Here is a 72,089-nt window from a genome sequence, read left to right on the forward strand (position 1 = left end):
TATATATATATATATATATATATATATATATATATATATATATATATATATATATATATTCTATGCAATTAGAATACCATCCGTTAGCCAAAATCATTTCATGAAAAAAAAATCCTTTATCCAATCGTACGAAATGGAATTCGTCATCAGCTCAAGTCACTCAGATTCCGAAATGGAATCCCATTCAAGCTCCGAAAGCAGTGTGACCGGAATAGATCAACCAATCAGTCATCACCTATTCTGGATGAATTGGGGATGGGTTCGTAGCCTCCTCAATCATTGGAGACAAGAAGAAGGTGATCCCTTCCATCTACCACATTGCCCTCTTGATGAAGAACCCGAAGCACTTGCCGGTAAACCTGTCTAAAACACCATTTTCTCGCTCATTTCCAGAGTATCTCGTCACGATTATATATTACATCAAATTTTAGATTTTATTTATCCGCTCGTCCGAACCGACAATCACCCCGATGTAATAGAAGAAGTCAACGAGCTTCGCGCTCGGGTAGTGGCTTTGGAGAATAAGGTGCAGAGATTACAAACACCAGCAGCAGCATCAGCAGCATAACCAGTACCACCATCATCAATGCCAACAGTACCATTACCACCTCCAACCACAACCACGTCGTAAACCTCAACTTCACAATATGTCCCACGAGCATCAACGTCATACGCACCATATGTATTGACCCGAACTTTTCCATGTTTATATATATTAATTGAGATTGATATTTACATGATTAAATGTTTCCAACATGTTAAGCAATCAAACTTGTTAAGACTTGATTAATTAAAATATGTTTCATATAGACAATTGACCACCCAAGTTGACCGGCGATTCACGAATGTTAAAACTTGTAAAAACGACATGACGATATATATATGGGTATACATATGGTTAACATGAGATTATGATAAGTAAGTATCTCCATAAGTATATTAACATTGAGTTATATACATATAAACAAGACTACTAACTTAAGGATTTCAAAACGAGACATATATGTAACGATTATCGTTGTAACGACATTTAAATGTATATATATCATATTAAGATATATTAATATATCATAATATCATGATAATATAATAATTTAACATCTCATTAGATATAATAAACAATGGGTTAACAACATTAATTGAGATCGTTAACTTAAAGGTTTTAAAACAACACTTACATGTAACGACTAACGATGACTTAACGACTCAGTTAAAATGTATATACATGTAGTGTACTTAGATGTATTAAAATACTTTTGGAAGGCTTCAAGACATATATCAAAACACTCATACTTAACGAAAATGGTTACAGTTACTTTCCTATTCTTTTCTTTCATCAAGAATTCTAGTCGTATTTTTACCCGTATTATACACAGCTTCAAAACGTACTTACTATGAGTATATACCAATAGGAACTAGCATGGGATTCCACTCTTGATTATGTCATGTATGACTAATCAATTTTAACTTCTACCATGAGCTAGTCAACTAATTAGAACTCCTTTTAACCCCACTCACCACTCACCAATTACCACTCATCATTCACTCCATTTCACTTCCAATTCTCTTTCTAATTCTCTCTCAACACACACACACACACACTATTATGAACGTATTTTTCCAGTAGTTAATCATCATCTTCATCAAAAATCACTTCATGAATCAAGCTATAATCATCATAGGAAGAACACTTCAAGAACACTTCAAAAATCCCTTCAAGTTTACTAATTTACTTCCAAACTTTCTAATCCATTCCAAGTAATCATCTACGATCAAGAAACCTTTGTTATATACAGTAGGTTATCTTTCTTATTCAAGTTAATATTCATATTCAAACTTTGATTCAATTTCTATAACTATAAACTATCTTAATTCGAGTAAAAATCTTACTTAAACTTGTTTTTGTGTCATGATCCTACTTCAAGAACTTTCAAGCCATCCAAGATCCTTTGAAGCTAGATCATTTCTTGTCACTTCTAGTAGGTTTACCTACTAAACTTGAGGTAGTAATGATATTCATAACATCATTCGATTCATATATATAAAACTATCTTATTCGAAGGTTTAAACTCGTAATCACTAGAACATAGTTTAGTTAATTCTAAACTTGTTCGCAAACAAAAGTTAATCCTTCTAACTTGACTTTTAAAATTAACTACACACATTTTCTATATCTATATGATATGCTAACTTAATGATTTAAATCCTGGAAATACGAAAAACACCGTAAAACCGGATTTACGCCGTCGTAGTAACACCGCGGGCTGTTTTGGGTTAGTTAATTAAAAACTATGATAAACTTTGATTTAAAAGTTGTTATTCTGAGAAAATGATTTTTATTATTAACATGAAACTATATCCAAAAATTATGGTTAAACTCAAAGTGGAAGTATGTTTTCTAAAATGGTCATCTAGACGTCGTTCTTTCGACTAAAATGACTACCTTTACAAAAACGACTTGTAACTTATTTTTCCAACTATAAACCTATACCTTTTCTGTTTATATTCATAAAATAGAGTTCAATATGAAACCATAGCAATTTGATTCACTCAAAACGGATGTAAAATGAAGAAGTTATGGGTAAAACAAGATTGGATAATTTTTCTCATTTTAGCTACATGAAAATTGGTAACAAATCTATTCCAACCATAACTTAATCAACTTGTATTGTATATTATGTAATCTTGAGATACCATAGACACGTATACAATGTTTCGACCTATCATGTCGACACATCTATATATATTTCGGAACAACCATAGACACTCTATATGTGAATGTTGGAGTTAGCTATACAGGGTTGAGGTTGATTCCAAAATGTATATAATTTGAGTTGTGATCAATACTGAGATACGTATACACTGGGTCGTGGATTGATTCAAGATAATATTTATCGATTTATTTCTGTACATCTAACTGTGGACAACTAGTTGTAGGTTACTAACGAGGACAGCTGACTTAATAAACTTAAAACATCAAAATATATTAAAAGTGTTGTAAATATATTTTAAACATACTTTGATATATATGTATATATTGTTATAGGTTCGTGAATCAACCAATGGCCAAGTCTTACTTCCCGACGAAGTAAAAATCTGTGAAAGTGAGTTAAAGTTCCACTTTTAAAATCTAATATTTTTGGGATGAGAATACATGCAGGTTTTATAAATGATTTACAAAATAGACACAAGTACGTGAAACTACATTCTATGGTTGAATTATCGAAATCAAATATGCCCCTTTTTATTAAGTCTGGTAATCTAAGAATTAGGGAACAGACAACCTAATTGACGCGAATCCTAAAGATAGATCTATTGGGCCTAACAAACCCCATCCAAAGTACTGGATGCTTTAGTACTTTGAAATTTATATCATATCCGAAGGGTGTCCCGGAATGATGGGGATATTCTTATATATATGCATCTTGTTAATGTCGGTTACCAGGTGTTCACCATATGAATGATTTTTATCTCTATGTATGGGATGTGTATTGAAATATGAAATCTTGTGGTCTATTGTTACGATTTGATATATATAGGTTAAACCTATAACTCACCAACATTTTTGTTGACGTTTAAAAAATGTTTATTCTCAGGTGAATACTAAGAGCTTCCGCTGTTGCATACTAAAATAAGGACAAGATTTGGAGTCCATGTTTGTATGATATTGTGTAAAAACTGCATTCAAGAAACTGATTTCGATGTAACATATTTGTATTGTAAACCATTATGTAATGGTCGTGTGTAAACAGGATATTTTAGATTATCATTATTTGATAATCTACGTAAAGCTTTTTAAACCTTTATTTATGAAATAAAGGTTATGGTTTGTTTTAAAAATGAATGCAGTCTTTGAAAAACGTCTCATATAGAGGTCAAAACCTCGCAACGAAATCAATTAATATGGAACATTTTTAATCAATAAGAACGGGACATTTCAATTGGTATCCGAGCGTTGGTTTTAGAGAACCAGAAAATTTGCATTAGTGTGTCGTATCGAGTTTGATGCATTAGTGAGTCTGGACTTCGACCGTGTTTTCTTTAAAAATGATTGCTTAACATTTTTGTTGGAAACTATATATTTTTAACATATGAATATTATGTGATATATTAATCTCTTAACGTGTTTGATATTATGTGATAGATGTCTACCTCTAGAACAAGTCCCATTGACTCACTTAATAATAATGAAGAGTCAAATGTAAATTGGAATGATTCGTGGACTGATTCACAAGTTCCTGAAGAGGAACCGGAAGAAGAGTCGGAACCGGAAGAAGAATCGGAACCGGAAGAAGAATCGAAACCGGAAGAAGAAATAGAACCGGTGAGGGAAATAATAAAATGGTTAAGTAAAAGAGAATCCTCAACCAACCGACCAAAGTTAATTATGGTCAATGGAGTTTCCGCCAAGGAAGCAAAATATTAGGAGGATTACCAATTCTCCGATGAATCGGATTCCGACGAGAATTCCGATGATGTTATAGAAATTACCCCAACTGAATTTAAAAAGGCAAAAGAAAATAATAAGGGAAAGGGCATAAAAATAGAGAAATCTAATTCAAACCCCGATGAACTTTATATGTATCGTCAACCCCCGAAGTCCTTAAGTTGTAACAATGACCCGGGAACCTCTAAACCACCAGGTTTTTCTAAACCAATGTGGACAACGACGGCTCGTATTAGGGGAACATCATATATCCCTAGGAACTTGGCAAAACGAACCAAAACCGAACAAGAAGAAACGAGCAAGTCGGAATAAGATAGTTGTATTCGTGTGGTGTAATATATGTAATATAGTGTGCTTATGCTTTATGATATATGTAAAAATTGCTTGTATTAATAAGTATTTTTTTTATGAATCTAACTCTTGTCTATTTTACAGTATAAAAATACAAAATGGATAGACAACCCAATATTTTAAGAGACCTACCCGGAGACATGATAGATGAAATCTTGTCTAGAGTCGGTCAGAATTCCTCGGTACAACTATTTAAGGCGAGATCAGTTTGTAAGACATTCGAAGAACGTTCCAAGAATGCCTTGGTTTATAAAAGGCTTTCGTTCGAAAGATGGGGGATATCACATTGGGAAATCCATAAGTTACGATGTGTTTACTTTGACGCATATATTGCGGGGAACCCAAATGCTATTTTACGCAACGGGTTAAGAAATTATTTTGACTCAGTATATCCGAATATAGGACTTCGTGATTTAGAAAAAGCGGCTAACATGCAACATAAAGAAGCATGTTATGCTTACGGGTTAGTAATGTTCGCTTCTCACAAAAGTGAGAACAAGAACATCGGACTACAACTATTAAACAAAACGTTCCCACAAGTGACGGAGTCGGTAATTGGGGTAAGAAATGAGGTTTTTAGGTTATTACGAGACTGTTGGTCATTACGTAACCCTCGTCCCTTTGACGACGTTACAACACGCTGTCTTATCAACGGCCATAACGGTTATGTTCCACAAGACCAAGGATGGGAAGTAGTCCTAGTAAAACCAGAATGCATGACTTGTTTCTGGACGTATGAATTACGTGTTTTTATTGCCTTTGCTGAACGACTTGTGTACTAGCTAGAATTATCTTCACAACTATCTTGTATCAAAGTTATTGTGTGCTATATTTCATGCTTTATGTAAAATAAGCGGTATTGTAAGTTTGTAAAATATTGTATAAAAGTTTGAACGCGAAATATTATTACAATCAGTTTTTCATATAGAATTGTAGTAGTTGAATTGTATATTAGCTACTAAGTATGAACTTAACGGGTAGGTACTACCCGAATTTAAACTTATAAAACGCTAATATGAAGAAAAAGCTTTTATAAATGAGTTCATATTATGCTACGAAATACTATTAACTACTCTTAATATTCTGTATGATTAACTTGTTCCATTTGACTATTTTAAAGGAAATGGCACCGACTACTCGACACACCGTGAATATGAATGAAGAGGAATTCCATACTTTTCTAGCTTCAAACATAGCCGCAGTACAGGCTGCGCTACATACCAAGAATAACCTTGGATCTGGCAGTAAAGGAAATCGTGTAGGATGCACCTACAAAGAATTCACTGCCTGCAAACCTTTGGAATTTGATGGAACCGAAGGACCGATCGGATTGAAACGGTGGACCGAGAAGGTCGAACCGGTGTTTGCCATAAGTAAGTGTACTGAGGAGGAAAAAGTGAAGTACACTACGCATACCTTCACAGGTTCTGCGTTAACATGGTGGAATACCTATCTAGAGCAAGTGGGACAAGATGATGCGTACGCACTACCGTGGTCAGCATTCAAGCACTTGATGAACGAGAAGTATCGTCCCAGAACCGAGGTCAATAAGCTCAAGACAGAACTTAGAGGGTTACGAACCCAAGTATTTGATATTACCAAGTATGAAAGACGATTCACAGAATTGTGCCTATTGTGTCCGGGAGCATTCGAAGATGAGGAAGAGAAGATCGACGCGTTTGTGAAAGGATTACCGGAAAGAATCCAAGAAGATATAAGTTCACACGAGCCCGCCTCCATACAACAGGCATGTAGAATGGCTCACAAACTTGTGAACCAGATTGAAGAAAGAATTAAAGAACAGACTGCTGAAGAGGCCAATGTGAAGTAAGTCAAAAGAAAGTGGGAGGAAAACGGTGATAAGAATCACCAATACAACAACAACAGCAATTACAACAATAATCGCAACAATTATCCCAACAATCGCAACATCAATCGCAACTACAACAAACGGCCCAACAACAACAACAACAACAACAACAACAGCAACTACAACAATCATCCCAACAATAATAATAACCGCAACAACAACAACAACAACAATCAGAAACAGCTATGCCAAAGGTGTGAAAAGTATCACTAGGGGTTCTGCACCAAATTTTGTAACAAGTGTAAAAGAAATGGTCATAGCGCGGCGAAGTGTGAGGTCTACGGACCAGGGGTTAATAGAACGAAAGGAACAAATGGTGTCGGAACGAGTAATGGCGGAGCAAGTAGTGTCGGAGCAAGTTATGCCAATGTAGTTTGTTATAAATGTGGAAAACCGGGCCACATTATTAGAAATTGCCCGAACCAGGAGAACACGAATGGACAAGGCCGCGGAAGAGTTTTCAATATTAATGCGACAGAGGCACAGGAAGACCTGGAGCTTGTTACGGGTACGTTTCTTATTGACAATAAATCTGCTTACGTTTTATTTGATTCGGGTGCGGATAGAAGCTATATGAGTAGAGATTTTTGTGCTAAATTAAGTTGTCCATTGACGCCTTTAGATAGTAAATTTTTACTCGAATTAGCAAATGGTAAATTAATTTCAGCAGATAATATATGTCGGAATCGAGAAATTAAACTGGTTAGCGAAACATTTAAGATTGATTTGATACCAATAGAGTTAGGGAGTTTTGATGTGATAATCGGTATGGACTGGTTGAAAGAAGTGAAAGCAGAGATCGTTTGTTACAAAAATGCAATTCGCATTATACGAGAAAAAGGAAAACCCTTAATGGTGTACGGAGAAAAGGGCAACACGAAGCTACATATTATTAGTAATTTGAAGGCACAAAAACTAATAAGAAAAGGTTGCTATGCTGTTCTAGCACACGTCGAGAAAGTGCAAACTGAAGAAAAGAGCATCAATGATGTTCCCATTGCAAAAGAATTTCCCGATGTATTTCCGAAAGAATTACCGGGATTACCCCCACAGCGATCCGTTGAATTTCAAATAGATCTTGTACCAGGAGCTGCACCAATAGCTCGTGCTCCTTACAGACTCGCACCCAGTGAGATGAAAGAACTGCAAAGCCAATTACAAGAACTTTTAGAGCGTGGTTTCATTCGACCAAGCACATCACCGTAGGGAGCTCCTGTTTTGTTTGTCAAGAAGAAAGATGGTACATTCAGGTTGTGTATCGACTACCGAGAGTTGAACAAACTTACCATCAAGAACCGCTACCCACTACCGAGAATCGACGACTTATTTGATCAACTACAAGGCTCGTCTGTTTATTCAAAGATTGACTTACGTTCCGGGTATCATCAAATGCGGGTGAAAGAAGATGATATTCCAAAGACTGCTTTCAGAACACGTTAAGTTTATGGTCATGCCGTTTGGTTTAACTAATGCACCAGCTGTATTCATGGACCTTATGAACCGAGTGTGTGGACCATACCTTGACAAGTTTGTCATTGTTTTCATTGATGACATACTTATTTACTCAAAGAATGACCAAGAACACGGTGAACATTTGAGAAAGGTGTTAGAAGTATTGAGGAAGGATGAATTGTACGCTAAGTTTTCAAAGTGTGCATTTTGGTTGGAAGAAGTTCAATTCCTCGGTCACATAGTGAACAAAGAAGGTATTAAGGTGGATTCGGCAAAGATAGAAACTGTTGAAAAGTGGGAAACCCCGAAAAATCCGAAACACATACGCCAGTTTTTAGGACTAGCTGGTTACTACAGAAGGTTCATCCGAGACTTTTCCAGAATAGCAAAACCCTTGACTGCATTAACGCATAAAGGGAAGAAATTTGAATGGAATGATGAACAAGAGAAAGCATTTCATTTATTGAAGAAAAAGCTAACTACGGCACCTATATTGTCATTGCCTGAAGGGAATGATGATTTTGTGAATTATTGTGACGCATCAAAGCAAGGTCTCGGTTGTGTATTAATGCAACGAACGAAGGTGATTGCTTATGCGTCTAGACAATTGAAGATTCACGAACAAAATTATACGACGCATGATTTGGAATTAGGCGCGGTTGTTTTTGCATTAAAGACTTGGAGTGAAAGGATCCGTTCATATACATTATAAACGATTCACAATAGTTGATTACATCGCGAGGTATTTGACCTCTATATGATACGTTTTACAAACATTGCATTCGTTTTTAAAAGACAAAGTTTCTTTACATTAAAAATTGACGGCATGCATACCATTTCATATTACATCCAACTATAATTGACTTAATATTAATCTTGATGAACTCAATGACTCGAATGCAACGTCTTTCAAAGTATGTCATGAATGACTCCAAGTAATATCCTTAAAATGAGCTAATGCACAGCGAAAGCTTTCTTTAATACCTGAGAATAAACATGCTTTAAAGTGTCAACCAAAAGGTTGGTGAGTTCATTAGTTTATCATAATCAATCATTTCCGTAATAGTAATAGACCACAAGATTTCAGTTTCTATAAATATCCGTACACTCGCAAGTGTATAAAAGTATTCTATAAGTTGTAGGGACCCGGTAACAAGCCTTAACGTTCATGTTTTACCCTCTGAAGTACACCAGATCAGGTGTGTTTAAAATAACCTCGAAGTACTAAAGCATCCCATAGTCAGGATGGGGTTTGTCAGGCCCAATAGATCTATCTTTAGGATTCGCGCCTACCGTACATAGACAAGTAGTTTAATGTTACCAAGCTAAGGGTATATTTCTGGTTTAAACCCACATAGAATTAGTTTTAGTACTTGTGCCTATTTCGTAAAACATTTATAAAACAGCGCATGTATTCTCAGCCCAAAAATATATATAAAAAGGGAGTAATGAAACTCACCATACTGTATTTCGTAGTAAAAATACATATAACGTCATTTAACAAGTGCAAGGTTGGCCTCGAATTCACGAACCTATATTAATTATATATATTTATATGTTGGTCAATATTTGTCTAACAATTTTTGGTCAAGTCATAGTGTACCACAATCCTAATGCTCGAGACTAATATGCAAAAGTCAACAAAAGTCAACTTAACCCAAAATGACTTCTAAAATTTATACGTGTTTATTATATAACTTAACTATAGTCATTTTATATATTTAAATATATTTATTAGATTTTATAATAATAAAAGTCATTTATTAATAAAAATTTATATTAACGTTTATATATGATAAAATATACTTTTATATATCTTAAGTAGTAAAATTTATAAAGTTCACTTAATATCATAAAACTATAGTGGTAAGTATTATTAATGTAATTATATTACGCGTGGTGAAAAATATATTTGTATCCCCTATTTATTTGATAAAATAATATTGATCATAATAATAATAAGTAAAAGTTGTATTAATTTGTAATAATAATTATTATTATTCTATAAAAAATAACAATATTTATATTTACTAAAAATGTTATTATGATAAAATGATAATACTAACATAATAGTAATAATGATATTTTATAATAACAATGATATTTCTATTAAAATAATAACGACGATAGTAATAATAATCATTTTAGCAATAATACTAAAATTCAGTTGACTATAACTTCTAATCCGTTCATCGAAACCATTCGATATCTAAGTGAAAAGTTCTTAATTTTCGCTAGCTTTCCAATGACATGCATATCATATACCCTATCTCAGTAGCATATGTATCTAATTCAGGATTCAACAAACCTATCTAAGGACAATATCGAATGTACAAGCATGCATAATCCTATATACTCGAGCACTAGTCAGGGATACACTATTGAAATATAAAAGTTAAGTTATGAGTGCTCACGTATCAATATTAAGATTCAATTCTCACGAATCCCCCCATTATTCACCATCCTATAATCATGTATCCTGTTTCGTGGAAAACACACCCACTTTCAACCACCATCGAACACCACCAATGTTGCCTACCTGCAACCAACAACCATCGTCGTCGAACCATTACCACTACCTCCTTGTTTCCTGTTTCAAACGTTTCCCAAACAGATGGCATCGTTGTTTTTTTTTTTATGGAACAACACCTTTATGGGATACCATTTTGATGCTACTGCTTTTGCTTTTCTTTTGCTGTATGGTCAACAAACTATAACCAAATAACCCCACAACCCACTTGTGCAACTTGTGATCTTATATTAAAGGCTATAGTTTTCATTTTAAATCAAACCCACTTGCTACTATCTATATTCCATGATGATATTCAACGACGACGAAACGAGAAGCTTGATGATGATCACGATGGTGATCATGATGATGGTGGAAGACGTGTCGATTAGGGTGATAGTTAACGATGATGGAGATAATACGTACAATAATAGCACGGTGATGGTTGCTCGTTTATGATTATGATAGATGAGATGATGATGATCAACAAGAACTGTTGTTGCTGCGTATTCTTTTGTTTCTGGTTTAGCGAGTAAAGAATGATGATGATAGATACTATACGAAACCGTTTCTGCTTCTACTTTTAACGGCCACTTGAAAACTTTTGATATACGCTTTTGGATTGGATTGGATTGTTCTTGGACTCATGATTTCTATGTAAACCGTGTAATAAGATGTTAGGGCTTAAAAATTGCAGGCCCTTTAGATATGTGACGGGTGCCATTAATTGAGATTAAAGAGGTGGAATATCAAAACAGAATAACGGGATATAAATATATAAAGTAAGCATATAATTAGAAAAACGGGCTGGATGGAATGGTTTAGTGGGATTTCGTGCTAGCAGAGGGTCATAGGATCGAATCTGGGCTATGGCTTTTTATTTTTACTTTAATGAAGAAGAAGTAGTAGACACAGAAAAATGGGATAATAAAATTATTTTAGGTATTGAAATAAGAAAAGCAGATTAGATTAGGTGGTTGGGGTTATGTTTGGTTAGCGAGAAGTCTCAAGTTCGAGCCTTGGCCATGACATTTATTTTTAGGCGTGTTTTGAAGGTAGTCTCCTTTTAAAATATTTATTATTATTATTATTATTATTATTATTATTATTATTATTATTATTATTATTATTATTATTATTATTATTATTATTATTATTATTATTATTACCATTAAGATCATCATTTTAAAAAATTTTATCATTAACAAAAGTATTTTTATTAAAATTATCATTTTCATTATATTATAAGTATTATTATTCTTATGATTATTATTAACATTATTTTAATATTATTATAAAAATTATTTCAACAAAAGATAAATATATAAAGATATAAATACTACATACATCATAAGTATATCAAAAAAAAAATTTCTATTTTCATATATCATAATAACATATATAAATATATATAACATTTGATTTAATAAATACATTATCATTTTAAATAAGTAATAATATAAACACAATATATAAATATTAATATTAATTTTATTATATTATATATATATACATAATAATAAATCACCATTTAACGATATATTACAAAAAGTATATATGCAACTCTGTTCGATTACAATTACATATATTAATAAATATACAAATGATATAGGTTCGTGAATCTGAGGTCAACCCTGCATTGTTCAATATAGTCATATGTATTTTTACTACAAAATACATTAGGTGAGTATATAGTCCCACTTTTAAACTTTAAATATTTCGGGATGAGAATACATGTATTTTATGTTTTACGCTATGGACACAAGTAACTGAAAAATATATTCTACGTTGAGTTGTACCACTGGCATACTTCCCTGTAGCTTGGTAACTAATATTTACAGCGGTATTGTAAACGCGAATCCTGTTGATAGATCTATCGGGCCTGACAACCCCAACCGGACTGGACGACCAGTATTCAACGGTTGCACAGTACTTCGTTTCGTGACTACACCTTGGTACGGTGTAGTAAGATTTCATAATAAAGGGAATATGCGACGTGATTAAATGTTAAGTATGGTTACCAAGTGCTCAACCACTTAGAATATTTTTATTAAAATGTTTATATATGAAATCTTGTGTTCCATTGTTATAACGCTGCTAGCATCAAACCTATATATCTCACCAACTTTATGTTGACGTTTTAAAGCATGTTATTCTCAGGTATGAATTAAGTCTTCCGCTGTGCATTAGCTCATGTTAAGGATACTACTTGGGACCTTTTAAGCCATGATACAAAGACGTTGCATTCGAGTCATTGGAGTTCAATAGAGAATATAAATAAGTAAATGACAGATTAGGTCATTTGGATATTATGAAATGTTAGACGAAAATGTCAAATATTGATGTAATGATAGTTTGCCTTTTAAGAATAAATGCAACGTTTGTAAAATGTATCATATAGAGGTCAAGTACCTCGCAATGTTATCATATGTTATTGTATTCGTCCCTATGGATTGGGTCGGGTCGTCTCAATATTCAATTTCGATAATTCAACCATAGAATGTAGTTTCACGTACTTGTGACTATTTTGTAAATCATTTATAAAACCTGCATCTATTCTCATTTCAAAAATATTAGATTTTAAAAGTGGGACTATAACTCACTTTCACAGATTTTTACTTCGTCGGGAAGTAAGACTTGGCCACTGTTCGATTCACGAACCTATAACAAATATGTACATATATATCAAAGTATGTTCAAAATATATTTATAACACTTTTAATACATTTTGATGTTTTAAGTTTATTAAGTCAGATGTCCTCGTTAGTAACCTACAACTAGTTGTCCAACGTTAGATGTACAGAAAAAAATTGATATATATTATCTTGAATCAATCCACGACCCAGTGTATACACGTCTCAGGCTAGATCACAACCCAAAGTATATATATATTTGGAATCAACCTCAACCCTGTATAGCTAACTCTCACATTACTGCATATAAAGTGTCTATGGTTGTTCCAAATAATATATACACATGGGTCGATGTGGTATGTCAAAATATTTGCATACGTGTCTATGGTATCCCAAGATTACATAATATATTAGAATACATGTATAATACAATATAAGTTAGCTAGGATATGATTAATATAGATTTGTTACCAATTTTCACGTTGCTACAACAAGAAAAATTATCCAATCTTGTTTTACCCATAACTTCTTCATTTTAAATCCGTTTTGAGTGAATCAAATTGCTATGGTTTCATATTGAACTCTATTTTATGAATATAAAGAGAAAAAGTATAGGTTTATAGTCAGAAATATAAGTTACAAGTCATTTTTGTAAAGGTAGTCATTTCAGTCGAAAGAACGACGTCTAGATGACCGTTTTAGAAAACATACTTTCACTTTGAGTTTAACCATGATTTTTGGATATAGTTTAATGTTCATAAGAAAAATCATTTTCCCAGAAGAACAACTTTTAAATCAAAGTTTATCATAGTTTTTAATTAACTAACCCAAAACAGCCCGCGGTGTTACTACGACGGCGTATGTCCGGTTTTACAGTGTTCTTCGTGTTTCCAGGTTTTAAATCATTAAGTTAGCATATCATATAGATATAGAACATGTGTTTAGTTGATTTTAAAAGTCAAGTTAGAAGGATTAACTTTTGTTTGCGAACAAGTTTAGAATTAACTAAACTATGTTCTAGTGATTACAAGTTTAAACCTTCGAATAAGATAGCTTTATATGTATGAATCGAATGATGTTATGAACATCATTACTACCTCAAGTTTTCTGGATAAAGCTACTGGAAATGAGAAAAATGGATCTAGCTTCAAAGGATCCTTGGATGGCTTGAAAGTTCTTGAAGCAGAATCATGACACGAAAACAAGTTCAAGTAAGATTTCCACTCGAAATAAGATTGTTATAGTTATAGAAATTGAATCAAAGTTTGAATATGAGTATTACCTTGTATTAGAATGATATCTTACTGTAAATAAGAAAGATTTCTTGAGGTTGGATGATCACTCTACAAGATTGGAAGTAAGCTAGCAAACTTGGAAGTATTCTTGATTTTATGAAACTAGAACTTGTAGAATTTATGAAGAACACTTAGAACTTGAAGATAAAACTTGAGAGAGATCAATTAGATGAAGAAAATTGAAGAATGAAAGTGTTTGTAGGTGTTTTTGGTCTATGGTGTATGGATTAGATATAAAGGATATGTGAAAGGACCCGTTCATATACATTATAAACGATTCAAAATAGTTGATTACATTGCGAGGTATTTGACCTCTATATGATACATTTTACAAACATTTCATTCGTTTTTAAAAGACAAACTTTCTTTACATCAAAAATTGACAGGCATGCATACCATTTCATAATATCCACTATTCAACTATAAATTGATTTAATAATAATCTTTGATGAACTCAATGACTCGAATGCAACGTTCTTCGAAATATGCTATGAAAGACTCCAAGTAATATCTTTAAAATGAGCAAATGCACAGCGGAAGATTTCTTTAACACCTGAGAATAAACATGCTTTAAAGTGTCAACCAAAAGGTTGGTGAGTTCATTAGTTTATCATAATCATTTATTTCCATCATTTTAATAGACCACAAGAATTTCATTTCCAGTTCTCATAAATATACGTCCCATGCATAGAGATAAAAATAATCATTCATATGGTGAACACCTGGTAACCGACACTAACTAGATACATATAAGAATATCCCCTATCATTCTGGGATCCTCCTTCGGACATGATATAAATTTCGAAGTACTAAAGCATCCGGTACTTTGGATGGGGCTTGTTATGCCTAATAGATCTATCTTTAGGATTCGCGTTAATTAGGGTGTCTGTTCCCTAATTCTTAGATTACCAGACTTTAATAAAAAGGGGCATATTCGATTTCGATAATTCAACCATAGAATGTAGTTTCAATTACTTGTGTCTATTTCGTCAAACATTTATAAAAGCGCATGTATTCTCGGTCCCAAAAATATAAAGGGTAAAAAGGCAAATGAAACTCACCATACTGTATTTCGTAGTAAAAATACATATAACGTCATTGAACAAGTGCAAGGTTGGCCTCGGATTCACGAACCTAAATTAATTATATATATTTATGTGTTGGTCAATATTTGTCTAACAAATTAGGTCAAGTCATAGTGTACCACAAACCTAATGCTCGAGACTAATATGCAAAAGTCAACAAAAGTAAATTTGACTCAAAATAATTTCCAAAAATCTATACATGATTAATATATAGTTTAAATATCGTCGTTTTATATTTTTAAATATTTTTAAAAGATTTATTAGAGTAAATAATATAATTTATTTATTAATAAATAAAATTTTATATTGAATTTATATAATAAAATATACTTTTATATATATTAAGTAATAAAATTTATAGGGTTCATTTAATATCATAAAGATAATATGATAGGTATTATTAAAGTAAGTTATTACACGTAGTAAAATATATTTGTATCACATATTTATTTGATAAAATAATATCTATAATGATAGTAAGTAAAAGTTGTATTATTTTATAATAATAATTATTATTATAAAAATATCAATATTTATAATCACTAAGATGACATTATGATAAAACGATAATTCTAATTATGATAACTTTAATATTTACGATAATTTTTAATATTATCTTTAAAATAATAATTCTATTTAAAATAATAATAATAATAATAATAATAATAATAATAATAATAATAATAATAATAATAATAATAATAATAATAATAATAATAATAATAATAATAATAATAATAATAATAATAATAATAATAATAATAATAATAATGATATTTTATAGTGACAATGACATTTCTATTAAAATGATAATTTTTGTTAAAATGATAGTTTTAATACTAACGATACTTTTAATAATAATAGTAATGATAAAAATAATAAGAACGATAATTTTATCTAAATCAATATCTTATAATATTTTAATTTCATCATGATACTCTTACTCATTATTTCCTAATCGTTTCGTTTAATAGCTTTTAATCGTCTTTTATATCGTGTTCATAATAATGATAATAATAGTAATCAAAATAATTAGGTGTTACAAATATTTGTTTTAATTACACTAATATTAATAATGATAGTTACTATAACATTATTTGAAACACCCCGTCCTAATCCACCCGGTCGAAGTCCATATTGATTATAAACGATTCATAATAGTTGATTACATCGCGAGGTACTTGACCTCTAAATGATACATTTTACAAACATTGCATTCGTTTTTAAAAGACAAACTTTCATTTCATCAAAAGTTGACAGGTATGCATACCATTTCATAATATCCAACTATAAATGACCTAATCCGTCATTTACTTAATAATCTCTAATGAACTTCAATGACTCAAATGCAACGTCTTTTGAAATATGTCATGAATGACTCCAAGTAATATCCTTAAAATGAGCTAATGCACAGTGGAAGATTTTTTTCAAACCTGAAAATAAACATGCTTTCAACTGTCAACCAAAAGGTTGGTGAGTTCATTAGTTTATAGTAATCATTTCATTTTCATCATTTTAATAGACCACAAGATTTTTAAATATTATAAAACGTGCAGAAGTCCCATTCCAACTGCACAAAAAAATATCTTTCATATGAAGAACACCTGGTGAGGATTCAAAATATAATAGTAACCATATGTGCCGGTCTTTCACCCCACGGCTGAATACATGTGCCTTCAAAATATAGAACCTCTGTGCCGGTCTTTACACCCCACGGTTGAACACATGTTTATAAAATATAGGCCAACCGGTGCCAAAATGTCATAAATGATAAACCATTCACCCGGCTCGGGAGCTCATACGCTCTAACGGAAACCGGGGACTAATGCGTGTCATAATAATCATTCCCAATCCTAGATAATTCTATCATAGAATGCAGTTAAGGTACTTGTGTCTATTGGGTCAAACATTTATAAAAGCGCATGTATTCTCAGTCCCAAAAATGTAAAGAGTAAAAAGGGAAAAATGAAACTAACGCATATAAATATTGTAAAATAGTTATTAAAGCATTTGCATGTATTCTCAGCCCAAAAACGTATATAAAAAGGAAATAATGAAACTCACGCATATAAATATTGTAAAATAGTTATTAAAGCATTTGCATGTATTCTTAGCCCAAAAATGTATATAAAAAGGGAATAATGAAACTCATCATAATGTACTTTGTAGTAAAAATACATATAACGATATTGAACAACTGAACAATGCAGGGTTGGCCTAGGATTCACGAACCTATATCATTTTGTATATATTAATACACATATTTGCAATCGAACAACTTTATATTTATATATTAATTGCTACCTTTTATATATATAACTTAAATATTGTCATATTAATGATAAAAATATAGTGATATGTAATATTAATTTTATTGTTATGTATTTTTATAAAAATAAATATTGATAATAGTAGTTATAAATATGATCATGATACTAATATTAGTGATAATAATAATAGATTGTATTATTTTCATATTAATGATAATAATAATCATAATCACAATACTAATAATAATAATAATAATAATAATAATAATAATAATAATAATAATAATAATAATAATAATAATAATAATAGTAATAATAATAATAATAATAATAATAATAATAATAATAATGGTGCTACATATATTAGTATTAATAATTATGTTAATAATTATAATACTTGTAATAATAACAATAATTAATAATGGTAACCATAATAATAATCCTAGGGTTCATAATATTACTAACAATAATGATAATACTAACCAATATTATTTTTAATACCAATAGTAATCAATAATAAAAATAATAATAATAATAATAATAATAATAATAATAATAATAATAATAACAATAGTAATAGTAATAGTAATAATAATAATAATAATAATAATAATAATAATAATAATAATAATAATAATAATAATAATAATAAAAAATTTCATTTTTAAAATTAAAGGCTACCTCAAAATCCCTTCTAAAAAGAAAATGCCCCGGACAGGGCTTGAACACGAGACCCTTTGCTTGCTTGCTAACCCTTTAAATTGTTTCTCCATTTCCATTTTTTTGATAAACACCCATTTGAATGAATATATAACCCGTATCAATTAACCCTTATCATCTTCTCCTTCTTCATCAAAATCAAGTCGATCCAGGAACTACACCCAGTTAAAAATGAGTTTTCTAATTCGTTTTAAGGTTTATCATCATCTAATCACTATCATAATCATAATCATGCCATCATGATCATCTTTCTTTCTTATCATCACCCTTACTGTGATTACATCCCCACTTCTATCTTCTATCTTTATTATTATATTGTGGTTAATGATTTAAGCATCAAACAAATGACCAAAGCATGAGGCTTAATAAAACAGATGGGTAGTCAATGGTGGTGTCGACCAAACGAGGAAAGGATTAATCAACAACTCGCTAATTCGGTTATGGTTGTTAATCGAGCATAGCAAAATCCGAATAGGGAAACACAAACGGCTCACAAACCTCAATACTAAGTTGTTGGGCTTGAGACTTATTACCTTAAACCAAACAGGAGTTAATAGCAGATTGATAAAACAATACAATTAAAGATTGAGCTGGTTCATCTTTACCACCTTCTTTATTTCTCCTTCGTTCAAGGTTATAATTGAAACAGAAATAACTCCTGTTGCAGTAGGCCGTAAACTAGGTTGAGTGGATTCTTGGTCCATTACATGGCCCAATATATAGAAGTCCAAATGGCCGAAAGTCCCATGCATAGATTGCCGGAAAGAAAAGAAAAAAAATAACGGGCATACCCTACCACTTAACAAGTGGTTCTCTTTTGGTTCTAAATAAAAAGAAAACTCCACTAGCACATCATCATCATTAGTATACCGAAATTAGTGGAAACATAAAGATATATAGCTGTGGTTTGTTTGATCCGATAAGAGAGCAGTAACAAAAGAACCCAAAATGTCGGCCAAGAGCTTCTATTTGTCCCACTTGATAAAGACAATTCTCTATAAATTAGCATCTTATATCTAAGTTGACAACTCGTTACACTGTAAACATATTTTAAACTTTTCAATTCGTTAGTTGATCAGTAGAAGAAAATGAAGTAGTAGGAGTAGTTTAATTGAGTGATTAAATGGGTATCGAGGTTTGTGGTGTTTGAAGTATAAGAAGAAATAGAAAATGAGTTGTAGAGAACATTATCATCATCCAAGATCGCCTAGTATTGTCATTATCATCACAGAATCGTACAGCAGCCTATAACAAAAAAAATTTCTTGAATAAATGGCTGCTAGAGTTTGTAATGGTAGTGGGTCTTGTGATGATTATGGTGGTGTTTTTGGTTTCGGGTGTTTTTGATTAATAGAGATAGAAGTATAAGTGGTAGTAACAAATAATCGAATGAATGATGATGAAGATAATTATGGAGTTTGGAGAGATGATTAAATAGATAGTTCGTTTAAGGTGTGGGTCTGAACGAAGGTACGTTAATGTATATGTATGTATGTATCTCATTCTTTGTATCTGTGGATGTATATGGATATGAGTTAGATTGTGGTTACAAATTTGAAACAAACAGAATTTAAAAGTAGTGATGAAGGTTGAAGATGATGATTAGGTTCTTGGTGATGGTTCAATGGAATGGAAGATTCAAATGTCTTTATTAATTGTAAAAGAATCCTTGATATGTAGAGAATGGGTGTCGACAGATAGAATCAATCCAGGAAGAAGAAAACAAAAATGGAAAGCAGATAGAGACTCTCAACAGATTTTGGATTATGTTAGTGTTTGATTCCTGGTTCGTACGAGTAGGATAGCAATGTGTAACAAATTTGAGACACAAACAAAATCATTTACCATCAGATAGTGATAGACAATGATTTGTAACAAACAATACGTTTAATTTATTTGTCAATGTAATTATGTTTTAATCCATAATTATTATGAATTTACTGATGATATTATTAAATCAAACATACTGATTTGTATATTGCATCAGTATATAATACGTACCTGTGTATATATATATATTAGTATCTATCTGTAATTATATAGCTATATGTATATATTTTGTATAATATAACTAATCTTATTAATTTATAAATATAACTTTAATATTAATGCTCTTAATGTTATAATTAATAATAATAACCATTTATAATAAAAATAATAATATTATTGATAATAATAATATCTATAAGATTTGTAAAAATAATATTATTAATGATAATAATATTATATACTAATATTATTAATGATAGAAATAATGAATTGTATCATTGTAATAATAATAATAATAATAATAATAATAATAATAATAATAATAATAATAATAATACAAATAATACTTAATAATAATATTACTAATAATAACTTTAATAACAAATATATAAATATATATATTTCAAATTTATATTTCAAGTTATGATTATATATTCATATACTCAAATATATATGTATTTAATTACAAATGTTGGTTCGTGAATCGTTGTGGGTAGCCGGGGTTTAATGAATGTAAGGAAACAGTTCAAAAATTTTGAGGTTCAACATTACAGACTTTGCTTATCGTGTCGGAAACATCCAAAGATTAAGTTTAAATTTGATCGGAAATTCCCGGGTCATCACAGTACCTACCCGTTAAAGAAATTTTGTCCCCGAAATTTGATAGAGGTCGTCATGGATAACAATAAGAATGTTTTCATGACAAATATGAGTTGGTAAATAGAGATTTATCCTCATTAAGTAATATGGATAAAACCATTTGGTTTTGTGAAGAGTACAAGTGAAGTGATCACCAAAGAGTGAAATGAGTAGGTATAGATTCGTCATATTTTTTGACGTAGATAGGATTGATTTCCTAAGTTCCAGAGATTTAGAGAAAATCTTCGTAATAAGATTTGATTCTTCGGTAATCAAGGGAATTAGGATCTGCTTTAAATGCGATCATCGGTTTTGATTGCTCTATCGGATATCTTACTATAAATACACCCCCGTCGTTTCCTTACAACTCACACCTTCTATTCTTTCTCCTTTAATTCGTACCTTGAATCATTTGTCAATATGCTCCATCCCGTTTTGATCCTTGATATACTTCTAACCTTTATATCTATCATTCTTCTCTTTCATCTACCACCGGAGGATTTTATTTACTTCTACTATTATCTTGGGTTTATAGTGTTATTAATTTTCCCGTGTCTTTACGTTGAAATGCGTATTTATATACACGGTTTGTAAATTATGTGTTGTTGTCGAGATTTATATCTTTCCTTATTTTTTGAAGTCCATGCTTCTGTTTCTATAATCATTATCATCCACAGTTAATGCTCTCTTCTATTTGCTACGATTTATACCCCCACTTTACACTTTGAAACTTCATTCTTTCGTTTCCTCTTCTTGTCATTAAACATCGCATGTAATGGTCCAGAATTCGTAGGTATGAAGTTTTGGATGAACATAGTTAATGTTCTAAGAAGGAAATCATAGTGGCACGATCTTGATTTGTCAAATTACCAGAATATCCGGAAAGATAGAACTATCAAGGAGATATGTTCTTAATATGTTTGGAGATTGGATAGAATGTAAGAGTCGTGTAAATAGCACATGATGATGGTACTGTAAATCATCACATTCCATTAGAAACTCAACATGAATTACTGTAATATAATCACGTTGATTAAGTGTCATTATATTATACTAACTCATGCTTCAGTTCCCAACACTACTTCAATAACATTCATAATTTAAACTCGAATTTTAAAGAAATTTAGAAACTAAAGTAGTTTCCTTTATAATGTAATATAGATAGCACGAAAAGATAAATAATTTCGGATGAGAATATTTATGAAAATATCCTCAGAAATATCGAAAATATTTATGATGATATTTTGGAATTTCTAAGTTCGATGATTGATGAAGAAAGATTTTCCGCAAGATTTTAACATGAGTACGGAGCTAGATATTAGTTGAAGGTTTCATTGGATCTAGAATTTCCTGGTTTCTTTGAATATATTGTATGGTCCTTATATTATGCCCTGGTCTCCTTCATGGTTTGCTCAATCTGTTTTTCAGTACCAAATTTTATATCGAGCGTTCCTAACACTCCTTTATTTATCATCAACTTTTTGCCGTTTAGACCATCTACAATTTTTCTGTTTCCTCTACATTTAATGCTACGGTATCTGAATCATCGGTTATCAATTCGACGTGGTTTCAGGAGAATTGTGTTTTTAGATGATTAAACGCTGATGGTAATATGGTGGAATATAAAAGGTTCTCCGGTAACGATGATGAAAGGCAACTTATATATCAGAGTTATAATATGATTTGTTCGAATGAAAAGTCGAAGTCGATTTGCTGAAGCTGTGATAAAATTGGCTACTTTGAAAAGGGTTTGCAAAGTGATTTTTGGTAATAACATCGCCAAAGGAGCTAGCGCAGATACGTGTTAAACGTTTTCTCAAGTTCCGAGTGTTTTCAGGTGCATGACTATATGCATCAATCTTTTCTCCCGTAGATGAAATGCGGTTGGTTCATCCTCTCGATTGAGGTGTTTTCAAGAATTACGAAAGGTTTGAACGCAGATTGGAATCGTCAAGATACAAATGAGATTTAAGATGAAATCAAGTGGCAAACTTGAAGTATTGTTTAGTTTCATATGTTATAATCAATATTTTAATTTATTTTAATTGTCCACTATTGGTAGTCCTCAGTTGATTAGTTCACAGTTAGCTAGGATTTTGTTAGCGTGGATTCTTAACAAAATTTCTCATAGTTAATTTGTTTGTTTCTAACAAATTTTATTCCATCAAATGTTTTCTTCGTTATGCCACTTGTTGGATTCTGATAGGTCAAAATCCAAATATGAAATTTGAATGGAAATGGTTATTCTGTGGTGAACGGATTCATTTATCGGTAGATGTAAGTAGGATAGGAAATGACTGTTGAATCAGATTTGAAGAATGTACAGTGTAACTGATTAATGTGCAATCTAAATATTCTTCGGGTATTACCTACCCGTTAAAATATTTTCATCATTAACAGTTGGTACGAAAGAATTTTTAATTACAATCTTTATGAAAATATATATACATATATAATTTCTTCAGATGTAATCATGGATTTAATGAGTCAATATGGTATTAGACTCATTTGATTTTTGGTTTGCGCTAGAATAAGTAATCTCTAAAACTATTAGGATCCACATAGTCTTCGCAGAATATTGATGAAGTTATGGATCAATACTTCATTGTTCATTACTGTTGGTACTCCTTGGTATATATGGTGCGTATGATGTTGATGTTCGTGGGACAGATTGTGAAATTGAGGCTTGGAATGTGGATGTTGTTGTTGGTGATGGTGGTACTGTTGATGTTGGTAATGTTGCTGAAGCTGGTACATTTTGCACCATATTTTTCAAAGCTACAACTAGGTTGCGAAGCTCGTTGACTTATTACTCCGGGATGATTGTCGGTAGGAACGAGCGAGTGAATAAGGCTTTGAATTCGAGATAGTATATAATCATAGTGAGATATTCGAAAAATGAGGGTGAAAATGGTGTTTCTAATAGGTTCACCGGTAAGTGTTTCAGGTTCTTCGCCAAAAGGTGAATTTGGTTGGTGGAAAGGATCGCCTTCTTCTTGTCTCCAATGATTGAGTAGACTACGAACTCATCAGATGAATTGGGGATGGCTGATTGATTGATTCATTCTGGTGACGCTGCTTTCGGAGTTGGAGTGGGACTCCATATCGGAATCCGAGGGACTTGAACTAGTGGTGAGTTCCATTGCGTACGATTGAATAAAGAATTTTTCGATATGAAATGATTTTCGGATATCGGATGATATTCTATTTACATAGAATACCTATACATAGTACAGAAGATTTCCGTAGATTACGAAGTGAATCGAGGAAACGTGTCAGATAAAGTCTACAGTAACAGATACGCTAAGATGTGAATTAGCAGATTCATTAAGATATGAATTTTGTCTATACACTATTCATGCAATCAATGCAGTAAGATGTGACTAGACTAAGAATGATAAGCAGGTAATTTTTGACAAGAAATGATAAGCAAAAACTTTTGACATGCAGACCAGGTTCAAGTCCAGGCTCATTAATATAACCTAACAACTACTAGGTCGAAGTTCAGACTTCACTAATGCATCCTAACAACTACCGGTTAGACACACTAATGTTGACCTGGTTCGCTAAGACCACCGCTCTGATACCAACTGAAACACCCCGTCCTAATCCACCCGGACGAAGTCCATATTGATTATAAACGATTCATAATAGTTGATTACATCGCGAGGTACTTGACCTCTAAATGATACATTTTACAAACATTACATTCGATTTTAAAAGATAAACTTTCATTTCATCGAAAGTTGACAGGTATGCATACCATTTCATAATATCCAACTATAAATGACCTAATCCGTCATTTACTTAATAATCTCTAATGAACTTCAATAACTGGAATGCAACGTCTTTTGAAATATGTCATGAATGACTCCAAGTAATATCCTTAAAATGAGCTAATGCACAGCGGAAGATTTCTTTCAAACCTGAGAATAAATATGCTTTCAAGTGTCAACCGAAAGGTTGGTGAGTTCATTAGTTTATAGTAATCATTTTATTTTCATCATTTTAATAGACCACAAGTTTTTTAAATATTATAAAACGTGCAGAAGTCCCATTCCAACTACACAAAAAAATATCTTTCATATGAAGAACACCTGGTGAGGATTCAAAATATAATAGTAACCATATATGCCGGTCTTTCACCCCACGGCTGAATACATGTGCCTTCAAAATATAGAACCTCTGTGCCGGTCTTTACACCCCACGGCTGAACACATGTTGATAAAATATAGGCCAACCGGTGCCAAAATGTCATAAATGATAAACCATTCACCCGGCTCGGGAGCTCATACGCTCTAAAGGAAACCGGGGACTAATGCGTGTCATAATAATCATTCCCAATCCCAGATAATTCTATCATAGAATGCAGTTAAGGTACTTGTGTCTATTGCATCAAACATTTATAAAAGCGCATGTATTCTCAGTCCCAAAAATGTAAAGAGTAAAAAGGGAAAAATAAAACTCACGCATATAAATATTGTAAAATAGTTATTAAAGCATTTGCATGTATTCTCAGCCCAAAAATGTATATAAAAAGGGAATAATGAAACTCACGCATATAAATATTGTAAAATAGTTATTAAAGCATTTGCATGTATTCTCAGCCCAAAAATGTATATAAAAAGGGAATAATGAAACTCACCATAATGTATTTTGTAGTAAAAATACATATAACGATATTGAACAACTGAACAATGCACGGTTGGCCTAGGATTCACGAACCTATATCATTTTGTATATATTAATACACATATTTGCAATCGAACAAGTTTATATTTATATATTAATTGCTACCTTTTATATATATAACTTAAATATTGTCACATTAATGATAAAAATATAGTGATATGTAATATTAATTTTATTGTTATGTATTTTTATAAAAATAAATATTGATAATAGTAGTTATAAATATGATCATGATACTAATATTAGTGATAATAATAATAGATTGTATTATTTTCATATTAATGATAATAATAATCATAATCACAATACTAATAATAATAATAATAATAATAATAATAATAATAATAATAATAATAATAATAATAATAATAATAATAATAAAAATAATAATAATAATAATAATAATAATAATAATAATAATAATAATAATAATAATAATAATAATAATAATAATAATAATAATAATAATAATAATAATAATGGTGCTACATATATTAGTATTAATAATTATGTTAATAATTATAATACTTGTAATAATAACAATAATTAATAATGGTAACCATAATAATAATCCTAGGGTTCATAATATTACTAACAATAATGATAATACTAACCAATATTATTTTTAATACCAATAGTAATCAATAATAAAAATAATAATAATAATAATAATAATAATAATAATAATAATAATAATAATAATAATAATAATAATAATAATAATAATCATAATAATAGTAATAATAATAATAAAAAATTTCATTTTTAAAAATAAAGGCTATCTCAAAATCCCTTCTAAAAAGAAAATGCCCCGGACAGGGCTTGAACACGAGACCCTTTGCTTGCTTGCTAACCCTCTAAACCGTTTCTCCATTTCCATTTTTTTGATAAACACCCATTTGAATGAATATATAACCCGTATCAATTAACCCTTATCATCTTCTCCTTCTTCATCAAAATCAAGTCGATCCAGGAACCACACCTAGTTAAAAATGAGTTTACTAATTCGTTTTAAGGTTTATCATCATCTAATCACTATCATAATCATAATCATGCCATCGTAATCATCTTTCTTTCTTATCATCACCCTTACTGTGATCACATCCCCACTTCTATCTTCATCTTTATCATTATATTGTGGTTAATGATTTAAGCATCAAACAAATGACCAAAGCATGAGGCTTAACAAAACAGATGGGTAGTCAATGGTGGTGTCGACCAAACGAGGAAAGGATTAAGCAACAACTCGCTAATTCGGTTATGGTTGTTAATCGAGCATAGCAAAATCCGAATAGGGAAACACAAACGGCTCACAAACCTCAATACTAAGTTGTTGGGCTTGAGACTTATTACCTTAAACCAAACAGGAGTTAATAGCGGATTGATAAAACAATACAATTAAAGATTGAGCTGGTTTATCTTTACCACCTTCTTTATTTCTCCTTCGTTCAAGGTTATAATTGAAACAGAAATAACTCCTGTTGCAGTAGGCCGTAAACTAGGTTGAGTGGATTCTTGGTCCATTACATGGCCCAATATATAGAAGTCCAAATGGCCGAAAGTCCCATGCATAGATCACCGGAAAGAAAAGAAAAAAAATAACGGGCATACCCTACCACTTAACAAGTGGTTCTCTTTTGGTTCTAAATAAAAAGAAAACTCCACTAGCACATCATCATCATTAGTATACCGAAATTAGTGGAAACATAAATATATATAGCTGTGGTTTGTTTGATCGGATAAGAAAGCAATAACAAAAGAACCCAAAATGTCGGCCAAGAGCTTCTATTTGTCCCACTTTGAAATGTCCCGTTCTTATTGATTAAAAACGTTCCATATTAATTGATTTCGTTGCGAGGTTTTGACCTCTATATGAGACGTTTTTCAAAGACTGCATTCATTTTTAAAACAAACCATAACCTTTATTTCATAAATAAAGGTTTAAAAAGCTTTACGTAGATTATCAAATAATGATAATCTAAAATATCCTGTTTACACACGACCATTACATAATGGTTTACAATACAAATATGTTACATCGAAATCAGTTTCTTGAATGCAGTTTTTACACAATATCATACAAACATGGACTCCAAATCTTGTCCTTATTTTAGTATGCAATAGCAGAAGCTCTTAATATTCACCTGAGAATAAACATGCTTTAAACGTCAACAAAAATGTTGGTGAAGTATAGGTTTAACCTATATATATCAAATCGTAACAATAGACCACAAGATTTCATATTTCAATACACATCCCATACATAGAGATAAAAATCATTCATATGGTGAACACCTGGTAACCGACAATGACAAGATGCATATATAAGAATATCCCCATCATTCCGGGACACCCTTCGGATATGATATAAATTTCGAAGTACTAAAGCATCCGGTACTTTGGATGGGGTTTGTTAGGCCCAATAGATCTATCTTTAGGATTCGCGTCAATTAGGGTGTCTGTTCCCTAATTCTTAGATTACCAGACTTAATAAAAAGGGGCATATTCGATTTCGATAATTCAACCATAGAATGTAGTTTCACGTACTTGTGTCTATTTTGTAAATCATTTATAAAACCTGCATGTATTCTCATCCCAAAAATATTAGATTTTAAAAGTGGGACTATAACTCACTTTCACAGATTTTTACTTCGTCGGGAAGTAAGACTTGGCCACTGGTTGATTCACGAACCTATAACAATATATACATATATATCAAAGTATGTTCAAAATATATTTACAACACTTTTAATATATTTTGATGTTTTAAGTTTATTAAGTCAGCTGTCCTCGTTAGTAACCTATAACTAGTTGTCCACAGTTAGATATATAGAAATAAATCGATAAAAATTATCTTGAATCAATCCACGACCCAGTGTATACGTATCTCAGTATTGATCACAACTCAAACTATACATATTTTGGAATCAACCTCAACCCTGTATAGCTAACTCCAACATTCACATATAGAGTGTCTATGGTTGTTCCGAAATATATATAGATGTGTCGACATGATAGGTCGAAACATTGTATACTTGTCTATGGTATCTCAAGATTACATAATATACAATACAAGTTGATTAAGTTATGGTTGGAATATATTTGTTACCAATTTTCACGTAGCTAAAATGAGAAAAATTATCCAATCTTGTTTTACCCATAACTTCTTCATTTTAAATCCGTTTTGAGTTAATCAAATTGCTATGGTTTCATATTGAACTCTATTTTATGAATCTAAACAGAAAAAGTATAGGTTTATAGTCGGAAAAATAAGTTACAAGTCATTTTTGTAAAGGTAGTCATTTCAGTCGAAAGAACGACGTCTAGATGACCATTTTAGAAAACATACTTCCACTTTGAGTTTAACCATAATTTTTGGATATAGTTTCATGTTCATAATAAAAATCATTTTCTCAGAATAACAACTTTTAAATCAAAGTTTATCATAGTTTTTAATTAACTAACCCAAAACAGCCCGCGGTGTTACTACGACGGCGTAAATCCGGTTTTACGGTGTTTTTCGTGTTTCCAGGTTTTAAATCATTAAGTTAGCATATCATATAGATATAGAACATGTGTTTAGTTTATTTTAAAAGTCAAGTTAGAAGGATTAACTTTTGTTTGCGAACAAGTTTAGAATTAACTAAACTATGTTCTAGTGATTACAAGTTTAAACCTTCGAATAAGATAGCTTTATATGTATGAATCGAATGATGTTATGAACATCATTACTACCTTAAGTTCCTTGGATAAACCTACTGGAGAAGAGAAAAATGGATCTAGCTTCAATGGATCCTTGGATGGCTCGAAGTTCTTGAAGCAGAATCATGACACGAAAACAAGTTCAAGTAAGATCATCACTTAAAATAAGATTGTTATAGTTATAGAAATTGAACCAAAGTTTGAATATGATTATTACCTTGTATTAGAATGATAACCTACTGTAAGAAACAAAGATTTCTTGAGGTTGGATGATCACCTTACAAGATTGGAAGTGAGCTAGCAAACTTGAAAGTATTCTTGATTTTATGAAACTAGAACTTTTGGAATTTATGAAGAACACTTAGAACTTAAAGATAGAACTTGAGAGAGATCAATTAGATGAAGAAAATTGAAGAATGAAAGTGTTTTTAGGTGTTTTTGGTCATTGGTGTATGGATTAGATATAAAGGATATGTTATTTTGTTTTCATGTAAATAAGTCATGAATGATTACTCATATTTTTGTAATTTTATGAGATATTTCATGTTAGTTGCCAAATGATGGTTCCCAAATGTGTTAGGTGACTCACATGGGCTGCTAAGAGCTGATCATTGGAGTGTATATACCAATAGTACATACATCTAAAAGCTATGTATTGTACGAGTACGAATACGGGTGCATACGAGTAGAATTGTTGATGAAACTGAACGAGGATGTAATTGTAAGCATTTTTGTTAAGTAGAAGTATTTTGATAAGTGTATTGAAGTCTTTCAAAAGTGTATAAATACATATTAAAACACTACATGTATATACATTTTAACTGAGTCGTTAAGTCATCGTTAGTCGTTACATGTAAGTGTTGTTTTGAAACCTTTAGGTTAACGATCTTGTTAAATGTTGTTAACCCAATGTTTATAATATCAAATGAGATTTTAAATTATTATATTATCATGATATTATCATGTATGAATATCTCTTAATATGATATATATACATTAAATGTCTTTACAACGATAATCGTTACATATATGTCTCGTTTAAAAATCATTAAGTTAGTAGTCTTGTTTTTACATATGTAGTTCATTGTTAATATACTTTATGATATGTTTTCTTATCATAGTATCATGTTAACTATATATATATATATATATCCATATATATGTCATCATATAGTTTTTACAAGTTTTAACGTTCGTGAATCACCGATCAACTTGGGTGGTCAATTGTCTATATGAAACATATTTCAATTAATCAAGTCTTAACAAGTTTGATTGCTTAACATGTTGGAAACATTTAATCATGTAAATATCAATCTCAATTAATATATATAAACATGGAAAAGTTCGAGTCACTACAGTACCTACCCGTTAAATAAATTTCGTCCCGAAATTTTAAGCTGTTGAAGGTGTTGACGAATCTTCTGGAAATAGATGCGGGTATTTCTTCTTCATCTGATCTTCATGCTCCCAGGTGAACTCGGGTCCTCTACGAGCATTCCATCGAACCTTAACAATTGGTATCTTGTTTTGCTTAAGTCTTTTAACCTCACGATCCATTATTTCGACGGGTTCTTCGATGAATTGAAGTTTTTCGTTGATTTGGATTTCATCTAATGGAATAGTGAGATCTTCTTTAGCAAAACATTTCTTTAAATTCGAGACGTGGAAAGTGTTATGTACAGCCGCGAGTTGTTGAGGTAACTCTAGTCGGTAAGCTACTGGTCCGACACGATCAATAATCTTGAATGGTCCAATATACCTTGGATTTAATTTCCCTCGTTTACCAAATCGAACAACGCCTTTCCAAGGTGCAACTTTAAGCATGACCATCTCTCCAATTTCAAATTCTATATCTTTTCTTTTAATGTCAGCGTAGCTCTTTTGTCGACTTTGGGCGGTTTTCAACCGTTGTTGAATTTGGATGATCTTCTCGGTAGTTTCTTGTATAATCTCCGGACCCGTAATCTGTCTATCCCCCACTTCACTCCAACAAATCGGAGACCTGCACTTTCTACTATAAAGTGCTTCAAACGGCGCCATCTCAATGCTTGAATGGTAGCTGTTGTTGTAGGAAAATTCTGCTAACGGTAGATGTCGATCCCAACTGTTTCCGAAATCAATAACACATGCTCGTAGCATGTCTTCAAGCGTTTGTATCGTCCTTTCACTCTGCCCATCAGTTTGTGGATGATAGGCAGTACTCATGTCTAGACGAGTTCCTAATGCTTGCTGTAATGTCTGCCAGAATCTTGAAATAAATCTGCCATCCCTATCAGAGATAATAGAGATTGGTATTCCATGTCTGGAGAAGACTTCCTTCAAATACAGTCGTGCTAACTTCTCCATCTTGTCATCTTCTCTTATTGGTAGGAAGTGTGCTGATTTGGTGAGATGATCAACTATTACCCAAATAGTATCAAAACCACTTGCAGTCCTTGGCAATTTAGTGATGAAATCCATGGTAATGTTTTCCCATTTCCATTCCAGGATTTCGGGTTGTTGAAGTAGACCTGATGGTTTCTGATGCTCAGCTTTGACCTTAGAACACGTCAAACATTCTCCTACGTATTTAGCAACATCGGCTTTCATACCCGGCCACCAAAAATGTTTCTTGAGATCCTTGTACATCTTCCCCGTTCCAGGATGTATTGAGTATCTGGTTTTATGAGCTTCTCAAAGTACCATTTCTCTCATATCTCCAAATTTTGGTACCCAAATCCTTTCAGCCCTATACCGGGTTCCATCTTCCCGAATATTAAGATGCTTCTCCGATCCTTTGGGTATTTCATCCTTTAAATTTCCCTCTTTTAAAACTCCTTGTTGCGCCTCCTTTATTTGAGCAGTAATGTTATTATGAATCATTATATTCATAGATTTTACTCGAATGGGTTCTCTGTCCTTCCTGCTCAAGGCATCGGCTACCACATTTGCCTTCCCCGGGTGGTAACGAATCTCAAAGTCGTAATCATTCAATAATTCAATCCACCTACGCTGCCTCATATTCAGTTGTTTCTGATTAAATATGTGTTGAAGACTTTTGTGGTCGGTATATATAATACTTTTGACCCCATATAAGTAGTGCCTCCAAGTCTTTAATGCAAAAACAACCGCGCCTAATTCCAAATCATGCGTCGTATAATTTTGTTCGTGAATCTTCAATTGTCTAGACGCATAAGCAATCACCTTCATTCGTTGCATTAATACACAACCGAGACCTTGCTTTGATGCATCACAATAAATCACAAAATCATCATTCCCTTCAGGCAATGACAATATAGGTGCCGTAGTTAGCTTTTTCTTCAATAACTGAAACGCTTTCTCTTGTTCATCATTCCATTCAAATTTCTTCCCTTTATGCGTTAATGCAGTCAAGGGTTTTGTTATTCTGGAAAAGTCTTGGATGAACCTTCTGTAGTAACCAGCTAGTCCTAAAAACTGGCGTATGTGTTTCGGAGTTTTCGGGGTTTCCCACTTTTCAACAGTTTCTATCTTTGCCGGATCCACCTTAATACCTTCTTTGTTCACTATGTGACCGAGGAATTGAACTTCTTCCAACCAAAATGCACACTTTGAAAACTTAGCGTACAATTCTTCCTTCCTCAATACTTCTAACACCTTTCTCAAATGTTCACCGTGTTCTTGGTCATTCTTTGAGTAAATAAGTATGTCATCAATGAAAACAATGACAAACTTGTCAAGGTATGGTCCACACACTCAGTTCATAAGGTCCATGAACACAGCTGGTGCATTAGTTAAACCAAACGGCATGACCATAAACTCGTAATGACCATAACGTGTTCTGAAAGCAGTCTTTGGAATATCATCTTCTTTCACCCGCATTTGATGATACCCGGAACGTAAGTCAATCTTTGAATAAACAGACGAGCCTTGTAGTTGATCAAATAAGTCGTCGATTCTCGGTAGTGGGTAGCGGTTCTTGATGGTAAGTTTGTTCAACTCTCGGTAGTCGATACACAACCTGAATGTACCATCTTTCTTCTTGACAAACAAAACAGGAGCTCCCCACGGTGATGTGCTTGGTCGAATGAAACCACGCTCTAAAAGTTCTTGTAATTGGCTTTGCAGTTCTTTCATCTCGATGGGTGCGAGTCTGTAAGGAGCACGAGCTATTGGTGCAGCTCCTGGTACAAGATCTATTTGAAATTCAACGGATCGATGTGGGGGTAATCCCGGTAATTCTTTCGGAAATACATCGGGAAATTCTTTTGCAATGGGAACATCATTGATGCTCTTTTCTTCAGTTTGTACTTTCTCGACGTGTGCTAGAACAGCATAGCAACCTTTTCTTATTAGTTTTTGTGCCTTCAAATTACTAATAAGATGTAGCTTCGTGTTGCCCTTTTCTCCGTACACCATTAAGGGTTTTCCTTTTTCTCGTATAATGCGAATTGCATTTTTGTAACAAACGATCTCCGCTTTCACTTCTTTCAACCAGTCCATACCGATTATCACATCAAAACTCCCTAAATCTACTGGTATCAAATCAATCTTAAATGTTTCGCTAACCAGTTTAATTTCTCGATTCCGACATATATTATTTGCTGAAATTAATTTACCATTTGCTAATTCGAGTAAAAATTTACTATCCAAAGGCGTCAATGGACAACTTAATTTAGCACAAAAATCTCTACTCATATAGCTTCTATCCGCACCCGAATCAAATAAAACGTAAGCAGATTTATTGTCAATAAGAAACGTACCCGTAACAAGCTCCGGGTCTTCCTGTGCCTCTACCGCATTAATATTGAAAACTCTTCCACGGCCTTGTCCATTCGTGTTCTCCTGGTTCGGGCAATTTCTAATAATGTGGCCTGGTTTTCCACATTTATAACAAACTACATTGGCATAACTTGCTCCGACACTACTTGCTCCGCCATTACTCGTTCCGACACCATTTGTTCCTTTCGTTCTATTAACCCCTGGTCCGTAGACCTCACACTTCGCCGCGCTATGACCATTTCTTTTACACTTGTTGCAAAATTTGGTGCAGAACCCCGAGTGATTCTTTTCACACCTTTGGCATAGCTGCTTCTGATTGTTGTTGTTGTTGCGGTTATTATTTTTGTTGGGATGATTGTTGTAGTTGCTGTTGTTGTTGTTGTTGTTGTTGTTGTTGGGCCGTTTGTTGTAGTTGCGATTGATGTTGCGATTTTTGGGATAATTGTTGCGATTATTGTTGTAATTGCTGTTGTTGTTGTATTGGTGATTCTTATCACCGTTTTCCTCCCACTTTCTTTTGAGTTGCTTCACATTGGCCTCTTCAGCAGTCTGTTCTTTAATTCTTTCTTCAATCTGGTTCACGAGTTTGTGAGCCATTCTACATGCCTGTTGTATGGAGGCGGGCTCGTGTGAACTTATATCTTCTTGGATTCTTTCCGGTAATCCTTTCACAAACGCGTCGATATTCTCTTCCTCATCTTCGAATGCTCCCGGACACAATAGGCACAATTCTGTGAATCGTCTTTCGTACGTGGTAATATCAAATCCTTGGGTTCGTAACCCTCTAAGTTCTGTCTTGAGCTTATTGACCTCGGTTCTGGGACGGTACTTCTCGTTCATCAAGTGCTTGAATGCTGACCACGGTAGTGCGTACGCATCGTCTTGTCCCACTTGCTCTAGATAGGTATTCCACCATGTTAACGCAGAACCTGTGAAGGTATGCGTAGCGTACTTTACTTTGTCCTCTTCAGTACACTTACTTATGGCAAACACCGATTCGACCTTCTCGGTCCACCGTTTCAATCCGATCGGTCCTTCGGTTCCATCAAATTCTAAAGGTTTGCAGGCAGTGAATTCTTTGTAGGTGCATCCTACACGATTTCCTGTACTGCTAGATCCAAGGTTATTGTTGGTATGTAGCGCAGCCTGTACTGCGGCTATGTTTGAAGCTAGAAAAGTACGGAATTCCTCTTCATTCATATTCACGGTGTGTCGAGTAGTCGGTGCCATTTCCTTCAAAATAGTTAAATGGAACAAGTTAATCATACAGAATATTAAGAGTAGTTAATAGTATTTCGTAGCATAATATGAACTCATTTATAAAAGCTTTTTCTTCATATTAGCGTTTTATAAGTTTAAATTCGGGTAGTACCTACCCGTTAAGTTCATACTTAGTAGCTAATATACAATTCAACTACTACAATTCTATATGAAAAACTGATTATAATAATATTTCGCGTTCAAACTTTTATACAATATTTTACAAACTTACAATACCGCTTATTTTACATAAATCATGAAATATAGCACACAATAACTTTGATACAATATAGTTGTGAAGACAATTCTAGCTAGTACACAAGTCGTTCAGCAAAGGCAATAAAGACACGTAATTCATACGTCCAGAAACAAGTCATACATTCTTGTTTTACTAGGACTACTTCCCATCCTTGGTCTTATGCAACATAACCGTTATGGCCATTGATAAGACAGCGTGTTGTAACATCATCAAAGGGATGAGGGTTACGTAATGTCCAACAGTCCCGTAATAATCTAAAAACCTCATTTCTTACCCCAATTACCGACTCCGTCACTTGTGGAAACGTTTTGTTTAATAGTTGTAGCCCGATGTTCTTGTTCTCACTTTGGTGAGAAGCGAACATTACTAATCCGTAAGCATAACATGCTTCTTTATGTTGCATGTTAGCCGCTTTTTCTAAATTACGAAGTCCAATATTCGGATATATTGAGTCAAAATAATTTCTTAACCCGTTGCGTAAAATAGCATTTGGGTTCCCCGCAATATATGCGTCAAAGTAAACACATCGTAACTTATGGGTTTCCCAATGTGATATCCCCCATCTTTCAAACGAAAGTCTCTTATAAACCAAGACATTCTTGGAACGTTCTTCGAATGTCTTACAAACTGATCTCGCCTTAAATAGTTGTGCCGAGGAATTCTGGCCGACTCTAGACAAGATTTCATCAATCATGTCTCCGGGTAGGTCTCTTAAAATATTGGGTTGTCTATCCATTTTGTGTTTTTAAACTGTAAAATAGACAAGAGTTAGATTCATAAAAAAATACTTATTAATACAAGCAATTTTTACATATATCATAAAGCATAAGAACACTATATTACATATATTACACCACACGAATACAACTATCTTATTCCGACTCGCTCGTTTCTTCTTCTTCGGTTTTGGTTCGTTTTGCCAAGTTTCTAGGGATATATGATGTTCCCCTAATACGAGCCGTCGTTGTCCACATTGGTTTAGAAAAACCTGGTGGTTTAGAGGTTCCCGGGTCATTGTTACAACTTAAGGACTTCGGGGGTTGACGATACATATAAAGTTCATCGGGGTTGGAATTAGATTTCTCTATTTTTATGCCCTTTCCCTTATTATTTTCTTTTGCCTTTTTAAATTCAGTTGGGGTAATTTCTATAACATCATCGGAATTCTCGTCGGAATTCGATTCATCGGAGAATTGGTAATCCTCCCAATATTTTGCTTCCTTGGCGGAAACACCATTGACCATAATTAACTTTGGTCGGTTGGTAGAGGATTTTCTTTTACTTAACCGTTTTATTATTTCCCCCACCGGTTCTATTTCTTCATCCGGTTCCGATTCTTCTTCCGGTTCCGATTCTTCTTCCGGTTCCGACTCTTCTTCCGGTTCCTCTTCGGGAACTTGTGAATCAGTCCACAAATCATTCCAATTTACATTTGACTCTTCATTATTATTAGGTGAGTCAATGGGACTTGTTCTAGAGGTAGACATCTATCACATAATATCAAACACGTTAAGAGATTAATATATCACATAATATTCATATGTTAAAAATATATAGTTTCCAACAAAAATGTTAAGCAATCATTTTTAAAGAAAACACGGTCGAAGTCCAGACTCACTAATGCATCCTAACAAACTCGATAAGACACACTAATGCAAATTTTCTGGTTCTCTAAGACCAATGCTCGGATACCAACTGAAATGTCCCGTTCTTATTGATTAAAAACGTTCCATATTAATTGATTTCGTTGCGAGGTTTTGACCTCTATATGAGACGTTTTTCAAAGACTGCATTCATTTTTAAAACAAACCATAACCTTTATTTCATAAATAAAGGTTTAAAAAGCTTTACGTAGATTATCAAATAATGATAATCTAAAATATCCTGTTTACACACGACCATTACATAATGGTTTACAATACAAATATGTTACATCGAAATCAGTTTCTTGAATGCAGTTTTTACACAATATCATACAAACATGGACTCCAAATCTTGTCCTTATTTTAGTATGCAACAGCGGAAGCTCTTAATATTCACCTGAGAATAAACATGCTTTAAACGTCAACAAAAATGTTGGTGAGTTATAGGTTTAACCTATATATATCAAATCGTAACAATAGACCACAAGATTTCATATTTCAATACACATCCCATACATAGAGATAAAAATCATTCATATGGTGAACACCTGGTAACCGACAATGACAAGATGCATATATAAGAATATCCCCATCATTCCGGGACACCCTTCGGATATGATATAAATTTCGAAGTACTAAAGCATCCGGTACTTTGGATGGGGTTTGTTAGGCCCAATAGATCTATCTTTAGGATTCGCGTCAATTAGGGTGTCTGTTCCCTAATTCTAAGATTACCAGACTTAATAAAAAGGGGCATATTCAATTTCGATAATTCAACCATAGAATGTAGTTTCACGTACTTGTGTCTATTTTGTAAATCATTTATAAAACCTGCATGTATTCTCATCCCAAAAATATTAGATTTTAAAAGTGGGACTATAACTCACTTTCACAGATTTTTACTTCGTCGGGAAGTAAGACTTGGCCACTGGTTGATTCACGAACCTATAACAATATATACATATATATCAAAGTATGTTCAAAATATATTTACAACACTTTTAATATATTTTGATGTTTTAAGTTTATTAAGTCAGCTGTCCTCGTTAGTAACCTATAACTAGTTGTCCACAGTTAGATATATAGAAATAAATCGATAAATATTATCTTGAATCAATCCACGACCCAGTGTATACGTATCTCAGTATTGATCACAACTCAAACTATACATATTTTGGAATCAACCTCAACCCTGTATAGCTAACTCCAACATTCACATATAGAGTGTCTATGGTTGTTCCGAAATATATATAGATGTGTCGACATGATAGGTCGAAACATTGTATACGTGTCTATGGTATCTCAAGATTACATAATATACAATACAAGTTGATTAAGTTATGGTTGGAATATATTTGTTACCAATTTTCACGTAGCTAAAATGAGAAAAATTATCCAATCTTGTTTTACCCATAACTTCTTCATTTTAAATCCGTTTTGAGTGAATCAAATTGCTATGGTTTCATATTGAACTCTATTTTATGAATCTAAACAGAAAAAGTATAGGTTTATCGTCGGAAAAATAAGTTACAAGTCATTTTTGTAAAGGTAGTCATTTCAGTCGAAAGAACGACGTCTAGATGACCATTTTAGAAAACATACTTCCACTTTGAGTTTAACCATAATTTTTGGATATAGTTTCATGTTCATAATAAAAATCATTTTCTCATAATAACAACTTTTAAATCAAAGTTTATCATAGTTTTTAATTAACTAACCCAAAACAGCCCGCGGTGTTACTACGACGGCGTAAATCCGGTTTTACGGTGTTTTTCGTGTTTCCAGGTTTTAAATCATTAAGTTAGCATATCATATAGATATAGAACATGTGTTTAGTTTATTTTAAAAGTCAAGTTAGAAGGATTAACTTTTGTTTGCGAACAAGTTTAGAATTAACTAAACTATGTTCTAGTGATTACAAGTTTAAACCTTCGAATAAGATAGCTTTATATGTATGAATCGAATGATGTTATGAACATCATTACTACCTTAAGTTCCTTGGATAAACCTACTGGAAAAGTGAAAAATGGATCTAGCTTCAATGGATCCTTGGATGGCTCGAAGTTCTTGAAGCAGAATCATGACACGAAAACAAGTTCAAGTAAGATCATCACTTAAAATAAGATTGTTATAGTTATAGAAATTGAACCAAAGTTTGAATATGATTATTACCTTGTATTAGAATGATAACCTACTGTAAGAAACAAAGATTTCTTGAGGTTGGATGATCACCTTACAAGATTGGAAGTGAGCTAGCAAACTTGAAAGTATTCTTGATTTTATGAAACTAGAACTTTTGGAATTTATGAAGAACACTTAGAACTTGAAGATAGAACTTGAGAGAGATCAATTAGATGAAGAAAATTGAAGAATGAAAGTGTTTGTAGGTGTTTTTGGTCGTTGGTGTATGGATTAGATATAAAGGATATGTTATTTTGTTTTCATGTAAATAAGTCATGAATGATTACTCATATTTTTGTAATTTTATGAGATATTTCATGCTAGTTGCCAAATGATGGTTCCCACATGTGTTAGGTGACTCACATGGGCTGCTAAGAGCTGATCATTGGAGTGTATATACCAATAGTACATACATCTAAAAGCTGTGTATTGTACGAGTACGAATACGGGTGCATACGAGTAGAATTGTTGATGAAACTGAACGAGGATGTAATTGTAAGCATTTTTGTTAAGTAGAAGTATTTTTATAAGTGTATTGAAGTCTTTCAAAAGTGTATAAATACATATTAAAACACTACATGTATATACATTTTAACTGAGTCGTTAAGTCATCGTTAGTCGTTACATGTAAGTGTTGTTTTGAAACCTTTAGGTTAACGATCTTGTTAAATGTTGTTAACCCAATGTTTATAATATCAAATGAGATTTTAAATTATTATATTATCATGATATTATCATGTATGAATATCTCTTAATATGATATATATACATTAAATGTCTTTACAACGATAATCGTTACATATATGTCTCGTTTAAAAATCATTAAGTTAGTAGTCTTGTTTTTACATATGTAGTTCATTGTTAATATACTTTATGATATGTTTTCTTATCATAGTATCATGTTAACTATATATATATATCCATATATATGTCATCATATAGTTTTTACAAGTTTTAACGTTCGTGAATCACCGATCAACTTGGGTGGTCAATTGTCTATATGAAACATATTTCAATTAATCAAGTCTTAACAAGTTTGATTACTTAACATGTTGGAAACATTTAATCATGTAAATATCAATCTCAATTAATATATATAAACATGGAAAAGTTCGAGTCACTACACACTTGATAAAGACAATGCTCTATAAATTAGCATCTTATATCTAAGTTGACAACTCGTTACACTGTAAACATATTTTAAACTTTTCAATTCGTTAGTTGATCAGTAGAAGAAAACGAAGTAGTAGGAGTAGTTTAATTGAGTAATTAAATGGGTATCGAGGTTTGTAGTGTTTGAAGTATAAGAAGAAATAGAAAACGAGTTGTAGAGAACATTATCATCATCCAAGATCGCCTAGTATTGTCATTATCATCACAGAATCGTACAGCAGCCTATAATAAAAAAAATTTCGTGAATAAATGGCTGCAAGAGTTTGTAATGGTAGTGGGTCTTGTGATGATTATGGTGGTGTTTTTGGTTTCGGGTGTTTTTGATTAATAGAGATAGAAGTATAAGTGGTAATAACAAATAATCGAATGAATGATGATGAAGATAATTATGGAGATTGGAGAGATGATTAAATGGATTGTTCGTTTAAGGTATGGGTCTGAACGAAGGTATGTTAATGTATATGTATGTATGTATTTCATTCTTTGTATCTTTGGATGTATATGAATATGAGTTAGATTGTGGTTACGAATTTGAAACAAACAGAATTTAAAAGTAGTGATTAAGGTTGAAGATGATGATTAGGTTCTTGGTGATGGTTCAATGGAATGGAAGATTCAAATGTCTTTATAATTGTAAAAGAATCCTTGATATGTAGAGAATGGGTGTCGACAGAAAGAATCAATCCAGGAAGAAGAAAACAAAAATGGAAAGCAGATAGAGACTCTCAACAGATTTTGGATTATGTTAGTGTTTGATTCCTGGTTCGTACGAGTAGGATAGCAATGTGTAACAAATTTGAGACACAAACAAAATCATTTACCATCAGATAGTGATAGACAATGATTTGTAACAAACAATACGTTTAATTTATTTGTCAATGTAATTATGTTTTAATCCATAATTATTATGAATTTACTGATGATATTATTAAATCAAACATACTGATTTGTATATTGCATCAGTATATAATACATACCTGTATATATATATATTAGTATCTATCTGTAATTATATAGCTATATGTATATATTTTGTATAATATAACTAATCTTATTAATTTATAAATATAACTTTAATATTAATGCTCTTAATGTTATAATTAATAATAATAACCATTTATAATAAAAATAATAATGTTATTGATAATAATAATATCTATAAGATTTGTAAAAATAATATTATTAATGATAATAATATTATATACTAATATTATTAATGATAGAAATAATGAATTGTATCATTGTAATAATAATAATAATAATAATAATAATAATACAAATAATACTTAATAATAATATTACTAATAATAACTTTAATAACAAATATATAAATATATATATTTCAAATTTATATTTCAAGTTATGATTATATATTCATATACTCAAATATATATGTATTTAATTACAAATGTTGGTTCATGAATCGTTGTGAGTAGTCGGGGTTTAATGAATGTAAGGAAACAGTTCAAAAATTTTGAGGTTCAACATTACAGACTTTGCTTATCGTGTCAGAAACATCCAAAGATTAAGTTTAAATTTGATCGGAAATTCCCGGGTCATCACATTATTAACGATAATACTAATAATTATCTTAATGATAATATAGTAATAATAATAATAACAATAACAATAACTATTTTTAAATAATGATATATATATTAATAATGATAATAATAATAATAATACTAATAATAATAATAATAATAATTGGATAATAATAATAATACTAATTATAACTTTAACGATAATAACGATAGTAATAAAAAAATAACAATTTTTAATGATAAATCCCTTTTATTGATAAAGATAATAATAATGATAATAATAAGATAAAACTAGAACGACGATAAAAATGACGATAATAATAATCATTTTTAATAAAAATATCGAAAATTCAATTGATTATAACTTCTAATCCGTTCATCGAAACCATTCGATATCTAAAAGAAAAGTTCTTAATTTTTAGCTAGCTTTCCAAGGACATGCATATCTTATACCTTATCTCATCCGCAAGTGTAACTAATTCAAGATTCAACCTAACCTGTCTAAGGGCAATGTCAAAAGTACAAGCATGCATAATCCTAAATACTCGAGCACTAGTCAGGGATACACTATTAGTATGTAAAAGTTAAATTATGAGTACTCACGTATCAATATTGAGATTCAATATTGCAGGAAAGGTACGTAGACGCAACGGAAATGATAAACACTATATTGACCTCACGAGCATACGCATGAACCATACTCAATCACCTCCATAGCTATAACTCATAATTTCCTTAATCCTATCCTACTCGAAAAACAATTTCGAAATCACTCGGACAGCACTTCATCGTAATATTTTATGTATACTAATAATATCTTGAAATAATACGGAGTAAATATATATATGTAAATCGATTGAGAGAGTTTAGAGAAAAATATTTTCAAATTTCTTTGAAGTAATGAAACCTATTGAATTCTATTTATAATAGATTTTTGAATTATTAAAGTGAATTATTAAAGTATGAATTATTAAAGTGAATTATTAAAGTATGAATTATTAAAGTGAATTATTAAAGTATGAATTATTAAAGTGAATTATTAAAGTATGAATTATTAAAGTGAATTATTAAAGTATGAATTATTAAAGTGAATTATTAAAGTTAAAGTAAAGTAAAAATAAAGTTAAGGTAAAGTTTAAGTATAGTAAAAGTATAAAACTATGTACGTATAATACGCGTATAAATATATATAATATTAATTTAAATCGTTATATATATTTAACAAAATAAAATATAAATATCATTATCTTTATCATACTAGTTAAGTAATGAGTTGTCAAAAGTGGTTCTAGATATTTATAAAAGTTATATACGTTTTAATAATAAAGTTCTTTTTAAACTGAAAACGTTTTTTTTTTGTACGTTTGAAACTAAATAGATCAATCGAGTCTTTACGAGATTCAATCTTCCACTATCCTTTGTCTAGTTCTCAATGATTGACAATTTGTTCTTATTTATAAATCACTTTACCATTTTCTGAATATTGTTAAAATAGAAAGATTTCTCAAATCAACGTGGGCCTTTCAACAGAGACTTGTAATCATAATTCAATATATCTGATAATTCAATCATTTGATCTTATCTTCTAATTCCATTGATAAACATTTTGAAATAGATACAATCATATAAAGTATTTAATCTAATATTTTATTTACGTTTCAAGTTATAATATATATACACATATACATATATAATCATATTTGTTTAATGGTTCGTGAATCGTTGGAACTTGGTCAAGGTTGAATGAATGTATGAACATAGTTTAAAATTCTTGAAATTTAACTTAACAAATATTGTTTATCGTGTCGGAATCATATAAAGATTAAAGTTTAAATTTGGTTGGAAATTTTCGGGTTGTCACAGTACCTACCCGTTAAAGAAATTTTGTCCCGAAATTTGAGTGGAAAGGTCGTGAATGATAATAAGTATGCTTTCATGATGCATACGGGCTGAAAATTAGAGTTTTATCATCAACGAATAATTTGGATAAACAATCCATTTATATGAAGAGTACGAATGAAGCTAACATAGAAGAGTGAAATGAGTAAGTGTAGATTCATTTATCATTTGACGTAGATATGATTGATTCCCAGATTTCAAGGGATTTGAAGAAAATCTTCTTAATAAGATTTGACTCTCCGGTAATCAAGGGAATTAGGATCCGCTTTAAATGCGATCGTCCATTTTAATTGTTCTGTCGGAGATTTTCTTATAAATTCACCTCCGTCGTTTTCTTACAACTCACACCTTCTGTTGATGCATTTTATGCAAGTCCCTAGACATCTACCCACGTACATTGCAGGTACAACAGTTTACAGGCCACCATGATTGCTCGTTATTATCCTATCCGTGTTTGTATGTGGTTACAGGAACTGCAGGAACGAGATTTAGATGTTTGACTATGTTAGACTTAGTCAGACGTACGAGTGAAGCCTCACTAGTACGGCTGACAGGCTCATACGCACGGTTGATGCTGAGCTAAGTCACAATTATAACCTAAATGAGAAGACACGAGTGAGTGATCACTCGTACGGCTCATGAAGCCAACTCGTACGTGTGATGAATGAATCGTATGAGTGAGTCAACAGCAGGGGTATATAAAGTCTTATGTTCTTCATTTTAGGTTAAGCCTCTCATTTGTTACACACACTCAGATCTAGTGAGCTCCTCCGATTCTCTCTCAGTCCAAATCACCCAGGTGGTGAATAATAGCTCTAGTTGTTGATCTAATCACACTTGATTTAGTTGTGGTTTGACTAAATTAATCAAAAAAAAAACTTAACCTATTCACTAGAGGGTTTGATTCACTTATTCCGCCATTGTGTGAGTTAAATCTGTTGATTTCTAAGTTCCTAGTTATGTTTCATCACCTTCTATTCTTTCCCCCTTAACTCATATTTTAATGTATTCATCAATATGCTCCATCCAGTTCTGATTCTTGATATACTTCTAACTTTCATATCGGTCATTCTTCTTTTTCATCTACCGCCGAAAGAATCTATTTACTTCTACTATACTCTTGGGTTTATAGTGTTTCTAGTTCTCCCGTGTCTTTATATTGCTATATGCATCGATATATATGGTTTATAATTTCTGGTTTATCGTTGGGCTTTATACGTTCCCTTATATTTCAAAGTCTATGCTTCTGTCTTCTATAATCATTATCATTCACAGTTAATGCTCTCTTTTACTTGCTGCAATTTATACCCCAATTTCTATTTCGGAGTTTTGTCATTTCGTTTCTTCTTTTTGCGATTAAGCACCGCTTGTAATAGTCCAGAATTCACAGATATGAATTTTGGAATGAACATTGTTAATGTTCTAGGAAGGAAATTGTGATGGCACGATCTTGACTTGTCAAATTACTAGAATACTTTGGAAAAGGCCGAATCATCAAGAAATATTTTCTTGATATTTTAGAGGTTAAATAGAATACAAGAGTCGTATAACATGGCACATGATGATGTCATGATCTGTGAATCATCACGTTCCATTTAGAAACTTAGCATGACTTACTGTAATATAATCACGTTGATCAAGTGTCATTATATTATACTAATTCATGCTTCAGTTCCCAACACTACTTCAAAATATTCCTATTTTAAACTTGAATGTTTCAGAATTTAGAAACTAAAATAGTTTCTTTTATGATGTAATACAGATAGCGCGAAGAGGTAAATGATTTCAAATAAGAAAAATTAAGAAAATATCTTCAGAAATATGGAGGATATTTATAATGAAAGATATGATGATATTTTAGAATTTCTAATATCAGAAGATGATGAAGGATATTGTCCGCAGGGATTTAGAGTCAGGAGCAAGGTATTCGTTAATGACTTCAGCAGGTACTGAATCATTTGGATCCTTTGAAGTCAGGTTCAGTCTTTTTAATTTGTCCACAGCCTCCTTCCTACTTTGCTCAATCCGTTTTCCAGTTCCAAAACTTCTCTTTTTCTACGCTTTGCCAGCACACTTCATCATTATCATCCAGCTTTTACCGTTTAAAGTCGTTTATAGTTTTTGCTGCTTCATCAGCATTTTTTTTTCCATTTTCGGAGAACCAATTTGTAGTTCGGAGTGTTTTTCAGAAACTTCACATTCAAATTAAGTCCAGAAGATAGACGTTATATATACACATATAACTGTTGGCGTAGACATGCTGCGAGATTTCAAAATACTGATTGCTAATTCCCAATGATTCGTATGGCAATTCTCATTACAAGATGCGAATGAGTAAATGATGGGGTTTCAATGAATAATTATAATGACTTTTTGGAGAGGCTAAAGTCAAAGGGTAATGAAGTTGTTGGTACATCTGCTAATAATGTGGTGGAATGTAAAAGGTTCCCTGGTAACGATGGTATATATCTCAAGGTTATAATAAGGTTAGTCTAACTGAAAAGTTGAAGTTGACTTGCTGGAGCTGTGACAAAACTGGCTACTTTGAATAGGAGTCGCAAAGTTATTTTTGCTAATAAATGCCAAAGAATCTGACGCGGATACGTTGTTTAAACTTTTACTTTGGTTTCAAGAGTTTTTCGGGTACATAACTGTGGGTAACATGTGGTTGGATCATCATCTCGATTGCTCATCATTTGAAGTGTCTTCAGAAATTTTTGAAGGGTTTGGAAACGGATTGTAATCGTTAACATACATTTGATGTTCTAACACAGTTTTGAAGTCAAAATATAGCTTGTGAAAGATGTAAGGATCTAAGAGTGATGATTTTGGTCATATCTCGAGTTGAATTTTGAGATTTCAAAATCAGAATATGTAATTAAATTTTGAATGAGTATGGTTGTTTTGATTTCTATAAAAGAATGTATATTATTGTGAAAGTAGGGAGTATAATGGATGATTTACTGAATCAGATTCGAAGAATGTAACATATTATTTGTGAATTTATATATCTCTCGGGTATTACCTACCTGTTAAAAAAAAATTCACAATTAATATTTTGTACAAAAAAATTTTATTACAGTCTTTATGAAAATATATATATGTATATTTTCTTCAGATGTAACATAGATTTAATGAGTTAATGTTAAATTAAACTCATTTGATTTACGGTTGAAACTAGAATTGAATAATCCCTAAAGACTTTAAAAAGTACATAACTTTTACGCAGTATTTCTTTAATGACATTGAAATTATGAATCAATACTTCGTTATTTGTTGATGTATGATGTTCGGTTCGTGGAATTCTTGTGAATTTCGCAAAGTACGAATGATGTTATCTGAAAAGTTTCGGGTACATCGATGATGAAAGTGTAAAATCAAATATATACTTGATTTATTATGAATTGAAATTTGTTGAATTGCGACAGAGATTGTAGTTAACGCTGGTTAAGTTACGGCCGAAGGACGTACATTATTGCATATTTGTAATATGAATTAACCGAGTAGTTAAGATTCACACACAATAGCTTAGCACGGAAAGATTTATTTCAATATATATATATATATATATATACATATATATATATATATATATATATATATATATATATATATATATATATATATATATATATATATATATATATATATATATGTATATATATATATATATTATACATATAATTTCTTCGGAGGGAATGAGTTAATTCTTCATAACTCGTTGATACAATATACACGTTATTGATTCGTAATGATGTCCACAGTGATTCTTGAACTGACGGAGTTTGTGATGTTATCGGTGTTGTTGATTCGGATGTTGACTGTACTGACGATGCTGGTAACACTGACGGTACTGTTGATGCTGTTGGTAAAGCAAATTTAGCTTGTTAATCACACAGCATTTTTGTCAGGGTTTCTGTAGTGACCCGAACTTTTCCATGTTTTTATATATTAAATGAAATTGATATTTACATGATTAAATGTTTCCAACATGTTAAGCAATCAAACTTGTTAAGACTTGATTAATTGAAATAGGTTTCATATAGACAATTGACCACCCAAGTTGACCGGCGATTCACGAACGTTAAAACTTGTAAAAACTATATGATGACATATATATGGATATATATATATATATATATAGTTAACATGATATTATGATAAGTAAACATATCATTAAGTATATTAACAATGAACTACATATGTAAAAACAAGACTACTAACTTAATGATTTTGAAACGAGACATATATGTAACGATTATCATTGTAACGACATTTAATGTATATATATCATATTAAGATATATTAATACATCATGATATCATGATAATGTAATAATTTAGCATCTCATTTGATTTAATAAACAATGGGTTAACAACATTTAACAAGATCGTTAACCTAAAGGTTTCAAAACAACACTTACATGTAACGACTAACGATGACTTAACAACTCAGTTAAAATGTATATACATGTAGTGTTTTAATATGTATTCATACACTTTTGAAAGACTTCAATAAACTTATCAAAATACTTCTACTTAACAAAAATGCTTACAATTACATCCTCGTTCAGTTTCATCAACAATTCTACTCGTATGCACCCGTATTCGTACTCGTACAATACACAGCTTTTAGATGTATGTACTATTGGTATATACACTCCAATGATCAGCTCTTAATAGCTCATGTGAGTCACCTAACATATATGGGAACCATCATTTGGCAACTAGCATGAAATATCTCATAAAATTACAAAAATATGAGTAATCATTCATGACTTATTTACATGTAAACAAAATTACACATCCTTTATATCTAATCCATATACCAACGACCAAAAACACCTACAAACACTTTCATTCTTCAATTTTCTTAATCTAATTAATCTCTCTCAAGTTTTATCTTCAAGTTCTAAGTGTTCTTCATAAATTCTACAAGTTCTAGTTTCATAAAATCAAGAATACTTCCAAGTTTGCTAGCTTACTTCCAATCTTGAAGAGTGATCATCCAACCTCAAGAAATCTTTATTATTTACAGTAAGATATCTTTCTAATACAAGGTAATACTCATATTCAAACTTTGATTCAATTTCTATAACTATAACAATCTTATTTCGAGTAGAAATCTTACTTGAACTTGTTTTCGTGTCATGATTCTGCTTCAAGAACTTTCAAGACATCCAAGGATCCTTTGAAGCTAGATCCATTTTTCTCATTTCCAGTAGCTTTATCCAGAAAAGTTGAGGTAGTAATGATGTTCATAACATCATTCGATTCATACATATAAAGCTATCTTATTCGAAGGTTTAAACTTGTAATCACTAGAACATAGTTTAGTTAATTCTAAACTTGTTCGCAAACAAAAGTTAATCCTTCTAACTTGACTTTTAAAATCAACTAAAAACATGTTCTATATCTATATGATATTCTAACTTAATGATTTAAAACCTGGAAACACGAAGAACACTGTAAAACCGGACATACGCCATCGTAGTAACACCGCGGGCTGTTTTGGGTTAGTTAATTAAAAACTATGATAAACTTTGATTTAAAAGTTGTTCTTATGGGAAAATGATTTTTCTTATGAACATGAAACTATATCCAAAAATCATGGTTAAACTCAAAGTGGAAGTATGTTTTCTAAAATGGTCATCTAGACGTCGTTCTTTCTACTGAAATGACTACCTTTACAAAAAAGACTTGTAACTTATATTTCTGACTATAAACCTATACTTTTTCTGTTTAGATTCATAAAATAGAGTTCAATATGAAACCATAGCAATTTGATTCACTCAAAACGGATTTAAAATGAAGAAGTTATGGGTAAAAGAAGATTGGATAATTTTTCTTGTTGTAGCAACGTGAAAATTGGTAACAAATCTATATTAATCATATCCTAGCTAACTTATATTGTATTATACATGTATTCTAATATAGTATGTAATCTTGGGATACCATAGACACGTATGCAAATGTTTTGACATATCATATCGACCCATGTGTATATATTATTTGGAACAACCATAGACACTCTATATGCAGTAATGTGGGAGTTAGCTATACAGGGTTGAGGTTGATTCCAAAAATATATATACTTTGAGTTGTGATCTAGCCTGAGACGTGTATACACTGGGTCGTGGATTGATTCAAGATAATATATATCAGTTTTTTTCTGTACATCTAACGTTGGACAACTAGTTGTAGCGAGGACAGCTGACTTAATAAACTTAAAACATCAAAATGTATTAAAAGTGTTGTAAAAATATTTTGAATATACTTTGATATATATTTACATATTTGTTATAGGTTCGTGAATCGACCAGTGGCCAAGTCTTACTTCCCGACGAAGTAAAAATCTGTGAAAGTGAGTTATAGTCCCACTTTTAAAATCTAATATTTTTGGGATAAGAATACATGCAGGTTTTATAAATGATTTACAAAATAGACACAAGTACGTGAAACTGCATTCTATGGTTGAATTATCGAAATCGAATATGCCCCTTTTTATTAAGTCTGGTAATCTAAGAATTAGGGAACAGACACCCTAATTGACGCGAATCCTAAAGATAGATCTATTGGGCCTAACAAACCCCATCCAAAGTACTGGATGCTTTAGTACTTCGAAATTTATATCATATCCGAAGGGTGTCCCGGAATGATGGAGATGTTCTTATATATACATCTTGTTAATGTTGGTTACCAGGTGTTCACCATATGAATGATTTTTATCTCTATGTATGGGATGTATATTGAAATATGAAATCTTGTGGTCTATTGTTACGATTTGATATATATAGGTTAAACCTATAACTCATCAACATCTTTGTTGACGTTTAAAGCATGTTTATTCTCAGGTGAATATTAAGAGCTTCTGCTGTTGCATACTAAAATAAGGACAAGATTTGGAGTCCATGTTTGTATGATATTATGTAAAAACTGCATTCAAGAAACATATGTCGATGTAATATATTTCTATTGTAAACCATTATGTAATGGTCGTGTGTAAACAAGTATATTTTAGATTATCATTATTTGATAATCTACGTAATGCTTTTGAAACCTTTATTGATAAAATAAAGGTTATGGTTGTTTTAAAAATGAATACAGTCTTTGAAAAACGTCTCATATAGAGGTCAAAACCTCGCAACGAAATCAATTAATATGGAACATTTATAATCAATATGAATGGAACATTTCAGTTGGTATCCGAACGTTGGTCTTAGAGAACTAGAATTTTGCATTAGTGTGTCTTATCGAGTTTGTTAGGATGCATTAGTGAGTCTGGACTTCGACCGTGTTTACTTGAAAAATGATTGCTTAACAAATTTTGTTAGAAACTATATATTTTTAACATGTGAATATTATGTGATATATTAATATCTTTGAAATGTCCCGTTCATATTGATTATAAACGTTCCATATTAATTGATTTCGTTGCGAGGTTTTGACCTCTATATGAGACGTTTTTCAAAGACTGCATTCGTTTTTAAAACAACCATAACCTTTATTTTATCAATAAAGGTTTTAAAAACATTACGTAGATTATCAAATAATGATAATCTAAAATATACTGTTTACACACGACCATTACATAATGGTTTACAATAGAAATATATTACATCGACATATGTTTCTTGAATGCAGTTTTTACACAATATCATACAAACATGGACTCCAAATCTTGTCCTTATTTTAGTATGCAACAGCGGAAGCTCTTAGTATTTACCTGAGAATAAACATGCTTTAAACGTCAACAAAAATGTTGGTGAGTTATAGGTTTAACCTATATATATCAAATCGTAACAATAGACCACAAGATTTCATATTTCAATACACATCCCATACATAGAGATAAAAATTCATTCATATGGTAAACACCTGGTAACCGAAATTAACAAGATGCATATATATGAATATCTCCATCATTTCGAGACACCCTTCGGATATGATATAAATTTCAAAGTACTAAAGCATCCAGTACTTTGGATGGGGTTTGTTAGGCCCAATAGATCTATCTTTAGGATTCGTGTCAATTAGGGTGTCTGTTCCCTAATTCTTAGATTACTAGACTTAATAAAAAGGGGCATATTCGATTTTGATAATTCAACCATAGAATGTTGTTTCACGTACTTGTGTCTATTTTTTAAATCATTTATAAAACCTGCATGTATTCTCATCCCAAAAATATTAGATTTTAAAAGTGGGACTATAACTCACTTTCACAGATTTTTACTTCGTCGGGAAGTAAGACTTGGCCACTGGTCGATTCACGAACCTATAACAAATATGTACATATATATCAAAGTATATTCAAAATATATTTACAACACTTTTAATACATTTTGATGTTTTATGTTTATTAAGTCAGCTGTCCTCGTTAGTAACCTACAACTAGTTGTCCAACGTTAGATGTACAGAAAAAAATTGATATATATTATCATAAATCAATCCACGACCCATTGTATACACGTCTCAGGATAGATCACAACTCAAAGTATATATATTTTTGGAATCAACCTCAACCCTGTATAGCTAACTCCCACATTACTGCATATAGAGTGTCTATGGTTGTTCCAAATAATATATACACATGGGTCGATATGATATGTCAAAACATTTGCATACGTGTCTATGGTATCCCAAGATTACATAATATATTAGAATACATGTATAATACAATATAAGTTAGCTAGGATATGATTAATATAGATTTGTTACCAATTTTCACGTTGCTACAACAAGAAAAATTATCCAATCTTGTTTTACCCATAACTTCTTCATTTTAAATCCGTTTTGAGTGAATCAAATTGCTATGGTTTCATATTGAACTCTATTTTATGAATCTAAACAGAAAAAGTATAGGTTTATAGTCAGAAATATAAGTTACAAGTCATTTTTGTAAACATAGTCATTTCAGTTGAAAGAACGACGTCTAGATGAACGTTTTAGAAAACATACTTCACTTTGAGTTTAATCATGATTTTTGGATATAGTTTCATGTTCATAATAAAAATCATTTTCCCAGAAGAACAACTTTTAAATCAAAGTTTATCATAGTTTTTAATTAACTAACCCAAAACAGCCCGCGGTGTTACTACGACGGCGTATGTCCGGTTTTACAGTGTTCTTCGTGTTTCCAGGTTTTAAATCATTAAGTTAGCATATCATATAGATATAGAACATGTGTTTAGTTGATTTTAAAAGTCAAGTTAGAAGGATTAACTTTTGTTTGCGAACAACTTTAGAATTAACTAAACTATGTTCTAGTGATTACAAGTTGAAACCTTCGAATAAGATAGCTTTATATGTATGAATTGAATGATGTTATGAACATCATTACTACCTCAAGTTTTCTGGATAAAGCTACTGGAAATGAGAAAAATGGATCTAGCTTCAAAGGATCCTTGGATGGCTTGAAAGTTCTTGAAGGAGAATCATGACACGAAAACAAGTTCAAGTAAGATTTCCACTCGAAATAAGATTGTTATAGTTATAGAAATTGAATCAAAGTTTGAATATGAGTATTACCTTGTATTAGAAATATATCTTACTGTAAATAAGAAAGATTTCTTGAGGTTGGTTGATCACTCTACAAGATTGGAAGTAAGCTAGCAAACTTGGAAGTATTCTTGATTTTATGAAACTAGAACTCGTAGAATTTATGAAGAACACTTAGAACTTGAAGATAGAACTTGAGAGAGATTAATTAGATGAAGAAAATTGAAGAATGAAAGTGTTTGTAGATGTTTTTGTTTGTTGGTGTATGGATTAGATATAAAGGATATGTAATTTTGTTTTCATGTAAATAAGTCATGAATGATTACTCATATTTTTGTAATTTTATGAGATATTTCATGCTAGTTGCCAAATGATGGTTCCCACATGTGTTAGGTGACTCACATGGGCTGCTAAGAGCTGATCATTGGAGTGTATATACCAATAGTACATACATCTAAAAGCTGTGTATTGTACGAGTACGAATACGGGTGCATACGAGTAGAATTGTTGATGAAACTTAACGAGGATGTAATTGTAAGCATTTTTGTTAAGTAGAAGTATTTTGATAAGTGTCTTGAAGTCTTTCAAAAGTGTATGAATACATATTAAAACACTACATGTATATACATTTTAACTTAGTCGTTAAGTCATCGTTAGTCGTTACATGTAAGTGTTGTTTTGAAACATTTAGGTTAACGATCTTGTTAAATGTTGTTAACCCAATGTTTATAATATCAAATGAGATTTTAAATTATTATATTATCATGATAATATTATGTATGAATATCTCTTAATATGATATATATACATTAAATGTCGTTACAACGATAATCGTTACATATATGTCTCGTTTCAAAATCATTAAGTTAGTAGTCTTGCTTTTACATATGTAGTTCATTGTTAATATACTTAATGATATATTTAATTATCATAACATCATGTTAAATATATATATATATCCATATATATGTCATCATATAGTTTTTACAAGTTTTAACGTTCGTGAATCACCGGTCAACTTGGGTGGTCAATTGTCTATATGAAACCTATTTCAATTAATCAAGTCTTAACAAGTTTGATTGCTTAACATGTTAGAAACACTTAATCATGTAAATAATAATTTCATTTAATATATATAAACATGGAAAAATTCGGGTCACTACAGTACCTACCCGTTAAATAAATTTCGTCCCGAATTTTTAAGCAGTTGGAGGTGTTGATGTATCTTCTGGAAATAAGTGCGGGTATGTCACGACCCGGAAAATTTTGACTGATTTTGAAACAAACTCTCGATACGATTTAATATCTTTAACACGTTAAGCAAAGTCTGTAAGGTTAAGTCTCAAAAAGTTTAAACTGATTCATATATTCAATTGACCTTCGGCTGTTCTCGGCGATTCACGAACTATTTTTTGTAAATAAATGTGTATACATATAAAAATAAAAATAAATATATTTAATCTAAAAATATGAGATTTTTCTGTGTACTTTTATCCGCCACTTATTATCGATAGGAGCAAAAAAAAAAAAATAAATAAATAAATTAAAAATTAAAAATTAAAAATAAAAATAATAATATCTGTGATGTTAGATGTCGACACAGAAGGATCCATATACCCGGTGGCTAAAATATTTCAATCATAATATCTATTACTGATTCACTTCTTGACTTATATCATTTTATATATATAAAATATATTTGCACTCACAAAATAAACACTGTGTGTGTTGTATCTTATTTTTTTATATTTTTTGTAAATTTGCAAGTAGAAATTGATAGTATTTGCATTATGCATGAGTAGGACCCAACCAATGAGCCGTGAGTAGGGGATTAAAGGATGTAGAGGTGACTATCACCAAACAAGTAATTAACCAACGATTGATTTGATCCTAAAACCATGTTTAGTAGAGTTCTTGCCTTCAAATAACCACTCAACAGTGTCGGTGGCCAACCATTTATAGCATCTTAATTAATTAATAATTAATTACTCCGTTTTCAGTTAATAATTTAGAAAGACTGTGATGTGGCTCATTAAATATTTAACGTATTATTCCAAGTTTATCATATTTGATTGTAACTAGTTGGTGGGTGTCATAACCCGTCCTTAACCATAAGAACGAGTTAGATAACGTATGATTTCATTGCGAGGTATTGACCTCTATATGCGACATTTTTCAAAAACTGCATTTGTTTTTACAATACAAACCATAGCTTTTATTACAAATACAAGGTTTAAACAACTTAATAAGGATTATCGTTTAGCGATAATCTTAGACTTACAAACTTTACATGTGATAATAACAATACGACCTCCAACATATTTTACAGTACAAATCCTCCGATATGCAGTTTTATTTTTGACACAAATATGCATACTCAAGATCTTGCTTAAATTCAACATGTTGCAGCGGAAGCTTTTAGTTATCACCTGAGAATAAACATGCTTAAAACGTCAACATAAAGTTGGTGAGATATAGGTTTAATGCCGGCAGCAATATATATATATATATATATATATATAGACCACAAGATTTCATATATAAACATTTTAATAAAAATATTCTAAGTGGTTGAGCACTTGGTAACCATACTTAACATTTAATCACGTCGCATATTCCCTTTATTATGAAATCTTACTACACCGTACTAAGTGTAGTCACGAAACGAAGTACTGTGCAACCGTTGAATACTGGTCGTCCAGTCCGGTTGGGGTTGTCAGGCCCGATAGATCTATCAACAGGATTCGCGTTTACAATACCGCTGTAAATAGTAGTTACCAAGCTACAGGGAAGTATGCCAGTGGTACAACTTAACGTAGAATATATTTTTCAGTTACTTGTGTCCATATCGTAAAACATAAAATACATGTATTCTCATCCCGAAATATTTAGAGTTTAAAAGTGGGACTATATACTCACTTTTGCCTTGAAGATATATATATTTTGACTTGGTCTCCGGTTGATATCACGAACCTATCCATATATAATATATCAATATATTTTCATTTTAAACAATCGTCACGTATATATACTTATAATACTTTTAATGTCTTCTTAGTCCGTAGTTAGCAATTCAATTTTAATGGTTCATATTTAGGTGTTCAATAAATAAATAAAACCCCCATCGAAATAAATAAAACCCCCATCGTATTTGTATTGGTCGGGATTAATCTTGACCCATGGTACCTATATTGTCAAGAAGACGTATTGCGTACAATCATGGGATCTTATGATTAATCTTCTCGTATAGTTTATGGGTGATCCTGAAATATATAAAATTAAATTATGAGTACATATATATAAAATATCATGTTATTTTAGAAAGATGTGATTTATTTAATTTTTCTCCAATTATTTTCGTGGCTAAACTAGTTTTGGATATCCGATCTTGTTTTAGTCATAGTTTCTTCGTTACAACTCCGTTTTCGTTGGTTCAACTTGCCACTTCCTTGGATCGAGTCCTTCTTTAAGAATATGAACTGTAAATACCTTAGTTTGTATTCGAAATCACAGGTCATAGGTCAAACTTTGGTGAAACTTATGAAGTTGATCATTTTCCATCATGTAAACAACCTTAAATGATTATTTTTCTAAAAATACTTATACTTTGAGTTAAATCATGAAATTTTTATGTGTTAACATATTCATAGTAAATATCAATTTTCCAGAAAATAAGCCTCCAATTCAAAGTTCAAGATGGTTTTTAATTATCCAACCCAAAACAGCCCCCGGTTGTACTCCGACGACGTAAATTCAGTTTTTAAGGTGTTCTTTGAAAAACCAAGTTTTACCTTGTTAAGTTAGCATATCCTTATGATATATTACAGGTCTTGAAGTATTTTAAAAGTTAAGTTAGAAGGATCTATTTAGTTTGCAAACAAGTTTGAAAACATTCAAACTATGTTCTTGTTGTTAAAATTTTATACCATAAAATAAGATAACTATATATATATGAATCGAATAAGGTTATGAACAAAGTTACTACCTCAAGTTACTTGGACAAGATTACTGTAAAAGAGGAGTAAAAACCTAGAACCAAAAGAGTGATGGAGTTGGATGAAAGATTGGAAGCAACTTAAGAAATAAACTTGAAATGAAAGTTGTATTTTTGTAGTGTTTTTGTTTGATCTTGTTATGGTGATGTTTAAGGTGATTCTTGAGAGGATTTTTGCTGGAGTTCTTAGAGATACATGAAGCTAGTAAGTATGTGTTCCTAACTAGAGAAGTAATGTGGTAAAAATTGAAAATGGATGGAAGTATTTAAGGTGGTGGTGGTGTGATTTATGGTATACAAGGACAAGTTCACATGTTGTAATCTTGTGTAATTAGTCATACAATCATACAAAAGTAATTACCTTATACATAAGGCATGAACAAGGGCTGGTTGGTGGTGATTTGATGTGTATATACTAATAGTAAATACGTATAGAAGCTAGGTATGATACGAGTACATATACTCTAAATATACGTATAGAAATCTTGTGAAAACAGAACGAGGATTCAAATATAGTTATCTTTTGTGAATATACTTATATTGTTTTATGTATTTAAGTCCTTAAAAAGTGATTAAATACATTACATATACGATATATGTATAAACATTATAGGTTATAAGTATTTATATCAAAAAAAAAAAAACGTTACGTATGGTTATTGTTTTGAAAACTTAAGTTTGTAGTTTCAAAATATACATATATCTTATTGTTATTAATACAAAATGAAATATTAAAACATCCTTAGATCATGTTAAATATGTATATATACATATATATACACAAACGTATAATTATCATATATTATATAGTTCGTGATATCATCGGTCAAACTAGACGGTCAAACGTTGTGTAAAACTCTTTTCAAAAACATAAGTCTCAACAATTTGGATTGCTTATCATGTTGGTAAGGTTTAATTTATGTAAATATTAATCTTATAAGTATAGATCGATCGAAAAAGTCCGGGTCATTACAGTACCTACCCGTTAAATAAATTTCGTCCCGAAATTTTAAAATCGTACCTATTTTGCGTCATCGGGAAACAAATGCGGGTATTTTTGTTTCATTTGATCCTCTCACTCCCAAGTAAACTTGGGACCTCTTCGTGCATTCCAACGAACTTTAACGATCGGTATGTTGCTCTGCTTGAGCCGTTTAACTTCACGGTCCATGATCTCGATTGGTTCTTCTATGAATTGTAGTTTCTCGTCAACTTGAATTTCTTCAAGAGGAATGGTGAGGTCTTCCTTTGCAAGACACTTTTTAAGGTTCGAGACGTGAAATGTATTATGTACTCCGGCGAGTTGTTGCGGTAACTCGAGTCGATAAGCTACCGGTCCGATGCGTTCGATAATTTTGAACGGGCCTACATACCTTGGGTTTAGTTTACCCCTTTTTCCAAAACGTATTACACTTTTCCACGGTGACACCTTTAACATAACCATGTCCCCGATCTGAAACTCTAATGGTTTCCTTCGGACATCGGCGTAGCTCTTTTGGCGACTACGGGCTGTTTTCAATCTCTCCTTGATTTGTACTATCTTCTCAGTCGTTTCGTGTATGATCTCGGGACCAGTTAATTGTCGATCTCCTACTTCATTCCAACAAATAGGAGATCTACACTTCCTTCCGTACAATGCTTCGAATGGCGCAGCTTTAATGCTCGCATGATAACTATTATTATACGAGAATTCTGCTAATGGTAGATATTTATCCCATCCGTTTCCAAAATCGATCACACATGCCCTGAGCATGTCTTCAAGAGTCTGAATTGTTCTTTCACTCTGCCCGTCGGTTTGCAGATGATATGCGGTACTCATATCCAAACGAGTTCCTAGTGCCTCCTGTAGTGATTGCCAGAACTTTGAGGTAAATCTACTATCACGATCAGATATAATGGAAATAGGTATTCCATGCCTTGAAACTATTTCCTTTATATATAATCGTAATAATTTCTCCATTCTATCTGTTTCCTTTATAGGAAGAAATGTGCAGATTTGGTAAGACGATCAACAATTACCCAAATGGTGTCGTATCCCTAGGCAGTCTTTGGTAACTTCGTGATGAAATCTATGGTAATACCGTCCCATTTCCATTCTGGAATTTCTGGTTGTTGAAGTAACCCTGACGGCTTCTGGTGTTCTGCTTTGACTTTGGAACAAGTTAAACATTCCCCAACATATGTTGCAACGTCTGTCTTTAAATTAGGCCACCAATAATGCGTCTTAAGATCTTGATACATCTTTCCAACTCCAGGATGTATCGAGTATCTTGTCTTATGTGCCTCATTCAATATTAACTTCCTTAATCCACCCAACTTTGGTACCCAAATACGGTTTGCAAAATATCGAATTCCATCTTCCCGCATAATGAGTTGTTTCCCATACTTCTTCATTATTTCATTTCCTATGTTTTTTTAGTAAGAGCTTCTCGTTGAGCCTCTTTGATTTGTGAGTTGAGATTCATGCGAATTTTTATGTTCATTGCTCGTACTCGAATTGGTTCTCGTTCCTTTCTGCTTAAAGCGTCGGCCACTACCTTCGCTTTCCCAGGATGATAGCGAATCTCACAATCGTAGTCGTTTATCAGCTCGACCCACCTACGTTGCCTCATGTTCAGCTGTTTCTGATCGAAAATATGTTGAAGACTTTTATGATCAGTAAACACAGTGCATCTAACCCCATATAAGTAGTGTCTCCATATCTTCAACGCAAACACGACTGCTCCCAGTTCTAGATCATGCGTCGTATAATTCCGCTCGTGAATCTTCAATTGTCGGGATGCGTATGCAATAACTTTCTTTCGTTGCATAAGAACACAACCAAAACCTTGTCGCGAAGCGTCACAATATATTTCAAAATCATCGTTCCCTTCAGGTAACGATAAAATAGGCGCCGTAGTTAACTTCTTCTTCAGTAATTGAAATGCGTTCTCCTGCTCCGAGGTCTATTCGTATTTCTTCCCTTTTTGCGTTAATGCTGTCAACGGCTTAGCTATTCGGGAAAAATCTTGAATAAACCTTCTATAATAACCGGCTAAACCCAAAAATTGGCGTATCTGCATTGGTGTTTTAGGAGTCTCCCATTTTTCAATGGCCTCAATTTTAGCTGGATCAACCTGAATTCCTTTGCTACTAACAACGTGACCAAGAAATTGCACTTCTTTCAACCAGAAAGCACACTTAGAAAATTTAGCGTATAGCTGTTCTTTTCTCAACAACTCTAATATTAACCTTAAATGCTGCTCATGCTCTTGCTCACTCTTAGAATAGATAAGAATGTCATCAATGAAAACAATAACAAACTTATCTAAATATGGACTACAAACTCGATTCATGAGGTCCATGAATACAGCTGGCGCATTCGTCAATCCAAACGGCATGACCAAAAATTCGTAATGACCGTAACGTGTCCGAAAAGCAGTTTTCGGTATATCTTCTTCTTTGACGCGTAATTGATGATAGCCCGATTTTAGGTCAATTTTCGAGTACACACATGATCCTTGGAGTTGATCAAATAAGTCGTCAATTCTCGGTAGTGGATACCGATTTTTGATAGTTAACTTATTTAATTCATGATAATCTATAAACATCCTAAAAGATCCATCTTTCTTTTTAACAAATAGAATCGGAGCTCCCCACGGTGAAGTACTTGGTCATATGAATCCACGATCCAGTAATTCTTTTAACTGACTCTGAAGTTCTTTTAACTCGGACGGTGCAAGTCTATATGGAGCACGGGCAACTGGTGCAGCTCCTGGTACTAAATCTATTTGAAATTCTACAGATCTAAATGGAGGTAATCCCGGCAACTCTTCCGGAAAAACTTCAGGAAAATCTCTTGCCACAGGCACGTCGTTGATGCACTTCTCTTTTTCTTTCTTTTTGACTTTATTAACATGTGCTAGAATAGCATAACATCCCTTTTCTAAACACTTCTTGGCTTTCAAACAGCTAATGAGTTTTAGCTTTGAGTTACCCTTCTCTCCATAAATCATCACCGGCATTTTATCCTTACAAGGAATGCGAATTGCCTTCTTGGCACACACAACTTCAGCTCCTACTTTGGACATCCAGTCCATGCCGACTATTACATCAAAACTTCCTAATTCTATGGGTATCAAGTCAATTTTAAACGTTTCTCCGGCTAAATTTATTTTACAATCACGACAAATTTTATCGGCTTTAATTAGTTTACCATTAGCTAACTCAATCATGTACTTAGCATCTAGAGGTAATGATGAACAATTCAATTTAGTGTAAAAATTTCTACACACGTAACTTCTATCGGCACCAGTATCAAATATAATAGATGCTAATAAGTTATTAATGGTAAACGTACCCGTAACAAGCTTCGAGTCTTCACATGCCTCTCTAGCATTAATAATAAATGCTCTCCCACGAGCAGGTCCGATATTCTTCTCAGGATTCGGGTACTGACTCTTATAGTGACCTTGTTTTCCACACCCATAACAAGTAATGGTAGCCAAAGCAGTTCTATTTGCATTGGTGGCAGGAGTCTTGGTACCATTTGTGTTTGTAACGAGAGCCCTACAATCTTCAGCAAGATGACCCTTTCGATTACATTTGTTGCATACCACATTACAGTAGCCAGAGTGATGTTTGTGGCATCGGTTACATAAAGGATTTTGTCCTTTGTAACCAAAGCTTAAACCACTACCCGCACCTTGCGTGATTTCTTGTTTCTTAAAAGATTGTTGTTGGTTACCTCGATCATAATTTCCATTCCACTTTCTTTTGTTACCTGATACCTTCACATCAGTATTGGATACTTTTTTATCCATGATGACCTGATCCATTAGCTCGTTTGCCATGGTTATAGCTTCATGAATTGTCTTAGGTTTCGATGCTGTAACATTTGCCTTGACCTTTTTGGGCAAACCATCTTTGTACATTTCAATCTTCCGTTCTTCGGTTGGAACCAATTCAGGACATAGCAAAACTAATTCCATGAATCGCTGATTGTAGTTAGTGATTTCAGTACCAACAACCTTCAGGCTTCATAATTCATCTTCCAACTTCCTAACCTCGTTCCTTGGACAATACTCGTTGATTAACATTGTTTTGAATTCTTCCCATGGAGTATCATAAGCTACATCTCCTCCTACAGCCTTCACATAATTTTTCCACCACGTGAGTGCACTATCTTGTAAACTGCACGATGCATACTTGGTCATGTTCTTTTCAACACAACCACTGATTTTAAACACAGTCTCCATCTTTTCTATCCACCGGGTTAAACCGATCGGTCCTTCTGTTCCACTGAATGATGAGGGCTTGCAAGCTTGAAAAGTTTTGTAGGTGCATCCTACACGAGGATTTGGGTTAACTGCAGCAGCTCTTGCAGCCTCGACCCATAACATTCTGTCGTTCACTCGCTGGTTGATGAATTCCTCGACTTCTTGTTCCGTCATTCGATTCAATCGCGCCATATTCTTCTATAAGAATGAAAAGAAAATAATTATTCACATGGAATATTATAGATGTAGTGTATATTTACAGTACATTATAGCTTATTAATAATATGAACCAGGTATTATTATAAAAGCCTTTTCTTCTTATTAGCGTTTTATAATTATATCTAGGGTAGTACCTACCCGTTAATGTCCATACTTAATAGCTTAGTACAGAACCAATTACTACCATCTAAATAATACTTAACCATGGAAAATTATTGCATTTCATACTTCACTATTTTACATATGCTTATCTTACATCGAACATTAAGCAAACCACACTAATAATATTATACAAAACATTATATGATCCCATGGTTTAATACGGCAGCGCATCGGTTGGTCTATTTTCTAGGACGTTTAGGTTCAAAGAATCGCTTAACGCTTATCCTGGCTGTCTGCCTATATTTTGGCGGTGTCTCCCTATATTTTGGCTGTGGGGCTGAAGAACTGGATGCCGGGATAGAACGAATAGGAATAGCGGGAATAGGGGTGGTAGTATCTAGTGGAGTTGGTGCCACATCATCCTCACTAAACTGGGGATTTGAATTTTCTAATTCATTAGCCTTTCGTTTCTTTCCTAGTTCGAACTTGTCTTTCGTAATTTCCTGTATTTCTTTCTCGGGTTCACTTTCCTCCTCGGGTTCACTTTCCTCCTCGGGTTCACTTTCCTCCTCGGGTTCACTTTCCGGGTTCTCTATAGTTGGTTCATCCGGAATTTGTGAGTCTTCCCCAAAGATATTATTTTCGTCATCGGATAGTTTAATGACTGGAACCCCATCTGAAGATTCTGGTTCGGAGTCGCTGAATGTGATAACAAGTTTTGAGCCCGACATCTATCACACAACAACTAACCCATTAGTACTACATAATATTTACATATAAATTTTAACCAACAATGATAAGCAATGGTTTTTAAATCAGACCCGGTCAAAGTCCAGACTTACTAATGTATCCTAACGACTTATCAGTTAGACACACTAATGCAAACCTGGTTCGCTAAGACCACCGCTCTGATACCACATGTCATAACCCGTCCTTAACCATAAGAACGAGTTAGATAACGTATGATTTCATTGCGAGGTATTGACCTCTATATGCGACATTTTTCAAAAACTGCATTTGTTTTTACAATACAAACCATAGCTTTTATTACAAATACAAGGTTTAAACAACTTAATAAGGATTATCGTTTAGCGATAATCTTAGACTTACAAACTTTACATGTGATAATAACAATACGACCTCCAACATATTTTACATTACAAATCCTCCGATATGCAGTTTTATTTTTGACACAAATATGCATACTCAAGATCTTGCTTAAATTCAACATGTTGCAGCGGAAGCTTTTAGTTATCACCTGAGAATAAACATGCTTAAAACGTCAACATAAAGTTGGTGAGATATAGGTTTAATGCCGGCAGCAATATATATTTATATATAGACCACAAGATTTCATATATAAACATTTTAATAAAAATATTCTAAGTGGTTGAGCACTTGGTAACCATACTTAACATTTAATCACGTCGCATATTCCCTTTATTATGAAATCTTACTACACCGTACTAAGTGTAGTCACGAAACGAAGTACTGTGCAACCGTTGAATACTGGTCGTCCAGTCCGGTTGGGGTTGTCAGGCCCGATAGATCTATCAACAGGATTCGCGTTTACAATACCGCTGTAAATAGTAGTTACCAAGCTACAGGGAAGTATGCCAGTGGTACAACTCAACGTAGAATATATTTTTCAGTTACTTGTGTCCATATCGTAAAACATAAAATACATGTATTCTCATCCCGAAATATTTAGAGTTTAAAAGTGGGACTATATACTCACTTTTGCCTTGAAGATATATATATTTTGACTTGGTCTCCGGTTGATATCACGAACCTATCCATATATAATATATCAATATATTTTCATTTTAAACAATCGTCACGTATATATACTTATAATACTTTTAATGTCTTCTTAGTCCGTAGTTAGAAATTCAATTTTAATGGTTCATATTTAGGTGTTCAATAAATAAATAAAACCCCCCATCGAAATAAATAAAACCCCCATCGTATTTGTATTGGTCGGGATTAATCTTGACCCATGGTACCTATATTGTCAAGAAGACGTATTGCGTACAATCATGGGATCTTATGATTAATCTTCTCGTATAGTTTATGGGTGATCCTGAAATATATAAAATTAAATTATGAGTACATATATATAAAATATCATGTTATTTTAGAAAGATGTGATTTATTTAATTTTTCTCCAATTATTTTCGTGGCTAAACTAGTTTTGGATATCCGATCTTGTTTTAGTCATAGTTTCTTCGTTACAACTCCGTTTTCGTTGGTTCAACTTGCCACTTCCTTGGATCGAGTCCTTCTTTAAGAATATGAACTGTAAATACCTTAGTTTGTATTCGAAATCACAGGTCATAGGTCAAACTTTGGTGAAACTTATGAAGTTGATCATTTTCCATCATGTAAACAACCTTAAATGATTATTTTTCTAAAAATACTTATACTTTGAGTTAAATCATGAAATTTTTATGTGTTAACATATTCATAGTAAATATCAATTTTCCAGAAAATAAGCCTCCAATTCAAAGTTCAAGATGGTTTTTAATTATCCAACCCAAAACAGCCCCCAGTTGTACTCCGACGACGTAAATTCAATTTTTAAGGTGTTCTTTGAAAAACCAAGGTTTACCTTGTTAAGTTAGCATATCCTTATGATATATTACAGGTCTTGAAGTATTTTAAAAGTTAAGTTAGAAGGATCTATTTAGTTTGCAAACAAGTTTGAAAACATTCAAACTATGTTCTTGTTGTTAAAATTTTATACCATAAAATAAGATAACTATATATATATATGAATTGAATAAGGTTATGAACAAAGTTACTACCTCAAGTTACTTGGACAAGATTGCTGTAAAAGAGGAGTAAAAACCTAGAACCAAAAGAGTGATGGAGTTGGATGAAAGATTGGAAGCAACTTAAGACATAAACTTGAAATGAAAGTTGTATTTTTGTAGTGTTTTTGTTTGATCTTGTTATGGTGGTGTTTAAGGTGATTCTTGAGAGGATTTTTGCTGGAGTTCTTAGAGATACATGAAGCTAGTAAGTATGTGTTCCTAACTAGAGAAGTAATGTGGTAAAAATTGAAAATGGATGGAAGTATTTAAGATGGTGGTGGCGTGATTTATGGTATACAAGGACAAGTTCACATGTTGTAATCTTGTGTAATTAGTCATACAATCATACAAAAGTAATTACCTTATACATAAGGCATGAACAAGGGCTGGTTGGTGGTGATTTGATGTGTATATACTAATAGTAAATACGTATAGAAGCTAGGTATGATACGAGTACATATACTCTAAATATACGTATAGAAATCTTGTAAAAACAGAACGAGGATTCAAATATAGTTATCTTTTGTGAATATACTTATATTGTTTTATGTATTTAAGTCCTTAAAAAGTGATTAAATACATTACATATACGATATATGTATAAACATTATAGGTTATAAGTATTTATATCAAAAAAAAAAAAAAACGTTACGTAAGGTTATTGTTTTGAAAACTTAAGTTAGTAGTTTCAAAATATACATATATCTTATTGTTATTAATACAAAATGAAATATTAAAACATCCTTAGATCATGTTAAATATGTATATATACATATATATACACAAACGTATAATTATCATATATTATATAGTTCGTGATATCATCGGTCAAACTAGACGGTCAAACGTTGTGTAAAACTCTTTTCAAAAACATAAGTCTCAACAATTTGGATTGCTTATCATGTTGGTAAGGTTTAATTTATGTAAATATTAATCTTATAAGTATAGATCGGTCGAAAAAGTCCGGGTCATTACAGTGGGCCCTACGATGTTGGGATAAAGAATTACATACAATTGAAATTATCACGAGAGTTCATGACTTTTTAAAAGTTACATCCTCTGATTGAAGGTTGTCTATTTATTATTATTAATTATTAATAATATTATAATTATATATATATATATATATATATATATATATATATATATATATATATATATATATATATATATATATATATATATATATATATATATATATATATATATATATATATATATGCAGAGAGTTGAGTTAGACACAAAAACCCATTTTTCATTTCGGTTGAATTTGTATGATTCGACATAATGAAAGAAACCAATAAAAATAACAATAAGAACATATCAAATTGATCTCAAAAGTTTAGATGAACAATTGACGTCATCTCAAATTAGCTTGCTATTATCGAAACCCTTTGTAACCGCCACCCTACGTTTCAATTTATAAATGAACAAGATCATCGAGCAACCACCACGAACCACCTTCTTCTTCTTCTTTCGTGATCCACACACAACACCATCACCTGCTCGATAACTCTATTGTATGTTTCTATTCTAGTCGGCTAACAAATTAAACCACTAAATCAACACCTTCAGCATGGAACCTACTGCTGTTGCACATTGTGTCTGTTTTTCGTTGAAACTGCCACCACTTCGAACACCACAACCACCATAAAAACTACTAGCCACCACCTCCTGTAACCCATTTCTGCTGCAGCTTACTATTTTCTGTTGCCACGACTTCCAACTCACGAAGTTGCTGTTTGTTTCTGTTTATTATATCGATCACCATCACAAGGCTGTTGTTGCACTATCTTTCTGTTATTCTGTTATGTTCAATCACGACCAAACCAACACTCATTGAAACTCACTTAGATACGTTCAGTTTCGTTCAACCACAAACCATCACGATCAAACCGCTATTTCATTTTTCTGTTTCCAATGAACAAGATCACAACCACAACAAGAAAAGTCATCGATTGCTATTAAAATATGATGATACATGTAACAACCCTCACTTTTCGACTTCTAAATTACTGAATTAACCCTAGGGTTATATGTCTGACTATATGTATTAAGGGTTGTTATATACAATTAAATATTGACCGAATAGTAATTTTTAGTCAACAATGTACGCTTAAATAAATAATATATTATTAATTTATATAATTTGACATAATTTAACTAAGTATATAAACTTTGTATCACTTTTATTATTTAGTTAATGTATTATATATTTAACTATATAATAAATCCAATTATATATAAATGTAATAATATTTACAAACTTACTAAAACTATAGTTTAATAATTAAAATCATAATTATTATTAAAAATACAAAATACCTAATTATTTATTATTTTTATGCAAAATTTGTATTTATTAATTAAATAAAACAAAAATAAAAAAAATAAAAAAAAAATATTATTGACAAATATTCTTAGAAAAACATTAAATAAATTTGTTTATTTACATAAAAAATCCTTAAAATAAATAAATAAATAAATAAATAAATTACTTTTTAAATAAAAATTTTAATGGAAAAACTACTTTTATTATTTTATTTTGTGCATTATCCCATGACCTAACATTTAATACTTTTTAATTTTACAATACCATTAAGAATTAAATATTTCTTTTTCTTTTAATTATTTTATTCTTTTTACCTAATTTTTTCAAGTATAAATACCCCTCATTTCTCATTCAAACTCACACCAAAATTTCTCTCATTCTCTCTTTGAAGAATTACTACTAGTAAGTATTCTTTTCTTACTTTTTATTTTTTTTACTTTTCACTTTTCACTTTTTACTTTTTACTTCGGTAATTATTTTTATCGAAATATGTAAATAATATTATAAATTATATGCAATTAAAAATAAAATAAATTACATGTATACACTAGTACTATTACTAGCACCTATAACCTACTACTTATATTGTAACATAAAAATATTTTGGGATATGTATTAGAGATGTATAGATCTTCGAACTTTCTTGACGAATGGTTTCTATGAGATTCTAGGCAGAGGGTTTGGATCTCCGATTTAAAGGGTCCTATGACTCAAGCCCCTAGATCTAAATTAGCCATTCGAAGGGAAAGGGGTGATTGGAAGCTTATCTAATACGGCAAGTATCCTAAAATGGAAAACATTGATAAAAGTAGAAACTCTCTAGTCATAGAAACTTAGTAAAATAAGAAACTTTCTAAAAATAAAAACTTTATAAAAATAGTAACTTACTAGGAATAGAAACTTAGTAAAACAAACTATACTTAAACACATACTTAAATTTAAACATGGGCAAAACACTTAACTACTCTTAAATATCATTAGGTTGACTTTCCTGCTCACTCGTTCAACTCTTTATTCCGAGGAATAACACTCTCTCTACTTACTAAGGTGAATTCATAGCCCCTCTTTATTGCTAGCAAACTTACTTACTTTTACTTGGGGTGAGACACATGCTGTTTTTACTTTTTACACTTTAGACACAAGTACCAAACTGTTAAACTACGCTATACTCGGCTATGTCCGACTAAGTCCCTACAGTGATATTTTTAATTACTTCGGCATGCTTAATTATTGGGGGTAGGCCTATCGGGAGTAACGTCCCCGATACATTTGACCAAGTCATTGTATTACTTAATAATGAAATTAAACCGACAAGGACAGACACAACTTGTCATGGGGCAAACTTGAACGTTTAGTCTAAATATCACGCATTGGCATAACTTTTTGATCCTGCGGGAGATCAACTTTACAAACTAAATCTTGTGGTCTAAAACAACGAAAAACTTTTTGTTAAACCTATGAACTTCACTCAACCTTTTTAGTTGACACTTTAGCATGTTTTGTCTCAGGTACTGTTTGATTCAAGCTCTTATACTTACTGCTTATGTGATGCTACTTGGACATAGGATCAAGAGATATCGCATTTATTACTTCTACATGTGAACATTTACGATATTGTTATTCCTGTCATTGTAACGATATTTCATTTTCCGCTGCGTACTCATTAAAGTTAAATTCATCATTTAGTATTGTTCTCGTTTATTATAATATGTTGGTATGTTTTGATATTAGTGACGTTCCTTCCAGACCCTATTGGGAGGACGTTACAGATTGGTATCAGAGCATAACCAGGCTATTATAGAGAACCAGGATTGCATTTTTATGTGTGCCTTACTTGTTAGCTAGGGTGCCTTAGCAATCTAGGAAACTATAACCTTTCCTGCCTTAGACTTTAAAGCACTTAGGATTGCTTTGTAATCTTAAAACATATGTCTTACAATCCTATCCTAAAACTGATCAAAATCTCCTTCCTAATGTTAGGATGTCTAATTATCATCAAAAGACAAAAATGAATCTTTTCAAGCCAACCGAAAAATATACTGAAAGGTCTTCCACAGAAAGACTAGTCCAAAGTCCATCTTATGGCTTTGGTGGTCCTCCCTCACCAAATTATAGCCCAAATACTACTCTAAAGTTACATGGGTCTCCTGAATACTATCCAACCCCGAGGAATAAATACAAGAAGAAATGTCTTGAAGAAACTGGGTCGTCAAAGAAAAGATCCCGATCTCCTTTCTACGATGAAGTTGATGCCAAGTACGAGCTCATGAATCTGCGAAAAACAACCGATGACCTAATTCGCCATATTGCAAGGATCGATTTTCAAATGAAGGAAAAAGACCTAGCGATCAAGAAGCTCATGGATGAAAATGCTGAACTAAAGAAAGAGATAAAGTTGGTGAAGTATGAAGGTGATAGAAATACCTGATGGGGGAAGCAATCTCTCTCCTACCTAAGAGAAGATGTTGACCTTAGATTGAAGATGGAGGAAAACCGCGTGAATAATCAACTTTTTATGAGGGACCACAAGTACCATGTAATCAACAATGATGTTTCCAATCTTTATGATAACATCTAGTATCTTTATGAAGAACAAAAGGAGAAGAACGACAAGTTTGAGAAGTTTATGAAGGAGGTTGAGGACGAGAAGAAGAAATATGAAGACTACTTCAATCTTAATATTTCCTAGTTATTTTCTATCTATGCAAAGGCTAGGCCTTAAACTATTTCTATCCCCGAATCGTGTAATAAGAAGGCTTGTTTAAAGCCTTGTTCTTAATAAAATAAAGTGTTTCGTTTATATCATATTCATCTTTATTCCACTTAATTTTTTTTTCAAACTTATGACCTATCAAGTTTATCAAACTTCTATATGTTATTGAAGATAACGGTTCGTCCACAAGCTCCTGCTACTACTTCAAACACTCACGTATCTTATGCCTTTATGCATCGGTTTGCGAACTGGAAAATATTATTGGGTTATCACAGTATACGAATTGAAATTCTTTAATCAATATCTGGTTACAAATCACAACACGTCATACCACCATTATTACATAAATGGATGACACATCATATCTTATCATATATTATCATGTCTATAAACTTTGTCTACCATTTATCCTAAATTTCCTCCGTAAATTATAGAAATCTTTTTGCTATAAATACGTATTCAAGGAGACGAATATATCATTCGGTATTCAATACCCATTTCATATCAAACCCTATTCCAAACATATAATATGAATTTCTCAAACTCTTCAAGCTCCCACGGCAGCGTAACCGGAACAAACGAACCAATCAGCCATCATCTATTCTGGATGAATTGGGGATGGGTTCGTAGCCGACTCAATCAATGGAGACAAGAAGAAGGTGATCCCTTCCACCAACCGAATTCACCTCTTGGCGAAGAACCTGAAGCGCTTAACGGCGAACCAGTCCGAAACACGATTTTCTCTCTTCTTTCCAGGGTATCCCGTCACGAATATATAATATCGAAGATTCTAGATCTTATTCAC

Source organism: Rutidosis leptorrhynchoides, chromosome 11 (assembly GCF_046630445.1).
Source record: "Rutidosis leptorrhynchoides isolate AG116_Rl617_1_P2 chromosome 11, CSIRO_AGI_Rlap_v1, whole genome shotgun sequence".
Classification (NCBI taxonomy): domain Eukaryota; kingdom Viridiplantae; phylum Streptophyta; class Magnoliopsida; order Asterales; family Asteraceae; genus Rutidosis; species Rutidosis leptorrhynchoides.